At 34.9% G+C, this 72,089-nt stretch overlaps 1 non-coding gene across 1 annotated transcript; it reads left to right on the plus strand.

The window, feature by feature from the left end:
- The first annotated feature begins 12,571 nt into the window (after nt 1-12,571).
- On the plus strand, nt 12,572-12,678 carry LOC116752453. The gene has a single exon (XR_004349519.1). It is a non-coding gene; the product is annotated as a U6 spliceosomal RNA (small nuclear RNA).
- Nucleotides 12,679-72,089: the final 59,411 nt, after the last annotated feature.

Here is a 72,089-nt window from a genome sequence, read left to right on the forward strand (position 1 = left end):
GTGGGGGAGAAGCTTTGGAGCCACAGAGGAGAGTGCAGCAACAGGGATGCAGGGGGCAAAGCAGAGAGATTCCCACACAGAAGATCAGTGCCAACCAGCATGCACCAGCCCGAGAGGCTTGTCTGTCACCTGCCAGGTGGTTGGGGGGGCTGGGAGCTGAGGCTTGGGCTTCGCAGGTCAGATCCCAGGGAGAGGACTGGGGTTGGCTGTGTGAACATAGCCTGAAGGAGGCTAGTGTGCCACAGCTAACTGGGAGGCAGTCCTGCAAAAAGTCTAGAACTGCCTAAGAGTCAAGAGACCATAGTTTCAGGGTGCACGAAGAGAGGAGACTCAGAAAACTGCCTAAATGAGGTTCAGAGATGGGCGTGAGCTGCGGTACCAGCGTGGACACCAGAGATGGGCATGAAATGCTAAGGCTGCTGCTGTAGCCACCAAGAAGCCTGTGTGCAAGCACAGGTCACTATCCACAACCTCCCCTCCCAGGGGCCTGTGCAGCCCGCCATTGCCAGAATCCCGTGATCCAGGGACAAACTTCCCTGCGAGAACACACAGCATGGCTCAGGCTGCAGCAACACCATGGTGGCCTCTTCTCCCGCAGGCTCACCCTGCATTCAATACCCCTCACGTCCCCTGGATCTCATTCAGATTTGACAGAGAAATTAAAACCTTTACAGACAAGCAAAAGCTATGAGAATTCAGCACCACCAAACCAGCTTTACTATAAATGCTAAAGGAACTTCTCTAGGCAGGAATCACAAGAGAAGGAGAAGACCTACAAAAACAAAACCCCATAAAATTAAGAAAATGGTAATAGGAAACATACATTTCAATAATTACCTTAAATGTAAATGGATTAAATGCTCCAACCAAAAGACACAGACTAGCTGAATGGATACAAAAACAAGACCCATACATATGCTGTCTACAAGAGACCAACTTCAGACCTATGGACACATACAGACTGAAAGTGAGGAGATGGAAAAAGATATTCCATGAAAATGGAAATCAAAAATCTGGAGTAGCAATCCTCAAATCAGACAAAATAGACTTTAAAAAGTAGACTATTACAAGAGGCAAAGAAGGACACTACATAATGATCAAGGGATCCAACCAAGAAGATATAACAATAGTAAATATTGATGCACCCAACATAAGAGCACCTCAATGCATAAGGCAAACGCTAACAGCCATAAAAGGGGAAATCGACAGGAACACAGTAACAGTAGGGGACTTTAACACCCCACTTTCACAAATGGACAGATAATCCAAAATGAAAATAAATAAGGAAACATAAGCTTTAAATGACACATTAGACAAGATGGACTTAATTGATATTTATAGGACATTCCATGCAAAAACAACAGAATACACTTTCTTCTCAAGTGCTCATGGAACATTCTCCAGGATAGATCATATCTTGGGTCACAAATCAAGCCTTGGTAAATTTATGAAAGTTGAAATCATATCAAGCATCTTTTCCGACCACAGTGCTATGAGACAAGGTATCAATTACAGGAAAAAAAATCTATAAAAAACTACAGGACACATGGAGGCTAAACAATATGCTACTAAATAACCATGAGAGCACTGAAGAAATGAAGAGGAAATCAAAAAATACCTAGAAACAAATGACAATGAAAACACAATGACCCCAAAACCTATGGCATGCAGCAAAAGCAGTTCTAAGAGGAAAGTTTATAGCAATAAAATCCTACCTCAGGAAACAAGAAACACTTCAAATAAACAACCTAACATTACACCTAAAGCAATTAGAGAAAGAAGAACAAAAAAAATCCCCAAAGTTAGCAGAAGGAAAGAAATCATAAAGATCAGATCAGAAATAAATGAAAAAGAAATGAAGGAAATGATACGAAAGATCAATAAAACTAAAAGCTGGTTACTTAAGAAAAACAAAACTGACAAACACATTAGCCAGACTAATCAAAAAAAAGAAAGGAGACTCAAATCAACAGAATTAGAAATGAAAAAGGAGAAGTAACAACTAACACTGCAGAAATGCAAAGGGTCATGAGAGATTAACCAGAAGTAACTATATGCCAATAACATGGACAACCTGGAAGAAATGGACAAATTGTTAGAAAAGCACAACCTTCCGAGACTGAAGCAGGAAGAAATAGAAAATATAACAGACCAACCAAAAGCACTGAAATTGAAACTGTGATTTAAAATTTCTAACAAACAAAACCCCAGGACCACATGCTTCACAGGCTAATTCTATCAAACATTTAGACAACAGCTAACACCTACCCTTCTCAAACTCTTCCAAAGTACAGCAGAGGAGGAACACTCCCAAACTCATTCTACAAGGCCACCATCACCCTGATACCAAAACCAGACAAAGATGTCACCAAAAAATAAACTACAGGCCAGTATCTCTGATAAACACAAATGAAAAAATCCCTGAATAAAATATTAGCAGACAGAATCTAACAACACATTAAAGGATCATACACCATGATCAAGTAGGATTTATCACAGGAATGCAAGGATTCTTCAATGTATGCAAATCAATCAATGTAATACACCATATTAACAAGTTGAAAGATATAAACCATATGATCATCTCAGTAGATGCAGAAAAAGCTTTCAACAAAATTCAACACCCATTTATGATAAAACTCTCCAGAAAGTAGGCATAGAGGGAACTTACCTCAACATAATAAAGGCCATATATGACAAGCTCACAGCCAACGTCGTTCTCAATGGTGAAAAATTGAAACCACTTCCACTAAGATCAGGAAAAAGACACGGTTGCCCATTGTCACCACTATTATTCAACATTATTTTGGAACTTTTAGCCATAGCAATCAGAGAAGAAAAAGAAATAAAGGGAATCCAAATCAGAAAAGAAGAAGCAAAACTGTCACTGTTTGCAGATGACATGATACTATACATAGAGAATCCTAAAGGTGCTACCAGAAAACTTACTAGAGCTAATTAATGAATCTGGTAAAGTAGCAGGATACAAAATTAATGCACAGAAATCACTTGCATTCCTATACACTAATGATGAAAAATCTGAAAGAGAAATTAAGGAAACACTCCCATTTACCACTGCAACAAAAAGAATAAAATACCTAGGAATAAACCTACCTAACAAGACAAATGTATGCAGAAAACTATAAGACACTGATGAAAGAAATTAAAGATGATAGAAACAGATGGAGAGATATACCATGTTCTTGGATTGGAAGAATCAACATTTTGAAAATGACTATACTACCCAAAGCAATCTACAGATTCAATGCGATCCCTATCAAACTACCAATGACATTTTTCACAAAACTGGAACAAAAAATTTCACAATTTGTATGGAAACACAAAAGACCGTGAGTAGCCAAGCAATCTAGAAAAAGAAAAATGGAGCTGGAGGATTCAGGCTCCCTGTCTTCAGACTATAGTACAAAAATACAGCCAATCAAAACAGCATAGGTACTGGTATAAAAACAGAAAAATAGATCAATGGAACAGCACAGAAAGCCCACAGATAAACCCACACACATATGGTCACCTTATCTTTGATAAATGATGCAAAAATATACAATGAGAAAAGCCAGCCTCTTCAATAAGTGGTGCTGGGAAAACTGGACAGCTACATGTAAAAGAATGAAATTAGAATAGTCCCTAACACCATACACAAAATTAAAATTAAAATTGTATTAAAGACCTAAATGTAAGGCCAGAAACTAGAAGACTTCTAGAGGAAAACATAGGCATAACACTCTATGGCATAAATCACAGCAAGATCCTTTTTGACCCACCCTCCTAGAGAAATGGAAATAAAAATAAACAAATGGGACCTAATGAAACTTAAAATCTTTTGCACAACAAAGGAAAACCATAAGCAAGATGAAAAGACAAAACTCAGAATGGGAGAAATCTTTGCAAACTAAGCAACTGACAAAGGATTAGTCTCCACAATTTACAAGCAGCTCATGCAGCTCAATATCAAAAAAACAACCCAATCCAAACATGGGAAGAAGACCTAAATAGACATTTCTCCAAAGAAGATATACAGATTGCCAACAAACACAGGAAAAATGCTCAACATCACTAATTATCAGAGAAATGCTAATCAAAACTACAGTGAGGTATCACCTCACACCAGTCTGAATGCGCCATCATCATAAAATCTACAAACAATAAATGCTAGAGAGGGTGTGCAGAAAAGAGAACCCTCTTGCACTGTTGGTGGGAATGTAAACTGATACAGCCACTGTGGAGAACAGTATGGAGGTTCCTTAAAAAACTAAAAATAGAACTACCATACGACCCAGCAATCACACTACTGGGCCATATACCCTGAGAAAACCATAATTCAGAAAGAGTCATGTACCACAATGTTCATTGCCGGTCTATTTACAATAGCCAGGACATGGAAGCAACCTAAGTGTCCATCAACAGTTAAATGGATAAAGAAGATGTGGCACATATATACAATGGAATATTACTTAGCCATAAAAAGAAACAAAAATGAGTTATTTGTAGTGAGGTGGTTGGACGTAGTGTCTGTCATACAGAGTGAAGTCAGAAAGAGATAAACAAATACCACATGCTAACACATATATGTGGAATCAAAAAAAAAAAAAAAAACTGGTTCTGAAGAACCTAGGGGCAGGACAGGACTAAAGACACAGACATAGAAAATGGACTTGAGGACCATGGGGAGGGGGAAGGGTAAGTTGGGACGAAGTGAGAGAGCGGAATGACATATTACTCTACCAAATGTAAGATAGATAGTAGTGTGAAGCAACCACATAGTACAGGGAGATCATCTCAGTGACCACCTAGAGGGGTGGGATAGGTAGGCTGGGAGGGAGATGCAAGAGAGAGGGGCTTTGGGGATGTATGTATACGTATAGCTGATTCACTTTGTTATACAGAAGAAACTAACACAACATTGCAAAGCAATTAAACAATAAAGAGGTTAAAAAAAAAAAAGAAAAACAAATTTTTTACTTTTCCAATTATTTTTGCATCCCCAGTACCTCGACAAGTAGAGTGAATAGCACATGAATGCCATGTACCTAATTATGATGAAAATATATCTTTTACTATGGGTCATATTAAAAATGTTTTAAGAGACAAGCTTTCTGTCACTGTGCATGATGAAAACACTAGGGCATCTGGCCCCCTGAAAAGCTTTGTAAGGTATATTCATACACTATGGAGGCTCCAGATGAAGTTTACCAGGATGGAGCTGTCTGGGTTTTAAAACCATACCATCTTATAAACTATGGAAGTAGTGATGTTTAAACCCCCAAATATTCTGGGACAATGAGAGATATCTACAAAAATGAAGAGCTTTCAAGTGAAAGAACAAATATTTCAACAGTACTTGTACAAGAAGGCAAACTTTAAAGAATGTATATGTATTCTTCATATGAAAATACCAAAAATAGGAATGTTTACGAAAAATATTTCCAGTAGGGAAATAGCGTTCAGCACTTTCATTAGTGGATGGTGTCTTCATACCGACATTTTTAATTTTTATTTTATTTTATTTTTTGCGGTACTCGGGCCTCTCACTGTTGTGGCTTCTCCCGTTGCAGAGCACAGGCTCCGGACGCGCAGGCTCAGCGGCCATGGCTCACGGGCCCTGCCGCTCCGCGGCATGTGGGATCTTCCCGGACTGGGGCACGAACCCGTGTCCCCTGAATTGGCAGGAGGACTCTCAACCACTGCGCCACCAGGGAAGCCCGATACCGACATTTTTAAAGCAGATAAATTCCTCCATTTTCAAGGAAAGGACTCTAAGTTCTTTCCTGAGTCTATTTAACCTTTAGTTCAAATTTACTTTGTATAAAGATTATTTCCACATTAAAAAATAACTAAACAATTAATAGGTTAGTGACTTGGTTGTGCTAGGAATTGTGTAGCTGGTACAGCAAGGGAATCCAGAAAACAACTGCATTATGGTATACCATATTAATGACATTAACCACTTTTGTTGTTTCTGAGAGATATGAAAATGGTCCAAATATCGCTTGTAATGACCATCTTTATAATGGAATATTACCTATTTTCTTTTAGAAAGAATCAATTACTCATCATGTGATAGCTTAAATTGAATTAGGTGTTATTTTTAAATCCAATGCAAATTCTAACTGTATGGTCTGTGAAATAGCTGATGGTGAAATATTTTACAACTAAATACAAAGAATTTTGGGGGGAGGAGTCAGATTTATATTTTGTCATCACCATTTTTATATGGTCTACATTTTATTATTATCACTTTTTTCAAAAACAAACTTTTTTTAAAATTTTGAGAATTTACATTTTCTTTTCTTATAAAGGCAATATACAGTTCTGATAGATAATTTAAAAATGGAAAACTAAAAAGGATAAAAATAAATTATTTAAAATTTCAGTTCTTAAAGCACACCCATTGTTTACTTTTTAGTGTATATTCCTCAGTTATTTTTCATACATGGATTTTATAAATTTGGGATTATATTATGATCAGTTCTTTATATTCTTTCCATTAATCTGGAAGATGATACTTACACAATATTTTTTAAATACTATTTTTGTACATTTATGAAATATGTACTATTATTTTTTGGTAGGGAAAGTCCCACATTATTTCTATTTGTTCCTAAATAGTCTTAGCTAATCTATCTCTTCCTTTTATCAGATGTAATCCTGCATATTTTTGACAAGTTACAAAAACAATCTAATTCGTAGTTTCTTGGAATCTCATGTCTGTAAACTGTGGAAGGAAAAAAGGCATCTTTATATTTTGCCACCTTTACATTTTGCCATATATATATTCTCATATATAGTATACATGAGAACATATATTCTCATATATAAAACATGTTTTATAAAACATATAAAAATTAATCTTTTCCTGAAAATGACCTATATGTCCAATAGAATCCCTCTTATTGCACTCCTTGATCAGTTAATATGTCCATAAAATATGACAAGATTATATGTTATTTAAATTTTATTTTCCCTGAAGAGGAAAAATAGAAGGAAGAAAAATAAAAGTGCTGTCCTAAGGGAAATACTTATATTTCCTAAATATTTTGAGGAATATGCTGCAACTTTTGGCTAAATCTAAATAAAACCCTTCAGGAATTTATCAATCTGTAAAATGAAAATGGTAAAAAGAGGATATAAAATTCATCATAGTCTGAAAATCAAATTGAGACAGATAGCTTTTATTTACAACTTTTACTGCTATATAGTCCTCTAAATTCTATTTTATTATTATTATGATTTTTTTCCTAGTTAAAGTCATCTTTAGTGTGATGTAACATTCTTTAGGTTGGGCATTATTGTACATGAAACACAAATGAATAATAGCAATATTATATTGTTCAACATAAGGTGGCATTGGTAGTCTTGTGGTTTTCAAATATCAAGTTATAATGTCAGGAATACACAGAAGAGGACACTATTAAAAAGAAAAAGCTCATTACAGATGTGAAAAACAAAAGCTGTTAAAACTATCCATAAATTAATTCTAGTACAGTCCAGGATTCTGAAACGAGTATCAATGTACCTTATTGAATTTAAATGGAACTGAAAATCAAATAGTGTTCATGATAAGCAGAATTGCTTCAAAATGAAATTAGGATAAGGAATCTTGCTGGTTTAAAAAATTATCCATGAATTTTTAGATTTATATGCCATAACTACTATCTATTGTGAGTTTAATAGAACTATGTATTAGTTGTCAACATCTCAAAATAGTTTTAGATAGACTCAACAAGGAAAATGAAGGACTGAGCAAGGGAGGACATTCAATTTCTCATTTTAACTTAGTTTACACCAGCAATTTCAAGAGAACAAATGATCAGGCATGCCTGGCATTTTTAGCAGGACAACATGTTACAGTAGAGGTGAGAAAGAGCTCAGAAGATGGTCTTGACTGACTAATGTGCTCAGAAACTTCTGTCTGCTTGAACAAACAGAAAAATACGGAAATCAATAATGCCAGCTGGACGATAACTCAATAGTGAGAAGAACCAGATACACTACATCTAAAAGAATACATGCAACACTAATGAAAAGGAAAAAATTAAATATGCATAAATCTCAAAGACTAAGCTATGAGTAAATGTTTACTTAGTATGTCTCCTGTGCCAAGCACTATTTTCAGAGCTGGAGGATATGGTAATAAATGAGGTAGACAAAATCCCTGTTCTCACAGAAATATTTTTGGGCAGGAATGGGGTTGTTGAAGTGTGGAGGGATTTGGGAGTAGAGACTATAGCTAATAAACTCCTAAATTATTACTTCAAAAGAACAACAACTGAAAAAGAACACGGTGATTTTACATAGTGGTAACAGGAGAAAGAAAACAAAATTGGATGGGAGCAAGAATAATTTGTTCTCAGGCTCAATGTTTTAGGAAATAAGAATATTATAAATGATTTTGCAAGCATAGTCAATCTTGGCTTTAAGTGCATGCAAATAATTAGGGGCTATATTGTGAGAGTAATTTAAGGTGGTAAAAGTGAATAGTGAACCGAGTCATAGAATATAAGCTGAACCTTTGCAGGTGGGTATTAAGCATATTATGAATCCTAGTTCCTACTCACTCTTTAGAATGTGTTCTCTAGAGGCAGGGGGATATATATGGAAAGAGAGACTCTAGAAGTTTTAATTCAGTAACAAAATTGGAATTTAATAATAAATGTTAAAATACTGGATTTAAAAAATTATTAATCAATGGCCTTTTTGGAATATTTTCAGTTTTAATACATCGACTTAAGTTTTCTTCTATATTATGATCTAGGCACTGTACCAAGATTCCTCAAAAATACAATGTTGTGAAGGCCTTTAGAGAATTTATAAATCAGTAGCAATGAATGCTAAAGATAAAACAAAGCAAATATCACAAGACAAATATATAGTATTGTACGTATTTAAGTGAGTTGTGATATAGGGAATCTGTGATGCTTCACATTGATGAAGAATGGAATATGACTTCTAAAATATTTCTGATGTGTGTGATACATAGTCAAATAGGAAGCACACTAAAAGTTAAACATGAGCATTTAAACGATTAATAAAAATTAGTCATGCATGCTTAATACTGACATATGAACATGCACATGGGATAAAGTATATTTTGAATGTTTAGGATATATGATCAACTATAGGGTTTATTCTTTTCCTTATATGAAGAATTGATTATTAATGAGTGATTTACTTATCAAATAGATTTCAAAGATTTTGTTGAAAATATCTGATTACTGACCTTACATTATAGTATCTATAATTAAAAATAAGAAATAGCAATGTAAACTCTAGGGACTATTATATAACATGTTCCTGAAAATTTCCAAGATCAAATATTACACTAATGAGTTCTTGCTCAAGAGTACTCATAAAATAAAATAAATTTGTTCTCTTGTGAGGCAGTTTGAAAAATAGCTTTCATGACTAAAGTCACTAACTGATTAATATGCTCATTCTTTTTATTTTTTCACCATCAAATCAGTGTCCACAATGTAAGACTTTTAAAACGCTTATATTAATAAAAATTATTTTATAAGTTATACTTGTTACTAAAAGTAAAGCATAAGCACAGACATTGTGGATGCCAATTAATAATATCTCTTAACTATTAATTATATGTCCTAATTATGCAATTTGCTTGTACAGTACTTATACTAATTAGATAATTAGAGTATGTGCCTAGAACTGTGCTGCAATATAGTGAAAGACCTTAAAATATTTTAGATAGTAAAAAAAAAAAAGCACATAGTCATCCAATCTTTTTCTAAATAAGGATAACGGTATCTTAAAAGAGAGATTAAATAATACGGTAATAACAAAGGTAATATTTGCAGTCAAATGCTCTACCCCTGAGCTATACCCCCAATAGTATGGTAATAACAAAGGTAATATTTTTCTAAAGAATCTCTCTGGATTCAGTTTCTGTGGAGATGCCCATAGAAAACAAAATATTAACTATACCTCCCATCATACACAATATAGGAATTCCAACATTCTCTGTAATATTATCAGGAATATTATCTCTGTAAAGATTATCAGTCCCTTTGCTGTATTCTCTTTGAAAACACATCATCAAAATTGTGATGGATAAGAAACTCAAAGTCAAGATGGCAGATAGTGGAGACATAATTTAAGAGCCTTACATTGCTGTAGACAAACAGTTAGTTACCAATATACCTCCTTTCTTCCACTAATTAAATCCCTGGAAAGTATACATAAGTTAATTTTCCTAGAACACTGAACAATGTTAAACATGATGACAGAGGAAGGTCCTGAAAGGTAGTCTCAAAATATCTAGGCAACTATTATCAACTGCTGCTGAAGTCATTAGGTGAACAGTTGATGGGGAACTTTATAACAGATAGACCAGGCTGAACAACTCCTGAATCTAATAATTATTTTTAAAGCACTAAAATTGAGACAACCACACCATGTATTACCTAATGTAACACAATATAAACTACACACACTACAATAATATATTATTGTGGGGGAGGGGGCCAGAGCAGGAACAAAAAACACCTGAATCTAATTATCAGTTTATAGGCAATATGAAGAATAAAGGTTCATGTTAAACTATGCTATGAAGCTACAATCAGCCAAATCCAGAGTTTGGGAAATTCTAAGGAGTACACAATTAAGCAGCATCAACTATTACTTGACATGAAACAAAAAAATATAGATGGGGAACGGTTATAGAGTAAAAGAAATTCAAGACACAGAGCAACCATATAAAACATGTGAACCTTATTTCGATCATGATTCTATCATCAATTGTAGAAAACACTTTTTTTTTTTTTTTTTTTTCCCGGTACGCGGGCCTCTCACTGTTGTGGCCTCTCCCGTTGCAGAGCACAGGCTCCGGACGCGCAGGCTCAGCGGCCATGGCTCACGGGCCCAGCCGCTCCGCGGCATATGGGGTCTTCCCGGACCGGGGCACAAACCCGTGTCCCCTGCATCGGCAGGCCGACTCTCAACCACTGCGCCACCAGGGAAGCCCCCAAAACACTTTTTTTTTTTTGCGGTACGCGGGCCACTCACTGCTGCGGCGTCTCCCGCCGCGGAGCACAGGCTCCGGACGCGCAGGCCCAGCGGCCACGGGTCACGGGCCCAGCCGCTCCGCGGCACGCCAGATCCTCCCGGACCGGGGCACAAACCCGCGTCCCCTGCATCGTCAGGCGGACTCCCAACCACTGCGCCACCAGGGAAGCCCCCCCAAAACACTTAAGATAATGAGGAAACATTTGAAATTGACCAGGTACTAGATCGTATTATACAATTATTGTTTTATAAGGTATTATTTTGTTTTGGTTATGTATAAACAAAATGTCCTTACCTATTTAGATACACACAGAACTATTTATCTGTAGAGCAATGTTAAGTCTGAGATTTGCTTAAAAATAAAACTGAAGCAAACAAACACATAAAGTTTGGATATGTGTGCTCTGGGGGAAGGGAGATGGATATAATGGCAAAGTATTGATAATTGTAATAGGTTTAGGAGGCAGAAAAATGACCACCCCTATCCCCCCAAAGAGGTCTAGATCTTTATCCCTGAAACCTGTGACTATCTTGTTAAATGGCAATGGATAATCAAAGTTGCAGGTGGAAGTTTGCTTATCAACTGACCTTGAGATGGGGGAACTATCCTGGAAGACCCTGCAGCAGGGAGGAGTGGGGAGGAGATGGAGTGAGTCAGCGTATCATAAGGGCCCTTAGAAGTGTAAAAGGAAAGCAGAAGGGGGAGTATGAGGGAGATACCAACATGAAAAAGACTTGGCCTCATGTTGCTGGCTTTGAAGATAGAAACATAACACCCTGAAGCTGCAGGAGCCTCTTGGTACTTAAAGTACCAGAAAACAGATTCTCCCCTAGAGTCTCCAGGAAGGTAACACAGCCCTTATTTTTAACCCAATGAGATCCATTTCTGACTTCTGACCTCTAGAACTATTAAAATAATGACCTATGCTGTTTTAAACCACCAGGTTTGTTATTATTATTATTTTTTACAGCAGCAATAGAAAAATAAAGTATTAGGTAATGGATACGTTAGTTTCATTATTCTCCCTACTTTTGAGTTTATTTTAAACTTTCCACAGCAAAACTTTAAAAAAAATATTTTAAGATTCTGAGAATTTTCCATCACCAATTTTGTATTTAAAGTCCAATAGCTCAATAGCAAAAAGCTTAATTTATGGACATATGAAATCTAACAACACGCCCAGTTTATGAAGATGCCCTTTATATATAATCAGAGATGTCACAATGTAGTATAACTAGTTGAGTAACATGGCACTGTTAAAGAGTAGGAAAAAAAAGTGGGCAGTGTCTTCACAATAGATTTGTGGTCACATATTTAAAGGCAAATATACCACATGATGAGACCATCAATTCGTAGACCAGAGAAGATGGTACACTCTTTATGCCATTTTGTGTTGAATATTCATCATTAATTTTGGAATTTTTGGAAGTGAAGCATAATTAAAACAAAAACTCCCTCTTGTAAACCCTACATTTTTAGACCAAAAAGTCAAAGGGTGATAATGTATTATTTTCTTAAACTGTAATTTATGTGCTAGCTTCGGCAGCACATATAGTAAAACTGGAACAATACAGAGAAGATTAGCATGGCCCCTGCACAAGGATGACATGCAAATTCGTGAAGCGTTCCATATTTTTGATAAATCTATTTGCAGGGCAGGAATAGAGACCCAGACACAGAGAATGGACACGGGAGTGGGGAGAGGGGTGTGGGATGAATTGGGAGATTGGGACTGCCCTATGTGCACTGCCATGTGTAAAGCAGATAGCTAGTGGAACCTGCTGTATAGCACTGGGAGCTCAGCTCCATGCTCTGTGATGACCTAAATGGGTGGGATGGAGGGGGGATGGGAGAGGTGGGGGGTGGAAAGAAGGTCCAAGGGGGAGGGGATATAGGTATACTTGTAGCTAATTCACTTCATTGTACAGCAGAAACTAACACAACATTGTACAGCAGCTATACCCCAATTTTTTAAAAAAAGCTGTAATTTAATATTATAATCATTTGTTTAATAAAATTATATTCTCAGGAATATATATATATTTTTTTTTTTTTTTTTTTTTTTTTTTTTTTTTGCGGTACACGGGCCTCTCACTGTTTTGGCCTCTCACGTTGCGGAGCACAGGCTCCGGACGCGCAGGCTCAGCGGCCATGGCTCACGGGCCCAGCAGCTCCGCGGCCCGTGGGATCTTCCCGGACCAGCGAAGTCCACTGCATTGGCAGGCGGACTCTCAAGAATATTTTTATGTCATTATGGTAGATTGTGACTTTTTTGAAGGGTGGTTTTTTTTTTTTTATCGTCTGAAAAACAATTCTCTATGTCCTCAGATACTTAATTTAATTAAAAAAAAAAGACTACTTCACAGTAGTGAAGAAAATGGAGATTCCTGAATGACATTTTCCCTTTAAAAGACATTTTACATTTTAAATAATAATAAAAGGTGATGTAGAAGAAAATGCTTTTCTCTAGGGTACATCAAATACGTATACGCTTACCTAAAATGGTTCCAATTTCTCCACTGCAGCCACCGTAATTCAAGATTATCTGTGGTAAATTTAAACTGCTTGTTCAGCCTTAAAACAAATTTTAATTTACCTGAGGCTTCACACTAGACCCCGTTCACTTTAAATCGGACCCACTTTGACCCCAACTCAGCGCAGTTTTTAAGTCGGATTCAGTCTGACTCCGGAAACGGCGGGGTTTCTCAGTTGACCCAGTCTGACCCCGGAAGCAGTCTGACTTTTTAGTCAGACCCAGTCAGACTCCGGTTGTTTCCGGACCTAGCCCCGCCCGAAAAAGAAGTGAGCAAATGGAGTCTGAAAGCTCATAATGCAAAAGCTGCAGAGCTAAAATCTGGTATCTGAGAGTTATTTATCCACCAGCTCCGAGGCAGCGAGAAAGAGAGGAACTTAAGCGGCTTAAAGGTACCTCAGCCTGGTTGCTCATTGCTCCTGGGGACCCTCAGGGGCCTCCTTTGGTCCCTTCTTTTAAAACCAGAAGTGTTAAGAGATAAACGGAGGTATATTTTAAAATTTAAGAATTTTTTTGAGCGAAAATCTATTTGACTTGGCAGTGCCAAACCTGAAGTGGTTACTAGCACTCCAGCTGACAGGAGCTCCGAGACCGACTTTTATAGAGAGAAGGTAGAAGCAAAGTAAGAAAATTGTTGATTGGCTATAGCTTGTAGCCTCGTTGGCCTTTGGACTTGGTTTTCCTTAGCGTTTTGATGTCTTAACCTTGAGGCATTTACAGGCTTAATTTCGTTTTGGTTACAGTAGGCAGCCAAGGTATTAGAGCCACATCAGTGAATGGTCTCCCTGTTTAATTAATATAACAGAGCAAATTTAACATTAGTTCCCCATCACTGACTTTAAAGCAGGATTCAGATTTTGCTTTATGCAACTCTAGTCTAAATAAATTTATAGCAAACAGCAGAGGTAAAAGCATTTTGAACTTCTGGACATAGGTGATAGTGGCTATATTTTATTTTTGTTTTCTGAATTTGGTCATCTTTCAAGAAAGAAAAAATGAAAACAAAACACCAAAACACAGTACTTTTATTATAATTGTCTTATGTCATAATTGTGACTGTGAGTGAAATTGAAAAAAAATTATTTAAAATTTTACTCTTAACTAGCTCATTTTACAGGAATAGAAAATCTCACCAAATTAATAGAGGGCAAAGGATGAGATATATTTTTTAAACTGGTACTATTAATGTGCCAATATTAGTAATTCAGTTTTTAATAAGAAATTCCATATATAAGCTCTGTATGGTAGCAGTCAAAATGATTCTAATGAAGTAAGCAATGATTCTTCTCAAAAAGTATAACTTACTCCTGACTCATACATATGAATCAGTTGTTATCTTTAATTTTATAATTGCTTTTACATAATAAAACACTATCTTAATATCCATAATGAACACTCGCTGTGACTGTTGAGGGTGACTTTGATTCATATTCATATTTGAAAGTCTTTTGGAGTTATATCTACATATATGTTTCAAACAAACTGCTGTTTCACTGTTGGCCCCATGATGGAAAGGAATGAGACTCTCTTGTTCATCTTTTAAACTATAGAAAAACTAGGAATTCACAAAGTAAAATCTTGTTAACTTCTTGCTAACTTTTATAAATTGAGTGATCAGTTTAGGTATAACAGTTTTTCACCAAAATAGACAGCTTTATAATAAAAGAAAAGGACTGATTCTCTTACATTCATTAAAAGGAAAGAAAAAACATGACTACAGCTGTCTAAGGAATATAATACATAAATGTAGAAACAGTTGTTAAATCACACAGTTACTATCTATTTATATTTTTTCTTTGCTCTCTCTTTTACTTTCTATCATTTCTCTCGATATTGCTATATTTATGTCATAAATTTTTATTAATAGAAAAGACCACTGTTACGAATATTCTATTAATTCATTGAACACTACTTTTTTAGTAAATTATGCATTATATACATCTTACCATAGCATTAATTTTTAATTTTCTTCTTCTTGTTTTTATAAACTATACTTTTAGTCTCTGTATGCCCTAATTGCTTCACCAAACCCTGACTGATAAAGACTAGGATATCTCAAAGTTTTCAGAAACATGATGAATATAATGTCAAATACAAAATAATGATAACTATAATAAATATCTGTCATTATAAAATAATATGACAAATATATAAAATATATGACAGTATGTAAGTATATAAAATATTAACAGTGTATTGCTTATTGCTTTAAGAAAAATTTAAAAATGCATCTATTCAGTCAAACATTATAAACATTTTAGAGCTTTTAAAAATGTGTAGTTAACATTCTTTTATCCCATATCTTTTTACCACATTGTACAGTAGAAGAGGAATCATTTTGGAGAAGGATACAAACCTTTTTGAAATAATGAGTAAATATTCACTTAAGCCATCATAATGAGACTCCTCAGAAGACAGGGTATATAAATGTTGGTGTCCTTAGTATATTATTCATAATCAAAACTGTTAGGGTGGATAATATCATCTAAGTAGAGAGATTAACCTGAAGAGAAATGATGATTTTGGATAAAGTTCTAAAGAATTCTCCCATGTGTAGTTAGGTAAAGGAGGAGGAGTCTTTAAGGAGACAGAGAAGGGAAACCGGTAGGGATAGGAAAAAAATTAGAAAACTGTGGTGTCATAAAAGTCAAGAAAAAACTCAAGAAGGTGGAAATTGAGCAGTAAGACCCCAAATTTACTCAACATTGAAGAAGTTATTATCAACTACCTGGAAAATGGTACAAAACTGAAAACCATGAGGGTTGCAATCAAGTGGACAAAATAGGTACTAAAATAAGGAAATAATATTCTGATAAGTTGATATATTAAAATGTACGGTGCCATTAAAATTGTCACAAGGATGAAATTTTATAAAATTTTTATGTTTAAAATTTTTAAATATTTGGAGAAGATCTAAATCTTCTCTTGAAATCATTCCTTGGGTTTGGTGACATGATGTTGATTGATTATATTCATGAAAATGGTTTCAATAAAATGGTAGGATTTAACTTTCATAGGACAGGGATTGCAGAATGAAAGAATAAATGGGAGATAAGTGTGTAGAACTTACATAAAAAAATTTGTGAAGAGGAGAGGATTAAAAAATAGTATCATCAGTGGTCTGAAATTCCTAATAAGCTTGTAAAACATAGTAAGGATAATAGATTGAGTATATTAAAAGATCATGATACTTGAGATGTCAGAATGAGTGGAGGAGGTGGTCCTCAGAGGCATAGAGATGATGGACTTGAGAATTGGTTATGAATTCTTGTGGAAAAAGAAATTATGGGAGGTTGATTTAGGATCTTGGACAGAGACTATAGGCAAGTGCCAAAGTCTGAAGTGAATGTGTATGTGTGTCGAGGGGGGCGGGGGAAGATATTGGATGGTAGTAGTGGTAATGCAAGAGATTAAAGATAAAACTTGAGCACATAAAAAACAAAAATACTTAGGGGCTTCCCTGGTGGCGCAGTGGTTGAGAGTCCGCCTGCAGATGCAGGGTACATGGGTTCGTGCCCCTGTCCGGGAAGATCCCACATGCCGCGGAGCGGCTGGGCCTGTTAGCCATGGACGCTGAGCCTGCGCGTCTGGCCTGTGCTCCACAATGGGAGAGGCCACAACAGTGAGAGGCCCGAGTACGGCAAATAAATAAATAAATACTTTAGGTAAATATACTTTATTTATTCTCTTGTGATAGTAATATTTTCTAAGTCATTTGCTCTGTATGAGATTTGGCCTTCCTAAAGACAACAGGGCACAGTATTCCATTTTCTCCACAAATAAAAATTATTGCACAGAGATAACAGCCACCAGGAAGACACGTTATAGATCACATGGTGGTTAAAGATTATCTCTGATTCATTGTATGAGTAGTAGATACTTTTTACTAAATTGGGTATTAGACAAAGCCAGAGTTAAGAGTAAATGCTTAGTTGGAAATATATTGCTTCTAAAGAAATATGCTCATTTAATTTTTATCTCTATTTGAGAGGTGTTAGAAAAAGCAACAATTATTTAAAAAACCACCATGGTGTTACCTTTTTATCTCAAAATCATCCTAATTATGGTTCAGATATTGAGCAATATTCAGTGGCTGTCATCACTACACTTTGAGCACTAAGACTGCAGAAGGCAGATAAAAAGCTCATAGTCCTATTAGACACACTGTACAGTTTTATTGCAACATAAATACATTTTGTCATTTCTGATTTTTAAAAAATATCTTATTTTCTTCCCAAACTGACAACCATTAATACATTTTTAAATGAAGAAACATGTTCTACTATTTTATACTATCATTAATTTTTCAAAGAAATGCCAAAGAGTATAATATTGTACACATACATGGTTTACCAACCAGCTTAAAATATAAAGCGCACAACATATTGAAGCTCCTTTAAAACTCCCTAACTCATGTCCTTTCCTCTTCATTCCTCCTTCCACAAAGGATGGTATTATTACATTTTCATATGTGTTCTCAAACTTTTAATACATATGTGTGTATCCACAGACATTTTACATTTTTGCATTGTAGATTTTAAAGTTAAATACTTTATAACAAATAGTTTTGTATAATTTGTTTTTTCAGTTCATTAGTTTATGACATTCATCTGTGTTGATAGTATAACTCAAGTTAATAATTTTCATTAATTATTAGTATTTTGTTATACAGTTTACCCTTGAACAATGCTGGGGTTGGCGCACTGACTCCCCACACAGTTGAAAATCTGCATATAACTTTTGACTCCCCCAAAACTTTACTAATAGCCTACTGTTGACTGAAAGCCTCACTGATAACATAAGCAGTCAATTAACACATATTTTATATGTTATATGTATTATATACTGTATTCTTACACTAAAGTAGGCTAGATAAGAGAAAATGTTATTAAGACAATCATAAGAGAAAATGCATTTATAGTACTGTGTTGTATTTATCGATACCCTAAGTTTACATCATCTGTTTACAAAATGAATTGTCTATCAATACCTATATCAAATTGTCTTATATGATATAAAATATTATATATCTTATATGTATTATTAACACTAGACATCAAAAATGAAAAGATAATGTGAAAAAGAAATTCATATTTATTTACAGGTATAACGATTCATGCATTGATAACAAAGAAGAAGCAATATGCTTTCTTTATGGTCGCCTAGCCTATATGCTAATAAATAAATCATTGAACATGTTTATGCCATACAGTATTAGTCATATTCATAATACAGTCTTGGAAACATTGTTTCATTTCCTTAAAACAAAGTGCTTACTTGCGATGATAGGCTGGTATGTAGTTTCTCCAATTATGAGAGCGGAGCATATGCTACAGTAATATAATTCTTTGAAAACAAAACAAAACAGTAAGAAAACTAAGATATTATTAGTTTTATATTAAATATCACTTACTTTATGCCTGTGTAGGATAGGCTATCCTCTTCAGTACAAGTCTTGTATACAATGTTCTACACGATGAAAACTTAGGTAATGCTGTTGGTGATGATGCAGAGATGTCTGATACATTTTTTGCTGTACAGTTATTAGATCTTCATACAAAGACAAACACATACACAACAGATAGGTTTATTAACTGTGTGGCATTATGATTATTTACTATTTATTATGTGGAAGTGAATCATCATAAACATCTTTATTCCCATTGACTTCATGTTGAGTAGGCTAAGGAGATGGAGGAAGAAGATGGGTTGGTCTTGATGTCTCAGGGCTGGCAGAGGCAGAATTGGTGGAAAAGGTGGAAGGAGAGTCAGGAGAGGCAGACACACTCAGTGTAACTTTATGGAAATACATTGTAATTTCTGTCTGACTTTTTTGGTTTTTTTCATTTTTCTAAAAATATTTCTATAGATACCTATTCCTCTTCCACTGTTCGCTTTACTTTTAGTGCCCATATCATAGAAGGGTCCATGTTATAAAAGAAGTCAAAAACAGTCTGGAAAAGTCAGAACCCTTCTGCAAGATTGTCTAATGTCAATTTGTTTCCTGGCACTGCTTCTTCTACATGTTCTTCCTTCTTGTCTGGCACTGGTTCAGAGCACTCACCACCATCATGTTGTCTTCTGTTAATTTCTCTGTTGTGGTGTCTGTTAGCTTTTGAATTTCTCCAAGATTCTTCACCTCCCACCTTTTTTGCCATGTCCACAATCTCTCTCATGATTTTCTTGATTGGCTTTTTCAGAATTCTGTGAAGCCTGCCCAACATCTAGACAGTTTTCTTTGATAGGAATTTATTGTTTTGGGCTTGATGGCTTTCACGGCTTTTGCTGTAACAACGATGGCATCTTCAATGTTGTACTCTTTCCAGACTTTCATGATGTTCTCTCTATTGGGATTTTTTTCCACAGCATCGACAGTCCTCTCCACAGAATGCTGTGTAATGAGCCTTAAATGTCCTTATGACCCCCTGATCTAGAGGCTGAATTAGCAACGTTGTGTTTGGGGGCAAGTAGACTACTTCAGTGTCCCTGGTGTTGACCTCATGGAGTTCTAGGTGGCCAGGGGCATTGTCCAATATCAAAAGAACTTTAAAAGGCAGTTCCTTACCGGCAAGGTACTTCCTGACTTCAGGGACAAAGTATCAATGGAACCAATCCAGGAAAAGTGTTCTCATTGTCCAGGTCTTCTTGTTGTACAACCAAAAGACTGGCAGCTGGTGTTTTTCTTTTCCCTTCAAGGCTCAGGGTTAGCAGCTTTATATATAAAGGCAGTTCTGATCATAAACCCAATTGCATTTTCACAAAACAGTAGAGTTCGCCTATTCCTTCCTGCCTTAAATCCTGGTGTTTGATTCTCCTCCTTACTAATAAATGTCCTTTATGGCTTTTATTTCATTTTATTTTTCCAGATAGGGCACTTTTGTCTGCATTAAAAACTTGTCGAGGCAGATATTTTTTCTCCTCAATGATTTTCTTAATGTTGTCTGGAAACCTGTCTACTACCTCTTGGTTGGCAGAAACTGCTTCTCCTGTTATCTTGACATTTTTTAAAGCCAAACTTCTTTCTAAAATCATCAAACCATCCTTTGCTGGTTATCCATCTTTTGATCCCTCACCTTGCTTGTGTTTTAAGTTGCCATATAATGACTTCACTTTTTCTCGAATAATATTAGAATCTATAGGTATCCTGCACCCACAGAAAATCTGCACTCAATACAAGAGTAAAAGGTATTTCACAAAAAAGTAGGTTTTCGTGCCTGCTGGTGTACCTGCAGTGACTAGTTCACACATTTCCTTTCCTTTTACAATGGTCCTTATGCTGATTGTTTTTATCTTGAAATGGCAGGCAACTACAGCTGAAAACCTCAATCTTTAGTTCATTTCAAGCAAGTTAACTTCTTCTTGTAACATCATGACTTTTCTCTGCATCTTAGGAGCACTTCCAGCATCACTAATGGCACTTTGTGTGGGTTCCGTGGTGTTATTCAGGATTTACTATATTGCACTAAACATGATGAAAAATACACAAGAATCTTGAGAGATCACTTTTTACTGCAATACGCAGTTTACTGGAGAGGCGAACTGCTCACCTGGAGATGCATCACGCAGTGTTTTAAGCTGACACAGCACTTGAGTTCAGCCCAATAGCAACAGGTGATGGCTTCAAAATTATTACTGTAGTACAGTATGTACTACAGTTAATTTTATACAGTTATGGTGTAATACTGCATTTTTATATTTCTCTTGACTGTGAAAGGTACTATGTATGGTCTGTAAGGATATGCATAAGTTTTGATAAATTTTAACGTTTATAAGGATATGCATAAGTTTTGATAAATTTTAACTTTTATAATAGATTTGTATATATTTTTTGGTAGTAAATGATAAGATAGACTAGTATCTACATATATTTTATTCATTCATGACATACCTAACTTTTTCTTAATTTTAAAAATACTTCTAGGCTACACAGTTTGTGAGTTTTTTCAAATTGTTACAGGCCTCTAAAAACTTTCCAATATATTTATTGAAAAAATATGCATATACTTGGAACCACGAAGTTCAAACGTGTTATTCAAGGATCAACTGTACTGTTCAACCATGATTCCATTATGAATTTTTCTGGCAATGGACATTTGGGTTTCCAATTTTTTCAGTTCTGTAAACAATGTTGCCATAATATTATTATAGGTGCCTACTTCAGCACATCTGCAGATGTACCTGTTAAAAATATATAAAAGGAAAGAATTTCTGCATTGTGGAGAAGATGCAATCATCTTTATTAAAACACCAACATGCCTATTTTTCTTTGGGCTGCTTGCTAATAATAACAATAATAATTTATTATAAATAATATAAATAGAATTTATGAATATAACATGCATTATAGGACCCGTTTGCTCTGCCTTCACCTCCCACAAGCCCCGACCCAGAGTCCTGCTCGGGTCTCTCAGTTCTCTGCGCTCGGCGACCTTGAGCTTATCCGCGCCACCGGCCTTGCAGCACTGTGTTGGTCGGCGGAGTAGGCGGCCATGGGGAGCCTCCGCGGCCTGCGCCTGGTGGCTGCAGATCATTGGCAGACTTCATAACTAGCAACATACGTGCAACAAACCTGGCAGCTGATCTTCACACAGGTTAAGAAACAATAACTTCCCTCTCTAGGAAGATGGCGGAAGAGTAAGACGCGGAGATCGCCTTCCTCCCCACGGATACACCAGAAATACATCCACACGTGGAACAACTTCTACAGAACTCCTACTGAAGGCTGGCAGAAGACCTCAGACCTCCCAAAAGGCAAGAAACTCCCCACGTAACTGGGTAGGGCAAAAGAAAAAACAGAGACAAAAGAATAAGGACGGCACCTGCACCAGTGGGAGGGAGCTGTGAAGGAGGAAAAGTTTCCACACACTAGGAAGCCCCTCCACGGGCGGAGACTGCGGGAGGCAGAGGGGGGAGTTTCGGGACCGCGGAGTAGTGCACAGCGACGGGTGCGGAGGGCAAAGCGGGGAGATTCCTGCACAGACGATCGGTGCTGACCGGCACTCACCAGCCCGAGTGGCTTGTCTGCTCACCCGCTGGGGTGGGCGGGGCTGCGAGCTGAGGCTCCGGTTTTGTTTTTGGACGGAGCTCAGGGAGAGGACTGGGGTTGGCGGCTTGAACATAGCCTGAAGGGGTTAGTGCACCACGACTAGCCGGGAGGGAGTTCGGGGAAAAGCCTGCACCGGCCGAAGAGGCAAGAGACTTTTTCTTCCCTCTTTGTTTCCTGGTGCGCGAGGAGAGGGGTTTAAGAGCGCTGCTTAAAGGAACTCCAGAGACGGGCGCGAGCCGCGGCTAAAAGCGCGAACCCCAGAGACGGGCGCGAGCCGCGGCTGAGGGCGCGAGCCCCCGAGACGGGCACGAGCCGCGGCTGAAAGCGCAAACCCCAGAGACGGGCGCGAGCCGCGGCTAAAACCGCGGACCCCAGAGACGGGCGGGAGACGCTAAGGCTGCTGCTGCCGCCACCAAGGGGCCTGTGTGCGAGCACAGGTCACTCTCCACACCCCTCTTCCGCGGAGCCTGTGCAGCCCGCCACTGCCAGGTTCCCGGGATCCAGGGACAACTTCCCCGGGAGTACGCACGGCGGGTCTCAGGCTGGTGCAACATCACGCCGGCCTCTGCCGCAACGTCACGCTGCCTCTGCAGCCGCAGGCCCGCCCCGCACGTAGTGCCCCTCCTACCCCCATCCCCCAACCCCCGGCCTGAGTGAGCCGGAGGCCCCGAATCAGCGGCTCCTTTAACCCCGTCCTGTCTGAGCGAAAAAACAGACGCCCTCCAGCGACCTACACGCAGAGGCAGGGCCAAATCCAAAGCTGAGCTCCTGTGAGCTGTGAGAACAAAGAAGAGAAAGGGAAATCTCTCCCAGCAGCCACAGAAGCAGCGGATTAAAGCTCCACAATCAACTTGATATACCCTGCATCTGTGGAATACCTGAATAGACAAGGAATGATCCCAAATTGAAGAGGTGGAATTTAGGAGCGAGATCTATGATTTTTTTCCCTTTTCCTCTTTTTGTGAATGTGTACGTGTATGCTTCTGTGTGAGATCCTGTCTGTATACTCTTGCTTCCACCATTTGTCCTAGGGCTCTATCCGTCCATGACTTTTTTTTTAAAAATTCTTTTTCTTAATTAAGTTTAATTGTAATAACTTTATTATACTTTACCTTCGTTCTTTCTTTCTTTCCTTCCTTCCTTCCCTCCTTTAGACAACGAATCACCCCAAATTGAGGAGGTGGTCTCAGGGAGCAGGATTTATGATTTTTCCCCCTTTACCTCTTTTTGTGAAGGTGTATGTGTATGCTTCTGTGTAAGATTTTCTCTGTATAGCTTTGCTTCCAACATTTGTCCTAAGGTTCTATCCGTCCCTTTTTTTTTTTTTTTTCTAAATATTTTTTAATTCAATAACTATATTATACTTTATTTTATTTTTACTGTATCATCTTTCTTTCTGTCTTTTTTCCTTCTTTCCCTCCTTCCTTCCTTCCTCCCTCCCTCCCTCCCTCCCTCCTTTCTTTCCTTCTTTGCTTCTTTCTTCCTTCCTTCCTTTCCTCCTTTCCTTCTTTCTTTACTCATACTTCTACTACTTCTCCCTACTTTTTCTCCCTTTTATTCTGAGCTGTGTGGATGAAAGGCTCTTGGTGCTCCAGCCAGGAGTCAGGGCTCTGCCTCTGAGGTAGGAGAGCCAACTTCAGGACACTGGTCAACAAGAGACCTCCCAGCTCCACATAATATTAAACGGTGGAAATATCCCAGAGACCTCCATCTTAACACCAGCACCCAGCTTCACTCAACGACCAGCAAGCCACAGTGCTGGACAACCTATGCCAAACAACTAGCAAAACAGGAACACAACCCCACCCATTAGCAGAGAGGCTGCCTAAAATCATAATAAGGCCACAGACACCCCAAAACACACCACCAGACGTGAACCTGCCCACTAGAGAGACAAGATCCAGCCTCATCCAGCACAACACAGGCAGTAGTCCCCTCCACCAGGAAGCCTACACAACCCACTGAAACAACCTTAGCCACTGGAGACAGACATCAAAAACAACGGGAACTACGAAAGTGCAGCCTGCAAAAAGGAGACCCCAAACACAGTAAGATAAGCAAAATGAGAAGACAGAAAAACACACAGCAGATGAAGGAGCAAGATAAAAACCCACCAGACCTAACAAATGAAGAGGAAATAGGCAATCTACCTGAAAAAGAATTCAGAATAATGATAGTAAGGATGATCCGAAATCTTGGAAGCAGAATGGACAAAATGCAAGAAACAGTTAACAAGGACCTACAAGAACTAAAGATGAAACAAGCAACGATGAACAATGCAATAAATGAAATTAAAATCACTCTAGATAGGATCAATAGCAGAATAACTGAGGCAGAAGAACGGATAAGTGACCTGGAAGATAAAGTAGTGGAAATAACTACTGCAGAGCAGAATAAAGAAAAAAGAATGAAAAGAACTGAGGACAGTCTCAGAGACCTCTGGGACAACATGAAACGCACCAACATTCGAATTATAGGGGTTCCAGAAGAAGAAGAAAGAAAGAAAGGGACTGAGAAAATATTTGAAGAGATTATAGTTGAAAACTTCCCTAATATGGGAAAGGAAATAGTTAATCAAGTCCAGGAAGCACAGAGGGTCCCATACAGGATAAATACAAGGAGAAACACGCCAAGACACATATTAATCAAACTGTCAAAAATTAAATACAAAGAAAGCATATTAAAAGCAGCAAGGGAAAAACAACAAATAACACACAAGGGAATCCCCATAAGGTTAACAGCTGATCTCTCAGCAGAAACCCTACAAGCCAGAAGGGAGTGGCAGGACATACTGAAAGTGACGAAGGAGAATAGCCTGCAACCAAGACTACTCTACCCAGCAAGGATCTCATTCACATTTGATGGAGAAATTAAAACCTTTACAGACAAGCAAAAGCTGAGAGTTCAGCACCACCAAACCAGCTTTACAACAAATGCTAAAGGAACTTCTCTAGACACGAAACACAAGAGAAGGAAATGACCTATAGTAGCGAACCCAAAACAATATATAAAATGGAAATAGGAACATACATATCGATAATTACCTTAAATGTAAATGGACTAAATGCTCCCACCAAAAGACACAGATTGGCTGAATGGATACAAAAACAAGACCCTTATATATGCTGTCTACAAGAGACCCACTTCAGAACTAGAGGCACATACAGACTGAAAGTAAGGGGATGGAAAAAGATATTCCATGCAAATGGAAACCAAAAGAAAGCTGGAGTAGCAATTCTCATATCAGACAAAATAGACTTTAAAATAAGGACTATTAAAAGGGACAAAGAAGGACACTACATAATGATCAAGGGATCGATCCAAGAAGAAGATATAACAATTGTAAATATTTATGCACCCAACATAGGAGCACCTCAATACATAAGGCAAATACTAACAACCATAAAAGGGGAGATCAACAGTAACACATTCATAGTAGGGGACTTTAACACCCCACTTTCACCCATGGACAGATCATCCAAAATGAAAATAAATAAGGAAACACAAGCTTTAAATGATACATTAAACAAGATGGACTTAATTGATATTTATAGGACACTCCATCCAAAAACAACAGAATACACATTTTTCTCAAGTGCTCATGGAACATTCTTCAGGATAGATCATATCTTGGGTCACAAATCAAGCCTTGGTAAATTTAAGAAAACTGAAATTGTATCAAGTATCTTTTCCGACCACAACGCCATGAGACTAGATATCAATTACAGGAAAAGATCTTTAAAAAATACAAACACATGGAGGCTAAACAATACACTACTTAATAATGAAGTGATCACTGAAGAAATCAAAGAGGAAATAAAAAAATACCTAGAAACAAATGACAATGGAGACACAACGACCCAAAACCTATGGGATGCAGCAAAAGCAGTTCTAAGGGGGAAGTTTATAGCAATACAAGCCCACCTTAAGAAGCAGGAAACATCTCGAATAAACAACCTAACCTTGCACCTCAAGCAATTAGAGAAAGAAGAACAAAAAAACCCCAAAGCTAGCAGAAGGAAAGAAATCATAAAAATCAGATCAGAAATAAATGAAAAAGAAATGAAGGAAACAATAGCAAAGCTCAATAAAACTAAAAGCTGGTTCTTTGAGAAGATAAACAAAATAGATAAACCACTAGCCAGACTCATCAAGAAAAAAAGGGAGAAGACTCAAATCAATAGAATTAGAAATGAAAAAGGAGAAGTAACAACTGACACTGCAGAAATAAAAAAAATCATGAGAGATTACTACAAGCAACTCTATGCCAATAAAATGGACAATCTGGAAGAAATGGACAAATTCTTAGAAATGCACAACCTGCCAAGACTGAATCAGGAAGAAATAGAAAATATGAACAGACCAATCACAAGCACTGAAATTGAAACTGTGATTAAAAACCTTCCAACAAACAAAAGCCCAGGACCAGATGGCTTCACAGGTGAATTCTATCAAACGTTTAGAGAAGAGCTAACACCTATCCTTCTCAAACTCTTCCAAAATATAGCAGAGGGAGGAACACTCCCAAATTCCTTCTACGAAGCCACCATCACCTTGATACCAAAACCAGACAAGGATGTCACAAAGAAAGAAAACTACAGGCCAATATCACTGATGAACATAGATGCAAAAATCCTCAACAAAATACTAGCAAACAGAATCCAACAGCACATTAAAAGGATCATACACCATGATCAAGTGGGGTTTATTCCAGGAATGCAAGGATTCTTCAATATACGCAAATCTATCAATGTGATAAACCATATTAACAAATTGAAGGAGAAAAACCATATGATCATCTCAATAGATGCAGAGAAAGCTTTCGACAAAATTCAACACCCATTTATGATAAAAACCCTCCAGAAAGTAGGCATAGAGGGAACTTTCCTAAACATAATAAAAGCCATATATGACAAGCCCACAGCAAACATCATCCTCAATGGTGAAAAACTGAAAGCATTTCCACTAAGATCAGGAACAAGACAAGGTTGCCCACTCTCACCACTCTTATTCAACATAGTTTTGGAAGTTTTAGCCACAGCAATCAGAGAAGAAAAGGAAATAAAAGGAATCCAAATCGGAAAAGAAGAAGTAAAGCTGTCACTGTTTGCAGATGACATGATACTATACATAGAGAATCCTAAAGATGCTACCAGAAAACTACTAGAGCTAATCAATGAATTTGGTAAAGTAGCAGGATACAATATTAATGCACAGAAATCTCTGGCATTCCTATATACTAATGATGAAAAATCTGAAAGTGAAATCAAGAAAACACTCCCATTTACCATTGCAACAAAAAGAATAAAATATCTAGGAATAAACCTACCTAAGGATACGAAAGACCTGTATGCAGAAAATTATAAGACACTGATGAAAGAAATTAAAGATGATACAAATAGATGGAGAGATATACCATGTTCTTGGATGGGAAGAATCAACATTGTGAAAATGACTCTACTACCCAAAGCAATCTACAGATTCAATGCAATCCCTATCAAACTACCACTGGCATTTTTCACAGAACTAGAACAAAAAATTTCGCAATTTGTATGGAAACACAAAAGACCCCGAATAGCCAAAGCAATCTTGAGAACGAAAAAAGGAGCTGGAGGAATCAGGCTCCCTGACTTCAGACTATATTACAAAGGAACAGTAATCAAGACAGTATGGTACTGGCACAAAAACAGAAAGATAGATCAGTGGAACAGGATAGAAAGCCCAGAGATAAACCCACGCACATATGGACACCTTATCTTTGATAAAGGAGGCAGGAATGTACAGTGGAGAAAGGACAGCCTCTTCAATAAATGGTGCTGGGAAAACTGGACAGGTACATGTAAAAGTATGAGATTAGATCACTCCCTAACACCATACACAAAAATAAGCTCAAAATGGATTAAAGACCTAAATGTAAGGCCAGAAACTATCAAACTCTTAGAAGAAAACATAGGAAGAACACTCTATGACATAAATCACAGCAAGATCCTTTCTGACCCACCTCCTAGAGTAATGGAAATAAAAACAAAAATAAACAAATGGGACCTAATGAAACTTCAAAGCTTTTGCACAGCAAAGGAAACCATAACCAAGACCAAAAGACAACCCTCAGAATGGGAGAAAACATTTGCAAATGAAGCAACTGACAAAGGATTAATCTCCAAAATTTACAAGCAGCTCATGCAGCTCAATAACAAAAAAACAAACAACCCCATCCAAAAATGGGCAGAAGACCTAAATAGACATTTCTCCAAAGAAGATATACAGAATGCCAACAAACACATGAAAGAATGCTCAACATCATTAATCATTAGAGAAATGCAAATCAAAACTACAATGAGATATCATCTCACACCAGTCAGAATGGCCATCATCAAAAAATCAAGAAACAATAAATGCTGGAGAGGGTGTGGAGAAAAGGGGACACTCTTGCACTGCTGGTGGGAATGTGAATTGGTTCAGCCACTGTGGAGAACAGTATGGAGGTTCCTTAAAAAACTACAAATAGAATTACCATATGACCCAGCAATCCCACTACTTGGCATATACCCTGAGAAAACCAAAATTCAAAGAGAGTCATGTACCAAAATGTTCATTGCAGCTCTATTTACAATAGCCAGGACATGGAAACAACCTAAGCGCCCATCATCGGATGAATGGATAAAGAAGATGTGGCACATATACACAATGGAATATTACTCAGCCTTAAAAAGAAATGAAATTGAGCTATTTGTAATGAGATGGATAGACCTAGAGTCTGTCATACAGAGTGAAGTAAGTCAGAAAGAAAAAGACTAATACCATATGCTAACACTTATATATGGAATTTAAGGGAAAAAATGTCATGAAGAACCTAGGGGTAAGATAGGAATAAAGACGCAGACCTACTGGAGAACGGACTTGAGGGTATGGGGAGGGGGAGGGGTGAGTTTTGACAGGGCGAGAGAGAGTCATGGACATATACACACTAACAAACGTAGTAAGGTAGATAGCTGGGGGGAAGCAGCCGCAAGGCACAGGGATATTAGCTCGGTGCTTTGTGACAGCCTGGAAGGGTGGGATGGGGAGAGTGGGAGGGAGGGAGACGCAAGAGGGAAGACATATGGGAACATATGTATATGTATAGCTGATTCACTTTGTTATAAAGCAGAAACTAACACACCATTGTAAAGCAATTATACCCCAATAAAGATGTTTAAAAAAAAAAAAAAAACATGCATTATAATATATATAAATATAAAATAAATATAAAATTATAAAATTATATAAAATATATAATTTTATTATATAAAAATAGGTGTCCATTGATAGATGAATAGAGAAAGATGTGTGTGTGTGTATATATATGAATATATATATGAATATTACTAAGCCATAAAAGGAATGAAATCTTGCCACTTGGAACAACATGAATGGACCTAGACGGTATAATGCTAAGTGAAATAACTCAGACAGAGAAAAATGAATACTGTGTGATTGATTTCACTGATATGTGGGATCTAAGAAAACAAAACAAATGAACAAACATAGCAAGAGAAAAAAACAGACTCATAGATATTGAGAACAAACAGGCAGTAGCCAGAGCTGAGGGGGCTAGGGGGATTGGTGAAATAGGTGAGAAAAAATAAGAAGTACAAACTTCCAGTTACAAAACAAATGAGTCATAGGGATAAAATGTACAGCATGGGGAATAAGTTGAAAGTATTATATAATAATATCATTATTAGTAGCAGCTTGTGGTTTTTTAATAAAGATATTCTGAATACCAAGCCTTTTCATGTATATTGCAAGATTCTTCTCCTAGTTTGTTGCTTGTTTCTCCTTATTTTTTTGTTTTTTATTTATAGAAACAGATTTTTTTCATTTTAACATGGTCATATTTATGTTCTTTTTGAGTCTTCTTTAAATATCCTTTGGAAACTAAAATTTTAAAAATTATACACAAATGTTATATTTTGCTTGATATATTTCACCCTTGAATTTATCTGGAACTAATTTTGAATGGTCTAAAGAATTTGGTTTTTTATAGAGTAAACTAAGCACTTTTTTTTTTTTCAAAAAGCTTGAACTACACCCCCTATCCTGATTGTCAAAACCATCTGTACTATATAGCAAATATTCTTTCCACTTTGAGCCAAATTCTAGGCTTTCTACTTTCATCATTTGGCATCTTTGTTTATCCTAGTGTAATACAACACTTTCCTAATAACTCAAATTCATTAATGTTTTGACATTGACTAAGGTAATAATTATGAACAAGACTATGGAGCTAAAATGTCCAGGTTCAAATTCAGTCTCTACCACTATATAAAAATGGACAAATTATCTATTTTTGCCATGCCTCTGTTTGCTCAGCTACAAAATGGAAATTATATTACTTATATAATTGTCATGGTGATTAAACAATATTTTAAACATAAGCATTTAAAAATAATGTTGGCAGGTAGAAAGTACTATGATGCGGCCCCTCCCACTGCGGAGCACAGGCTCCGGACGCGCAGGCCCAGCGGCCATGGCTCATGGGCCCATCTGCTCCGCGGCATGTGGGATCTTCCTGGACCGGGGCACGAACCCGTGTCCCCTGCATCGGCAGGCGGACTCCCAACCACTGCGCCACCAGGGAAGCCCCATCAATGTTATTTTTCATATAGCAAATCCCTTTACTTCTGCCTCCAAAAATTTTGGTTCATATATACTTCTATATATATGGAATAGACAAGGGCCCTGTTGGGGTCGCAGAACCCCTGGGACAGCATGGGGAGCCTCTGGCCCCTGGCTCCCGGCCCCCCAGACTCCCACCCCATGGCAAGCAGCCATGCCTGGGAGCCCTCAGCTTAGCACTGTTTGGCCACTTCCCTCTCTGCTGGCCCTAGAGCGTGGTGAGCGCAGCGGCCCAGAGCTGCGGGATAGGGCTGGATGTCTCTCTCCGAGGTGTGCTATTGGGAGGGCAGCCTCCCCAAGCTGCAGCACCCCAGGATCCTGTTGCAACCTTGGCAATCGCGTTCGCTGGTCTGGCGTATTCCACATATATTTTAGCATGAGCTTTTTAAGTTTCATGAGTATAACCAGTTGGTATTGTAAATGTAATTACACTAATTTTATAGGTGAATTTGGAGAGAAACGGTGGGTGTATGATACAAAATGTTCCCATATCTTATATGGTACACCTCTCCTTCTTCCCATTCTTTCTCCTCCTTTTTCTCCTCTTTCTTTTTCTTCTCTTCTGTAATGTTTTTTCATAAAATTTTATATTGTTTTTCAAAAATATACTACACAGCTTTGTTAGCTGTAGTCATAAAAATGTAATATTTTTATTTCTTTAAGTCCTATTTTCTTCAATTATGTTGCTTCTATTTTTGTTTCTGGTATATTGGAAAATAATTCATTTTGTATATTGATTTTATAATTTATTGCATATTGACCTAATAAATTCAAACACTTTGTCTAGAAAGTCTATTTAATTTTCTATGGGAATAATGAAAATAGTTGTAAGTGATAAGTTTCTATTTCAATAGTTTATAATTTTTATTTATTTTCCTTATCCTTTTACTTAAGCCTTCAAATAAAATATTCAAAAGCAGTAATGAAAACACTCAACCATGCTTTTTTTTCTTTTAATTTAAAAATAAACTATTGTTTAATGATGGATTTTTGGAAGATATACTTTATTCAATTTGTAAATCTCAGGTTTATTCTTAGTTTGCTAAACTTTCTTCTTTTTCATAAAAATACAATAGGTACTGAATTTTCTAATTGCATTATGATATCTCTTTGAGACATAAATGATTTAAAGTATTACTTTTCTAGATGTTTGCTTTTGAAATTTTTCCTAGCTAACTTATTATATTTTTTAAATTAATGGAATTTTGATCACAAATGTAGTCTATATATTGTCTTTGAAAATTGCTAAGTCTTTCTTCAGTGCTTAGAATGTGGCCTTTTTTTTTTTAATGAGTAGGTTTATGGTTAATTTGTTGGCATCTGTTGAATTCTGCTCATTTTTCTTTATATATTTTAAGACTATAACATTAATTTTTTACATTTGTTAAAAAATCAAGAGAGATTTATTAGAGTTTATCATATGATAATAGAATACATAATACATGCCACAAATTATATATGTTATTATAATATGATGACTCTCTGCTTGAAAGTATATTTTGTCTAACAGTAATCTGGCTATACCATTTGTTTTCATTGCAATTTGATTAGTATAATTTTCTTTTGTGTTTCTAGTTGTGGTCATTTTTTAACATTATGATTATGTTTATAAGTAGTGCAAAGTTTATTTCTGTTTCTTTTTATTTACTCCTATGACTTTTGTCTTTTAACTGGAAAATTTAAGCCATTTACATGTATCACAATTATGAATGCTTTTGACTTGTTGCTAAAATTTTATTGTTCTATTATTTTTGTTAATTTCTTTTGTTGCCTTCTTTGGATTTAATAAATGTTTCCTTTTTTCCCCTCTAATGGTCTTAAAACCTATTTTTAAGTTTTTATGCTTAACATATATATATATGTTTAGTGTATATATATGTTTAGCATATATATATGTTAAGCATAAAACATATATATGTGTTGACATAGTGTATGTGTGTATGCACATACATACACACAGACACATGCACATGCACATACACACATGTACACATTCACCACTACCATTAGTCTTAAGAAGTATATAAGGCTATTAGAACCTTAAAACTTCTCAGAACTAAGAACTGTTTTTGCTTTACATGTTACTGTTGTCTAATATTTTAATTATGACTTATATTTCACTCCCAACATGTATTGGTTATTATTAGTGTTTTATAGTTACTATGTTTAAACTACATACATATTTATCAATTCCTTTGTTCACTATTTCTTCTTTTTTTAATTTTTTTATTGAAGTATAGTTGGTTTACAATGTTTCAGGTGTACAGCAAAGTGACTTAGTTATATACATATGTATCTCTATTCTCTTTCAGATTCTTTTCCAGTCACTATGTCTTCTTATGTTTCATCCCTTCTTTCTTTTCTTTATATTATTTTACTTTATTTCCTAAAGCAAATTCTTTAGACATTTATTTAGTAAGTATTCATAAGTGGTAAACTCTATCAATATTTATCTAAATTCTCTTTATTTTACCTTTTTTATTAAATAAAAATTAAATATCTATAAAATTATGGATGGGAAGTTATATTGGCTCTGTATTATTAAGGGCTTTTCCCCTCTGTTCTTATTATTCTGCTCTTGTCTATATTCTTGTGATTGATAGTCTGCTGTCAGTCTGATCATCATAATTTCTACTTAAAATGCCTTTCTTTTGTGGCTGATTTAAAATCTTCTTTTTAAAGAGGAATTTTTAAAGATGGTGACACAGGAGGTTCCTGTACTCCATTCCTCCCACAAACATTAAACATACAGCCATATATGGAGCACTTCTCTCTGAAAGAAAGCCAGAAACTAACTGAGTGACTTCTACACATTGGATGAACAAGAAAAGACCCATATCAAAAGAGGTAGGAAAGTCTGGGTTTTCCAGAGAAGTAAAGGCTGAAAGAGTTCATCACCACTAGACTGGCCTTATAGGAAATATTAAGGGGTCTTCTTCAAGATGAAGCAAAAGAACACTAATTAGTAAATGGAAAACATATGAAAGAATAAATCTCACTGGTAAAATAATAAATCTCACATAGTTAAATTCAGAGTATTCTAATGCCATAATGGTGATGGGTAAGTCACTTATAAATCTAATAAGAAGTTTAAAAGACAAAAGTAGTAAAAAGAGCTATACAATAATCTGTTAATGCATACACAAAAAGATGTAAATTGTGACACTGAAAGCATAAAACATGGGTGAACAGTGGTAAAAATACAGAACTTCAGTATGCACTTGAAATTAAGTAGTTATCAGATTAAAATAGTCTATTATATTTATAAATAGTTTTATGTAAACTTTATGGTAACCACAAAGCAAAAATCTGTGGTAAATACACAAAAGAAAAAGGGAAAGAAATCCAAGAATGCCACAGATTTGTGATGTGTGATGAAATCATCAAATCACAAAGGAAAAAAATCAAGAAAAGGAGAAAGTAACAAAAGAATTACAAAACAGCCAGAAAACAATTAATAAAATGGCAATAGTACGTCCATACCTACCTATAAACACTTTAAGTAAATGGACTAAATTCTCCAATCAAAAGACATTGAGCCTCCTTCAAGAGAAAATGAAAATCTCAAACACTAACTTTATACTGCAAGGAACTAGTAAAAGAAGGACAAATGAAGCCCAAAATTAGTAGGAGGAAAGAAATTACAAAGATCACAGTGGAAATAAGTTAAAAAGAGACTAAAAAAACAATAGAAAAGATCAATGAAACTAAGAGCTTGTTCTTTGAAAAGATAAACAAAATTGACAAACGTTGGTTAGATTCATGAAGACTAAATGAGAGAGGACTCCAATAAATAAAATCAGAAATGAAAGAGATGTTAAGAACTAAATAGACATTTTTCCAAAGAAGACATTCCAAAGAAAACATACCTGGACAACAGTTACATGAAAAGGTGTTCAATATCACTAATCATCAGGGAAACATAAATCAAAATTACATCATGCCTGTTAAAATGACTATAAAAAACGCAAGAGATAACCAAGTGTCAGCAAGGATGATAAGAGAAGGGAATGCTTGTGCACTGTAGGTGGGAATATAAGTTGGTGCAGCCACTATGGAAAGCATTATGCAGGTTCTTTAAAATTTTTAAATTAGAACTACCTTATGATCTATCAATTCAATTTCTGAAAACAGGATCTTGAGGATATATCTGTATTTCCATCATCTTACAGCATTATTTACAATGACCAAGATATGTAAACAACCTATGTGTTTGTTAAGGGATGGCTAGACAAAAAAGATTTGGTATATATATCCAATGGAATATTATTCAGCCATGAGAAAGAAGGAAACCCTGCCATTTGTGACAACATGGTTGGATCTTGAGTGCATTATGCCACATGAAATAAGTTAGACAATGACAGACAAATACTGTGTTATATCACTTATATGTGGAATATAAAAGCCAAACTCATATAAACAGAGGCTAGCATGGTTACCAGGGATTCGGGGGGTGTGGGAAATTGGAAGATGTTGCTCAAAGAGCAGAAATTTCCAGTTAAAAGATGAATAAGTTCTGGGGTTCTAAAGTACAGCATGGTCATTATAGTTAGTAACACTATTATATACTTGAAATTTGAAAATAAAATACACTTGACCTTTGAGCAGCCTGGGTCTTAGGGGGACCGACCCTCCATGCAGTCAAAATCCATGTAAAACTTAAGTTGGCTCTTCATATACATGGTTACTCTGTATGCATAGTTCCACATGCAGAGATTCAACCAATGTCAGATCATATAGCACTGTAGTATTTACTATGGAAAAAATCTTTGTATGAGTGGACCCATGCAGTTCAAACCTGTGTTGTTCAAGGGGCAACTGTAAAATCTTTTTGTTTTTGGCACCTTAAATGTTTATTTCCATTTATATAAATATTCATTATATATTCTTTGTGCCTTTTAATATCTTGACACATCTTTCATTAACTCTGGAAAATTATCACCTGTTATCTCTCTGAATACTGTCACTTCTCCATTTTCTTGTCTGTTTCTCTAAAACTGCTATTAGCATTCTTAAATCTTTTCTGTCTCCTTTCCATGTTTTCTAATGTTTATTTGCTGTTGATCTTCCATCTGTGTCAATCTACGTAATTTCTTCTGTTTTATTTTGAGCTTACTAAAGTTTTCTTTAGCTGTATTTAAACTGTTTTTCTGATCCAATGACTATATAATTTCAGTAATTGTATTTGTAATTTCAAGATGTTCTATTTGATATTTAAATAATATACTTCATAATTTGGGGGGACTTGTTCTATTTTCTTCCTTTTCATATTTTAACTTTTATCTTTATCCACTAATTTTTAAATATATATTTTATACTTATATTCCAAAATCCTAATCTAAAAATTCTGGGAGTCTAAGTCTTCTCAGTCTTTCACTATACCATATTCATTTTTGTGTTGACTAATTTTATATTGTGTGTTAATATCTGTTAAGCTTTATACATAGGAATTTTGTGCAGTCCTAGTTGAGGGTCATTGTACAAATAAGTTGTCTTTGCTTTCGGTTGGTATCCCAAGGATCTTCAAATCTATAAACTCATGAAAATGTAGATGTTTAGTTACAATTTCATGGGTAGATATTTTACACCTGGAGTTCAGGTTAAACATGATTTTTCTTTTTATATTCCTCTGCTGGCAGTAGATATCTCTCTGCCGGCATTATTCTGACATTTTAGTTCTGACTTCCCACTTTCATGGACCCCCCCAAGGCTTCAAGTCCTCTACTGATGCAGCCATTAATATCCAAATTCTTGAACACAAAGGTTGGGGGAAATTCTGAAGTTAACTACACATTTACTTGTTTTTTTTTTTTTTTTTTTTAATTTATTTATTTATGACTGCATTGGGTCTTTGTTGCTGAGCATGGGCTTTCTCTAGTTGGGGCAAGCGGGGGCTACTCTTCGTTGTGGTAAGCGGGGGCTACTCTTCGTTGCGGTGTGTGGGCTTCTTATTGTGGTGGCTTCTCTTGTTGCGGAGCACAGGCTCCAGGGGCGTGGGCTTCAGTAGTTGTGGCATGTGGGCTCAGTAATCGTGGCTCACAGGCTTAGCGCAGGCTCAGTAGTTGTGGCTCACGGGCTTAGCTGCTCCGTGGCAAGTGGGATCTTCCTGGACCAGGGCTCAAACCCGTGTCCCCTGTACTGGCAGGCAGATTCTTAACCACTGCGCCACCAGGGAAGTCCCTACACATTTACTTCTAATTAACCACTTTAGTCTTGGCTTTCTTTTCATTTTAGTATGTAGAGACTTTCTTTACTTTCTTGTGAGCTAACTCATATAATTTAGGGAATATTTATAATATTTTAAACCAGCATTCCTAAAGTGTCTTTTATGAGGAGGTTATTTGAATTATTTATTCTGTCATATCATTTAACAGTCTCTCTCAATATGTGTGTGTGTGTGTGTGTGTGTGTGTGTGTGTGTGTGTGTAATTGAACATTTTTACTGATCAATAGGACCAGTGTTGACTTAACTGTTGGAAAAAAAATCACCACAGCTCATACATGCTAATATGCTTTATTTGCTGAGAGCACACATAGAAGATATATGTGCTACATACAAGATACACTTTTTTCCCAATTTATGCTTTGCAAAGGACATACAAGTATAATGCCTTCTTCCTTTAAAAATGATTATGCAGGGCTTCCCTGGTGGCGCAGTGGTTACGAGTCTGCCTGTCGGTGCAGGGGACACGGGTTCGTGCCCCGGTCCGGGAAGATACCACATGCCGCGGAGCGGCTGGGCCCGTGAGCCATGGCCGCTGAGCCTGCGCATCCGGAGCCTGTGCTCTGCAACGGGAGAGGCCACAACAGTGAGAGGCCCGCGTACTGCAAAAAAAAAAAAAAAAAGATTATGCAGTAGAAAATTTAGAATTTGTAGTGGCTGAAGTAAGTGAAAAAAGACAAATGGGCTTCAAATGTCATTTTGAATTTTACTTAAGTTATTTTAAAGATTGTGTCAATTTAGGAAAGAGCTCCTCATGGATTCTTAAAGAAGCCTTCGGGAAGTAGGCACTGACTATACACAGAACACCACCTGTAAAACTGAGACAAAAAGATTACCCCATTTCAACTCTAGAAAGAGGAATATTAATAAAAGCCTTTTATGGATAGTACAAAAATGAGCATTTGATCTCTTCTACAATGTCAAAAATCTTTTTTTTAATGGAGAGCATAAACTAAATGAGAGAAAAAATAATATGGCAAAGATTAATATCTTACAATGACTATACAAAATTTCTCTGAGTGCTCCTTTATTTCTTTTCCATTTTCTTTTATTTTATTTCCATTTGCTCCTAAATCACTAATCACCAAATTTTCAAAAGGCACAGTCAATACTGAAGTCATTTACTAACCTGATCATCTGAGTGTCATATGCCACATTACATAACTCTATATGCCAATATATTCAAAATCTTAATGAAACCGAATTAAGCTGTCTGTGCTTTGGCTCTTCAGGTATCTTGTCTCTTTATTATAGAAGTCAATCTCATTTGTTAAGCCCTTTATAAATTTGAACTAAGCCAAGAAATATTTAGCTAAATGTTTTATTGAGATCCTGAGAAAATAAACCAATTCCTTTCTCTATATTCTTAATTTTTTTCCTATTCCCCTCTACCTATTTTTTTGTTCAATTCTGTGTTGTGTAAAATTCAGGTTGGGTTGATTTTTACTATTGTGAGAAATATGTGTACACATGAGTGATAAAATACATGTGTCATTTAAATAATAAGTATTAATGAATATATAACCATCACCTTGCTCAAAAAAAAGATAATATTTCTGGCACCCTTGAAGCTTCTTAATGTTCCTCTCCCAAAATATTTTTTCCTGAAAAAAATTTCACTCTCCTGATCTGTTATAACAATCCTTTGCTTATCTTTTATATTTTACTATGTGTTTACCCATTTATAACTTTGTTTTAGTTTGCCTGGTCTTGAACTCTACATAAATTAACTCATACTATATATAATTGTGTGCCTTCTTTCCTGTGGTAAATATTATGAACTTGTTTTATATTGTTGTACATTGCCTGTTTTAAACAGGGTTCTCCAGAAAGCAAAAACAAGTGTGTGTGTATATATGGGGGGGGGGAGACAGAGAGATGGAGAGAGACAGAGAGAGAGAGAGAGAGATTTATTAGAGGAATTGGCACAGACAAATATGGAGGCTGAGAAGTCCCACAGTGTACAGTCTGCAAGCTGGAGAACCAGGAGAGCAGGTGGTGTAATTCAGTCCAAGTCCAAAGCCAGGGCAGCCAATGGTCTAAGTCCCCGTCTAAATCCAAAGGTCTGAGAACTAGGAATGCTGACTTCAAAGGGCAGAACATAGATGTCCCATTCAACCAGAGAGAAAATTCACACTTCCTCTGCCTTTTGTTCTATTCAGGTCCTCAAAGGGTTGGATAATGTGTACCAGCATTGCTGATCTTTACTCAGTCTACGAATTCAAATGCTAATCTAATTTGCTTCCATGTTCTGGCTATTGTAAATAGTGCTGCAATGAACATTGGGGTGCATGTATATTTTTGAATTTTTTGTTTTTTTAAGGAACCTCTATACTGTTCCCCATAGTGGCTGTACCAATTAACATTCCCACCAACAGTGTAGGAAGATTCCCTTTTCTCCACACCCTCTCCAGCATTTATTGTTTCTAGATTTTTTTGATGATGGCCATTCTGACTGGTGTAAGGTGATACCTCATTGTAGTTTTGATTTGCATTTCTCTAATGATTAGTGATGTTGAGCATCTTTTTATGTGCTTTTTGGCCATCTGTATGTCTTCTTTGGAGAAATGTCTATTTAGGTCTGCCCATTTTTGGATTGGGTTGTTTGTTTTTTTAATATTGAGCTGCATGAGCTATTTATATATTTTGGAGATTAATCCCTTGTTGGTTGCTTCATTTGCAAATATTTTCTCCCATTCTGAGGGTTATCTTTTCCTGCAAAAACTTTTAAGTTTAATTAGATCCCATTTGTTTATTTTGTTTTTATTTTCATTACTCTAGGAGGTGGATCAAAAAAGATCTTACTGCAATTTATGCCAGGGTGTGTTCTGCCTATGTTTTCCTCTAATAGTATTATAGTATCTAGCCTAACATTTAGGTCTTTAATCCATTTTGAGTTTATTTTTCTGTATGGTGTTAGTGGGTGTTCTAATTTCATTCTTTTACATGTAGCTGTCCATTTTTCCCTGCACCACATATTGAAGAGACTGTCTTTTCTTCATTGTATATTCTTGTCTCCTTTGTCATAGATTAGGTGATCATAGGTGCATGGGTTTATCTCTGGATTTTCTATCCTGTTCCATTGATCTATATTTCTGTTTTTGTGCCAGTACCATACTGTTTTGATTAGTGTATGCCCATCAACATAGGAATGGATAAAGAAGATGTGGTACATATATACAATGAAATATTATCCATAAAAAAGAACAAAATAATGCCATTTGCAGCAACATGAATGGACCTAGCGATTGTCGTACTGAGTGAAGTAAGTCAGACAGAGAAGGACAAATATCATTTGATATCGCTTATATGTGGAATAGAGTCACAGATATAGGAAACAAACTTATGGGTACCAGGTAGGAAAGGGAGGGAGAGATAAATTGGGAGATTGGAATTGACATATACACATGACTATATACACTACTATATATAAAATAGATAACTAATAAGGACCTATGTATAGCGTAGGGAACTCTACTCCATACTCTGTAATGAAGAGAATCTAAAAAATAGTGTATATATGTATATGTATAAGTGATTCACTTTACCATATACCTGAAACTAACATAACATTGTAAATCAACTATACTCTAATACAGATTTTTTAAAACTGCTAATCTCTTCCAGAAACACCTCACAGACACACTCAAATAATGTTTTACTAGCATTCTGGGCATCCATTAGCATAGTCAAGTTAACACACAAAATTAACCATCACACAGCCCATTCGTTTTTGTAGAGGTTCAAAACATGTTATCCTGAAAATATGCCACTTTGGCACATTAACTATTTTGAGCTTGAAAGCACTAGAGAAACAGCAGTTGCAGGAAGGGCTCTCTGACCTTTCCTTTTCTACCTAAAAGCAGGTCATAAAATTAACCATGAGAAAGGTGCCCTCACTGTACCAGGAGGAGAACATTCTTATCACTGGAGACTGAGGGGTGGTGTCAAAACCGATCTGTACAAACAAATCTATTAAAATAACCCTTATCTTCTATTAATTTTTGCTATTTATTTCCTATTCACTTTCTCATAATTTACTACCCTTAGCCTGTATATCTTTGTTTTGTCACTTCTCCACAAATGTATCATTTCTTTGTTAAAAATGAATAAGCTCTTGGTCCTAACTGCTTATTCAGGTTTTCGTTTTCCTTACGAAAACTCCTTTGTGCACATAAAAGTATTAAGTTAAATTGGTGTGTTTTTTCCTGTAAATCTGTCTTATTAAAATCTGTTTAATTTTCAGGTTCAGCCATAGAATCTAAGAGAGTGTTTTTCCTCCCCAATATTTTCATACTTTACGGCTTTATATTGCTTGAATAAAAATGTATCCATTCTATGAATGGTGAACATATCCAGTTTCAGACTAGTCTGGAAAAAACTTGTGGAAAACAATCTTGTACATGTCTTCTGGTACACATGAACAAAAGTTTTTCTAGAGTATATATGCATAGAATTGAATTGCTACCTTGTAGAATATGTGTAATTTAAAATTTCCTAAATAGTGTTCCCAAATAGTGTACTAGTTTGCACCCATAGTATCCACATTTTCATCCACACTTAGCATCTTCAGATATGTTTAAATGTTTGTTAATCTGGTAGGTTTTTAATGGAACCTAATTGTGGTTTTAATTTGCATTTCTCTGATTACTAAATGAGTTGAGATTTTTTTCACATGTGTTTGAGGGATTTTGACTTCCTCTTTTTTGTAATACCTAGATTAAAAAATTACATGTAGAAACCACATTCGGTAAAGCATATTCTATCAAGTTAAACATGTCTTTCAAACCTAATCAACCTATAGGGTTTGTTGGCTAATCTGTGCTTCTTGTTAGACTCATATATATACCTGAATGTAGTAGTTAAGACTCCTTTAGAATTCAGAGCATTGAGTTAAGGTTTAGGAAATATGGTGGAGTACAAAAGAAAGAAAATATAATACTTAGATGAGTAAAACTTGTTGATCTCAGAGAGTTTGTTAATAAATTTGAACTGATTTTCTAAAATCTTAATAAAAATATTGAAGATATATAGCATAAGAGACTTATCTAAGTAAATTGAAATTAGTTTATGAAGTTTTCATGGAAAATGTGCATTTTAAGTTAGGTTTGAATCTTCCAGTTAAAAAAAAAAAGGTTTTACTGAGCACTAGCGAAGTACTTGCAACTGTTTGAAGTAGTTGGAAAAAGATAAGTTATGGAAAAGTCTTAATATAATGGTCTAACTATCCACTGTGCTTAAAGGATAAGATTATCACAGATAATTATTGATAATGTAATGATGAAATAATTGTAGAAAATATAAATTAACTTTTTAATACACCCTGTGAGTATTGGAATTCATAAAATGGTCCACCTTTAGATAAGAAAAAAATGAGATGATAGTGTCCTTGTCTTTAAAATGGGTGAGTTGTAGACTGTCATAAGAATCTCAAAATGAGTAAATAGTATGGGTGGATAAAGGTGAGGCAAGGGAGATTTTGGTAGAAGAGAAACATTTATTGAATATTCCTTCAAAGGAAATGCTAAGCTTGACACTCACTGCCCGTACATGTCTTAGTTCTTCTAGTATTTTTTTTTTTTTTTTTTTTTGCTGTATGCAGGCCTCTCACCGCTGTGGCCTCTCCCGCCGCGGAGCACAGGCTCCAGACGCACAGGCCCACCGGCCACGGCTCACGGCTCACAGCCGCTCCACCGCAGGTGGGATCCTCCCGGACCGGGGCACGAACCCGCATCCCCCACATCGGCAGGCGGACCCCCAACCACTGCACCACCAGGGAAGCCCAGTTCTTCTAGTATTTTAAATGATGTCAGTTTTACTTGAAGAGATAGTGGTGTTAGATAAATGTTGGTCTTTAGGGTAGGGTCTGATAATATTATCTCTAATGTCTAAAACTATGTCTACTTTTCATGCTTAAAATAAATGCTTTTATTTCCTTATGTGCACACCATCCATTATGAAGAAAAAAAAACCTGGCAATTATTTATTTAGTTTGTTCAATGCATATAGTCAATTAAAGTAGCAAATTCTGTGGGGCTAGAATTATATGGCATTTCCTCATTTAAAAGAAAAATGACATTGTTACTGTATAAGCAAAAGTTATGGTCTGGTAACCAGAAACTCTCAATTCTCAGTCACTTGTGAGGACAAAGTAGATTGCATTTTAAATTTTTTATTTTCTGGTTGTTTCTCATGCAAAAACACATCCTGATCAGCAGAGCAACTCTATTCATAGAAACTTGAGAGTCACAAGTGGACCTAGGCTGATGGGGCAAACACAGTTTGGAATATAGTTTGTCACTTTGCCAGATGAAAAATAAAGCTCAGGAGATTTGTACAACAAATTAAATATTTTGCCAAGAAGTGTTACAAATCATTTACACACACAATTTGTGGCCAGAACTCCTAAATTTACTCCATGTAACAATAAGGATCAAGGAAGTAAACTATGTGCCTGAAAGGTTGAGCATTAGAAGCAGTGAGCAACACTAAGCTTTGCCCACCTAAAATTACTACATTTTCACTTCACATAACAGAGATCAAATCTTTAATAATGGGTAAACTTTCTGGTTTTTTTCTTTTATTTGTTAAAATTGTATAAGCAATTGAAATTTTTCTGGTTAATTTTCCTTATTATGTGATCAAAAAATTTTTTTATTGGCTTTATCAACTTGGGATTTTTAATTTAGTGTCAATACAAATAATGACCATCATCACTCACAAAAATTATGGTGCCTGTTTGAATGGCACAGTAACAGCACCACCATTAGATGTTACTGCTTCAAAGGTTAATATTTAAACTGAACAGACATCAATTTGATGATCATTTATTATTTTGCTATCAATATTTAGATGAGTTCTCCTTTTAAATACAGTTCACTGATTTTATTCCAGTTAAATATAACAACATCCAGCTCTTATCTACGCAAAATATGTAACTTGGGGGTATGAAAAATATAAATATTAATAAGGGTATTCAACATCCTGAAGAACAATGGAGTCACACATGTACCTGCTAGAACTCATCTGAATCATATGGAAATAAAAAATAGTAATAATTTAGAGGTGATGATTCAGCATTGTTCTCAATGATAATGTGCCTCTGAGAATAAATACTATAAAATCTTAAGTAATCAATCCATATTTTAATGCCTTTGAAAGAAGAGTGGAGATTCTCCAAAGAGTTTCCAGATCACTGAGAAAGAAATGAATAACGTTGTTTGTGCAAGTGGTTGGGAGTTGGAAAATTAAATTGAAGGATTATATTTATTAGAAAGAGACCATTGAGAAACACTGACTAGGAAGGATTTATAAGAATTGATATAACCCTCTACAATGTTGTATACATAAGACAATACATTCCATATTTTGTGGTAGTTTAACAGATGTAAAGCATAATTTTGACAAAATGTCCCTCTTTACCATTTGATTACAGCTTAACTCATGAGGTGTAAATCTACTGTACAAAATATTTCATAGTATAAAATGCATGTGGAAGTCCTGTTAACAATCAGTACATTATTTGTCAGGTATACATGTGAGTCTGTTTAGCCTGTTTTCACTATTATTTTGTATTAATAATTTTGTCTTATGAAAAAAAATTTAAATAAATTAAAAAAAATTTAGAATAGTTTTAGCTTTACAGAAAATTTGCAAAGTTCCTGAATATCCCTCACCTGTCTTACATTGCCATGTTACATTTGTCAATGTAAAAAGTAAATGAAATTATTCTAAAAGACCAAAACTCATTTAAAGATTAAAGAACTACAGAGGTAACTATTTTAAAATATGAATAGAGAGATGAATTATATTACTAGAATCAAGTGTGCTTGAACAAATAAATATAAGCCAGCCAAGAATCACAATTATTTGGTGCTCCTATAAAGCTTTTTATAATCTCTTCATCCAAGGTAATCAGAACATTTATATCTGACTTGAAAGGCAAAGACTGATGGGTATGCCAGGTTAAAGACACACAAGTCAGTTAAGGAGCGCTAGAAATTGATAAGATTTCTTTCATGAGGACTAACATTTTTCAATTCATTTATTCCTATTCTGATTAATTATGACACTATTTTGAGAGGATTCTGGCAGATTTATTGCTAATTAGTTCGGCTATTCATACTTGCTGCCTAGTACAGGATATAGTGACAGCCCTTATGTGGGGTTATATTTATTAGGAGAGTAAAATCAGTGGATTGGGTCCCTGTTTAAATAGATATTTTTAAGGAAAATTTCCTTCATCTAAACATGTATCCTCCTAATAACGAAAGACAATGTGAATTAAGAAAGGTAACTATTTTCATGTTGAGCTTTAACATTTTACATGAATAAAATATTTATCCATTCTTCTCATAGAAATTTTAAAAGCTGTACATTTGTGTCTATCAGTTATACTCTTAAAATTAGTTATACTCTATAAATTTTCATGTAGTATATTTTTAAGTAAAAACAACATTGAAACTTTAGTTTTTTCAGAAAAATGGTAGAAAGAAAAATTTATATTAATATTTGCAGTTAAATCAGGAGAAAGATTTCCTTAATTGAAAGCGATTTTTGAAAAAAAAATGATCACGGTCTTTGTTCAGACCTGTGAGTGTCCTACCCCTGTAACAGCCTGGTCTCCCTGCCGTCAATACCACCCCATGCCAATCCATTTCCCCGTCCTATAAGTTTTATTGCTTTAAATCACTCATCTGATCATACCACATTCAGTAAAATAAATAAATAAATAATATTTTTAAATTAAAAAATTCGTAGCATTCTAACTGCTGAAGAATGGGTTTTTACAGGGCCAAACAGTCTGGGACTCAGGTCTCTCTAGTTGAAAATTAGGGTCCGGTATGCCAATGTATTTGCAGTGCCCTTATTTTCTCATGCCTATTGCCCTTGCATTGGTGTCATCTCAACTTACAATATCTATCTGCTTACTCTTCGTTTTTAAAGATTCTGTTAGTACCTCCTCTGTGAATTCTTCCCCGATTCCCCAGGAGCACCTTCTTGCCTCTTCACTTAGCGCTCAGTTTATTCCTGATTAATGTGCATGCTATTGTTTGGACACTGCTTGTTTAGTCATTCTTCTTTTACTTCAGAATGTGTAAGAAATTTTGCATTTTGCATTCCTCAAGTGAATAGCATAGTCCCTGCCAAAGAGTAAAACACTCAATAAATATTGATAGAGGAAAGAGTAGGAAAATGTATAGTGATTTTAATTTCAGTAAAGAAAATAAATGCCATCAAGAAATACCTAAATAATTTCATCTTGTTTATAGGGTAAGAAATATTTTTCCTCAGTTGTTAAATATGACAGATACTGATATGACATTATTCCTTAAAAAAATTTTTTTTTGCCTGCCAGAACATTGCAAGAGAAAAAGCCTTAGCTATGAGGCTGTGTTTATTTCCTCTTTTTCTCATTTTGGAGGAGTCAGTTAACAACTGGTGCCTACATGCCTAAGAACTGATGTTACCTGGACATCTAACATAATACTATGCCTCTACGTACTAGAAAATACAAAGAAGCAAGAGGATTAACATTTATAACTTTTAAGTTATGAATTTCTAAATAACACTTACTGAATCTAGTTATGTGAAATCCTTTTTTGAGCGTCTATTTTCTTTTCATTTCTCTATTGCTGAAAAATTCTGATTCTTCCCCTCCCCCCAACCACTTTTAGAGAACAAGTAGTCTACTCTTTCAGAGTTAGAAGGATGGTTAGTGTCTCAACTTTGATAGAGAGTGTGACTTCACAAATGTAAATATGCAGTAGAGAAAGAGATCCATCTTAAAAAGAATGTAGCTTTGACTGTTGGCATGTGGAGCTGACTGGAAGAAATTAGAAGAAAAATTAGACTCAGTCATTAAAGAGCCACAGCACCTTGGGTCAAAAGAGAAAGACTATGCAAAACTTAAAATGATATTTGAGTACCTAACATTCTACAAAGTAGAAAAAGGCGGAAGTGAGCATATTCTTCAATACTATCTTCAGATATGGCTCAAGAGAATAATGGAGAAGGAAGTAAATCCCAGAGGGCAGAACCAAGGGCCACGGAGTAAAATAAGCTTTGGGGTTACCTTCAGGGAGTAAAAAAGGTGACTTAAAGGATATTCTCTATCTTCCAAATTTAGCATTGCTGTGGAATAGCAACTGTTTTGTGTCTCCAGTTCGTCTGCTATCTTGAAGGGGTTTTTTGTGTGTGTGATTAATTGGTACATACATACAATGAAATATTACTCAGAATCTAAAAGTTTGTGCTCTAAGTCTATGCATCTGTTTCTGTTTTGTAAATAAGTTCATTTGTATCATTTCTTTTTAGATTCTGCATGTAAGCAATATCATATGATATTTCTCTTTCTGTCTGACTTACTTCACTCAGTATGACAATCTCTAGGTCTCTCCATATTGCTGCAAATGGCATTATTTCATTCTTTTTAATGGCTGAGTAATACATCATTGTATATATGTACCACAGCTTCTTTATCCATTCCTCTATTGATGGACATTTAGGTTGCTTCCATGTCTTGGCTATTGTAAACAGTGCTGGAATGAACATTGGGGTGCATGCATCCTTTCGGATCATGTTTTTCTCCAGATATATGCCCAGGAGTGGGATTGCAGGACTATATGGTAGCTCTATTTTTAGTTTTTTTTTTTTTTTGCGTTACGTGGGCCTCTCACTGTTGTGGCCTTTCCCGTTGCGGAGCACAGGCTCTGGACGCGCAGGCTCAGCGGCCATGGCTCACGGGCCCAGCCGCTCCGCGGCCTGTGGGATCTTCCTGGAGCGGAGCACGAATGTGTGTCCCCTGCATCGGCAGGCAGACTCTCAACCACTGCACCACCAGGGAAGCCCTATTTTTAGTTTTTTTAAGGAAACTTCATACTATTCTCCGTAGTGGCTGTACCAATTTACATTCCCCCCAATAGTGTAGGAGGTTTCCCTTCTCTCCACACCCTCTCCAGCATTTATTGTTTGTGGATTTTTTGATTAAAAAACACATAGCTTTTAGTTCAACAATTCTAACAACTTATCATAAAGATATATATAAGCAAAATGACCTATATATAAAAATGTTCAATACAATATATTTTGTAATAGTAAAAGAATGGAAACAATCTAAATGTCAGCAGGGAAAATAATGATGTATTTATGTAGACATTATAAAGGATTAGTCATTTTTTTCTGAAAATATACTCAAAATATATTGTTATGTTAAAAAAGAAAGTGAAGAATAGTATGTACTTGCTGCCATACAGATCAAATTTGAAAATGTATTTACCTGAATACATATGATGTATAGTTAGGGTGACCACATATTTTAGTTTGCCCCATATATTTCTGATTTTCACCTGTTGTCCTAGCTTAATGAAAACTTGTACATCCTTTTACTCTCACAAAAGTCTCAGTTTGGTCGATAAACTATATGTGTGCCTTAAGTTTAGGTGGTATATGCCTAGAATATTATTTAAGTATGCACAAGAAATACAATTATGGCTGCCACCAGGATTGTTGTGGGTCTAGAATGGAAAAAACAATTTACTCTATATATAGTTTTTTGTAAGTGTATCATAACCATGTACATGGATTGTCAATTCATAAGAGTATAAAAATTTGAAATTGTTAAAATTTATTTCCATAAGATTTTTATAGAATGTGAAATTATTGTGAAATACAGGAAAAATGATTAAAATAGCGACACGAAATTATACTGTCATGTGGAGAGAAAGAAGCAAATAGAATCATCATTAGAGAGTATTTAAATGTACAGTGACCAAGAATTGCATTCTGCTGCTACAATGCCAAATTGTGGAACTAAGGCAGAGTATAATTTTCTCACTGACCTCTTGATGTTTTGCAAAAATAAAATGTGTGAGATAATTAAAATGGCTTCCAGTAATTAAATAGACTCCTAATTTGTAAATAAATCTTGCATATTTTCAGTTCTCACCAGGATATAGTATCTATCTTAACACCATGGAAAAGCTCAGAAGACTTTTTTCCTCAAAATTCAATCTATTTTTTCTTCAGGCCAGAAGGCCTGAAGGCCAGGCCAGAAATCAAGCATTGTAGGACAAGCTTCACTAATTATTTGTTAGAATATAAGCTTCTGGTATGGCAGCAGCTTTTTCTGGCTGGTTCACTGTGATAATAGTGAACCATTAGCTATAATAGTGCCTGGCATAGTATAAGGATACAATAACTACTCGTTGAATAAATGAATAAATGGATTAATTAAGAAAAATTACAATTTGACAGGTATTCCCATACTATAGTTTGGTATATAAATTGGCATAAACTTCTTTCAGGGTGAGGTATTTTAATAGCACAGAGTTAAAAGTATATTTTTTTTTTTTTTTTTTTTTTTTTTTTTTTTTTTTTTTTGCTTTTATTTATTTATTTATGGCTGTGTTGGGTCTTCGTTTCTACACGAAGGCTTTCTCTAGTTGCGGCGAGCGGGGGCCACTCTTCATCGCGGTGCGCGGGCCTCTCACTGTCGCGGCCTCTCTTTTTGTGGAGCACAGGGTCCAGACGCGCAGGCTCAGTAGTTGTGGCTCACGGGCCCGGTTGCTCCGCGGCATGTGGGATCTTCCCAGACCAGGGCTCGAACCTGTGTCCCCTGCATTGGCAGGCAGATTCTCAACCACTGCGCCACCAGGGAAGCCCAAAAGTATATTTTTTGAATGGGCAGTTTTATTTCTAGAAATTTATCTTGGAAGATACTCATACAAAGCACTAGAATTCATACAACATATGTTATATTCTCAATGTGACATTACTGTAAATAGTAAAAATGTCATAAGTATTCATTTATTCATATTTAGGGGAATAAAGTCAATTATTTTCTATTCATAAATGGAATATAATGCAGGTATTGAAAATAAAGTAGATATATATGTACTGAGTTTGAATTGATCTATAAGAAAGAAAAGGCAGGGGAAGGAAGGAAGGGAGGAAGGAAGAAAGAAAGGGAGGGAGGGAGGAAACTACCCACAAAGAATCCCCAGATTGGCAAGGTCAAATATGAAAACTTTTAGTCAGCAATGAAATCAATTAAATGAATATCTTTTATAAATATATTTTTTAAGTTAACTGTAAATTTTACCAAAAATTTCTATAATGTATAAATATAGTATATATGTATATATTTATTTGATCATGGTTTTATTTCCCTGTTACTAAACTCTACAAAAGCTGGTATTCTGATTTTTGTGTTCATTTCTTTACCACTTATTCCAATTCATTGTAGACACTCAACAATTATATGGGTTTTCTTTTTTCTTTTTTTTATTTTTTTTGGTGATGTATATAAAGCTAAGCTATCAAGAGATATCTCAGAAATAAGGTCAAAGATCAGGTATGGAGTAATATCATATATTCTCTGTCATGTGAACTAGATATATTTAAAATAAGAGGGTTGGACAAGTTTCTCCTAATAAGTCTAGAGGCCCAGGAATCAATATTTTGCTGACAGTACTTTGAGCTCCTGCTGCTTTCTTATGTACATATAGAAAGGCACAGGCAGGCTTCACTTCTTTTGTATTTTAATATTTCCTCTGGCAATCTAAGCAGGGTAGCCATCTCCATGCCCTTTGTGTTACAGAATGCTGTTGACTAAAATCATTATGCAGATGTGTGAGTCTGCAAAAATCAGTGTCTAACAGGCATCTCCTGTTCCCCGCCTCCTGCCTCATGAATGTAAAAGAACTTTGATTTGGTTGGACAATGCAACTCGTATTTGCACACTGTGTGTAATTCTCTTTGTTTTGTCTCATTGTGTATCCTTTGGTCAAGCAAAACTATCTGATTTAAACTGCTGATAGTCCACAGTTACTCTGTGGTAATGTAAGGCATGGTTTCATAATGAATTTTCAAATTCAAATGACCATAACCCTAAACTTGGTAGAGATTGTGATTTTTATGACTGATTTTTTTTTTTTTTTTTTCGGTACGCGGGCCTGTCACTGTTGTGGCCTCTCCCGTTGCGGAGCACAGGCTCCGGATGCGCAGGCTCAGCGGCCATGGATCACAGGCCTAGCCGCTGTGCGGCATGTGGGATCTTCCCGGACCGGGGCACGAGCCCGTGTCCCCTGCACTGGCCGGCAGACTCTCAACCACTGCGCCACCAGGGAAGCCCTATGACTGATTTTTAAAACAGTGTTTCTTCGGAAAAAAAGTAATCGCCACTATGGTTTTTGGTGATATTGATAAGTTAGTAAAGATCTTGGAGCAGTTTTAGAAATAAAATGTTATAGAGCTTTTATATGGGATTATTTGTGGAGACTCAATTTCACTTTACTGACATTTACATACAAACAACATTTCCTGGTGTTCTGCTGTTAGAATAACACAGAAGGGAGAGTGACTCAGAGCCTGAAACCAACCAGAAAAAGAGAGCCCTGAGTGCTCATCCCACCTTCTGTGCCAGCACTGCCAGAAGGGCTTCGATGAGTTAACAAATGATAAATTTATGATTGGGTAAAAAGTGACCCACACTACGTTTTTTCTATTATTTTTAAAGCCTAAGAAAACCTATTTAATTGAACTATTCATTTAAAAAAATTTGAACTCTCTGAGTAAGAAGGAAACACAGACTATAATTTAAATATTCCTTGACCTCCTGCGTTCAAGGAGGTTAAAGCAGACTAATATTAAGGTAAAAATCTATTTCCAAATAATTATAGTCCTTGGGCTTGTGAGAGGGTAGTATATTGAAAGGCATTAACTATAATAGATATGTGATAACTGCCATTTGACTGACACTCAGGTACTACTTGAAGGACTTCTCCAAGGACGGAAGATTCTTTCTACCTCATAAAAACCTGGGTGCCCCGAAAGGAGGAAAGAGTAAGTGTTCTTGAGAAGATATTTATTTGAATATGTTTTGAACAGGGAATTATAAGAGAAATAATTATACTATTACAATCAAGTTCATATGATAAAAACAATAATATTTATAGGGCTTTTATAATTTGTCAGACATTTTAAACATATAAAAATTCCTTTAATTCTCCAAAGAACCATGTGATGTAATTTTACAAATAAAGAGACTAGGGCCTAGAAAGGTTAAAAAATTCCCAAAGCTTCTACCTCTAGTAAATGGTAAGGCTCAGATTAAAATACAGGCAATTGGACTGAACATAGTAAGTTATAAAAACTAAAGATAAATTTCTACCGAAAGTATTTTTCTTTTAAAATTTGGAATGTCTAACTGATATGTGAGAATATTGAGTTCCTATTTTACCTCTTTTTAAATAAGTTCTCTCAATTATAAGAGGTGTTTATCTTGGTGATTAGGTTTTATTAATGGCATACAGGTAAAAACAATTCCAAATTATCATATATTTTGCCTCTTAAGAGTTGTGCAATCATTATTAGAGAAGTACAAGAAGCCATTTGATAAACAGAGGCCTTTGTTCATAATATGTTGTACATACAATTTCTCTTAATTTGTCCTTGTGATTCATAAATAAATGAAACATTAGATGTAGGAAAGGCAGATTTTTATGTTTTATATTTAATAAAAACTATTTTAATTACTTAAGAAATGTATCCTGACTGATATACTTAGCATAGTACTTACTATATAGAATTTGTTTAATGAATTAATTTTTAAATTAATCAGTAAATCTAAGATTGACTAGATATAAAAATCACTATATTGTGTTTAAAAGTAAAGCTGTGCTTTGGGACATTATAAGCTGTGGACAACTAGTCCTGATATATTTCATATGAGGTAAAATAAATATTTTCAAGAATTAATTTTTACTCTACATTATGTTTTAAATTTAATCTATGACATTCTCATTTTGCATACTGATTCTGTTTTACATTAACCAGTTATCTGTAACATGGAAATACCTTTGGACTAAGAGAAGCAAAAAGAGTTTGATTCAATCATATGCATTATCATTTCAACAAATATGTGATAAAAAAGTAGGTCTCAAAGTACAATGCTTACCTTTACTAATTCAAAGAATGTATTATTTAGAGTATATATCCTAATGGAAGCTATTTGGGGAGAAATAAGTAGTATATATAGAAAGATAAATGAGACTTTTCAAAGGTTTATGGAAGGTAAAAATGATTTGTGAGATATTAATTCTGGGGAGACACAGACAAGGGAGACAGGTTTCTTGTCCTGAAGGAGTCCATTTTGTTAGAGGGTGACAATCAGTTAAAAGAAAAACAAAGTAGGTTAAAATGACAAGATATTATGACAGTTATGAGAAAGGTAAGTGCCTTCTGTGGTAGGATAAAGAATGGCTCTGTGGACACGAGAAGATCCGTAAAATCAAAGCATCAAAAAGATAATGAGGTAGGATTTAATTGCTGGTACTTTCTTGTGTTTCTTTTGCATATACATAACATACTAAAGAATTTTTACAAGCTGCACGGTTATGAAAGAAAAAAAAAAACCAATGTGAATGTCTAATTGAAGGGGTTTTTAATAAGCTTTGATAATGGTGCTTAATTTCCACCTATATTTACTTGTTTCCTCCTGTAAGAGCCCATGAATTCCCAGTTAGGGCAATGTTTTAGAAACTCAATATATTATGTAATGGACTACAAAGCTATAAATAACATCATAAATAAAACCAATCTAATTATATCACAACAGAGGCTAAGAATCCATTTGTAACCTACCAAAAGATCCAGCTGAAGAGACATATGTTTTCCTTAAAATAATGAAATATAGAATGTGTGAATTTTATTTCACAAGCAAGCCTGAGGTTTTGTGTATGTCAAACTAGGGAGAGGCTATATGTTTTCCGTGAAAGAGAAAAAGGATTACTTTTAATAAAATTAGAAGCAGAAAAGTTTCAAACTTATTTCAGTCATGAGTATGCCATAGCTAAGTTAAAATCCACAGTTTTATATCTGAATTCAAAAAGAGTGTTTCAAATTGGAGGAATTTCAGCTATTTGTTTAAACATGGATGTTAAATCACTCAGATTTTCTTGGATAACAAAATATAATGGAATATACAGATGTTAGTCTGAGAATTTGTAACTATGTCTGTCCTGTTAATAACGGGAATACTTGATGACCTGGATTCCACTCACATGGAAAAATAAAAGAAGCAATGAAAACTAGATTCATTGCTTGCCTACACTTTATGTAAATATGATTCACATTACTCAGAGCTTCAAACTCTATTACAAAGGGAAACTAGGATTTGAAGCTTTCTTGTAAGCAGTAACACAGAGAGCAGGGTTATATCTGGAAGTATTAACCTGTGTGTTTCCTGTGTATTTCTCTTCTTATCTTCCAGCATTTCATTCGAACCCTAAGCCCTTTTCATCCTCTCTTTCATCATACATAGAACTGACAAGTAAATACTTAGAGAAAGCATTGGTGTAAGTGATAAACTGAAAGATTCTACCATGTACTTAGAGAGCAAGTTTTTCTCCACCCAAAGATAATTTTAGGTCTGTGGTAAATGGGAGGGAAGGGGAACTGGTGGCATAGGGGAGATGCAGATTTAAAGGAAGGAGTAGAGAAGCAAGAGCCATTGGCATGAAAAAGAACAGAAGTTCCAGAATATTGTTGATTCCGGATCCTCATCTATTCACAGCCTCTGGACCACTTGCCAGCTAGTAGTTTGAACCATTAAGTTCATCTGAATATGAATAGGTGGTCTTGGGCATTCTGTACTGCAGTAGGACATGAGAAAAACATTTTCCCAGTCCCATTCTATGGAGGAATTGAATAAAACTAGCTTTATTTATTTATAGGATTTATTTATTTATAGGATTTCCCTATAAGTTAGCTCAGTGTTGGGCCCTCTGGAATTTAATACATACCATTGAAATGACTTGTTAGTTCCAAATATGTGTGGGCTTTCATTTTACAAAGTGTTATGTGTATTTTTTATTTATTTTTATTTTTTTATTTTTTGGTTTTTTTTTTTTTGTATTTTTTTTTAATAATTTAGTTTTCTAGATAGCCTGACATAGTACAGTCCTCTAGATGTTCTCCTCAATCCAAAAAAGGGGACAGTTAGTCTCTTTAAAAATAAAATTATTTTTTTCCTGTAAATAAAAATCAGCAAGGGATTCTTAGGTAATATTTTCATGACATTCGCTATTGGTTTGTGACTTTCAGAATGTGAAGTATCAACTTTCAAAAAATCACATGAGAATACTACTTGAAAAGATGAGTTACTTGTTTTTCAGGTACTGTTACTGATACTCAAAGCGGCAGTGTATTTATGTATGTTCAGCTCTTCTTCAGAGTAATGATGCTTATACTATCCTTCAGGGAAGTTAAGTAGGAGAATTTGTAAGTTTTATAATTGACTCTAAATTTCACTTTTAGAAGAATTTTACATTCAGTCATGTTTTATTTAACATCTCAGAATGGCAAGTGGATGAGTATTCCTGTATCACCAAGGTATCAATGAAACATTAATTTATAGCAACATGCAGAGAGGTGGGAAAAAACCTTTGACAGACTTTAGGTAGTAGGAAGTGAAGAATAAATTTTACAAGAATTTAAATATCACACAGAATTTAGTTTGCAGTTATTATCCCAAGATAACTTCAGTATAGGAAAATAACTTTTCCAAGTCTTTCTCTATATAAGAAATCTGGTGTTATATATTGGTAAGATCCTCTGGAAACAATATGCTGCATGGCCCCAAATCAAAATAAATAATCACAGTCTCTGATTGGGTAATCTCACTTATGGAAATTTGATTTAAGGCAACAATTATCAAAAATATAATGCTATACACTCAGAAAAGTTTGGTAAAATTTTAATTCATAAAATTTAAAAAGTGAAAATCTTATGTCTAAGGAGGTTTTAAAGGTTATAATACATCGGCTAAAAGGAATGTTATGTAGATATTAAAAATTATAAATATGAAGGAGAAATGAAAATTTTCATGCAAAAAGCACAGAATTAGACTTTTCAAAATTGGTATTTATAACATGTTACACAAAGTCAAAGTGATATAGAAAGAAAAAGATAGTTATTTGATTAGAGCCGGCAAAACTGTATAGAATGTGAATTGTATTGAATATATTGTACTGTGTTGAATACATATGATTAGGGGTTGAAACAAGTTCATATCAATTTTACCCCTTGACGAAGTAAGTCTAGCGGTAGTGTTAGAATCACATTATTATTCATATCTTATTTTTTCAAAATTACTTTAATGTTTTTGTATTGTTATTGAAAATGTTTTATTTTTAAATAAATAGGAATTTTAAGTTAAATATAATATCAAACCATTATATAAATTAAATATTACAATATTTAACCATTACCTTTATCCTCTATCCATCTAAGAAAGAAAAATCACAATTTTATATATCTGGCTCAACTATTTTTCTTAATTAGGCTAGGCATACAGTAGGAAACTGATAAAGATCTTGTTGACAAATGAAAATCACTAGGAATTAAAATTAGCCTGCTTATGCTAATCAATACTTGGAAGACATTGAGGCATGCACATTCATTAGAAAATCATTACTGCACATAAAAGATGTATTTGAAGCCACACTAATGTAAAACTTTAAAAGATATGTTTAGTGCAAGTCTTAATAGGTGAAGAGTGATAAGGAAGGAGTCATTAGTGCAGTGTTTGTAAAGTGTGGTAAATGGACCATTGCAATTCTCTGTGTTCTGTCATGGTTTTCTGCAGATATAGCTGCTGCTGCTGTTTGTGGTGGCATGAGGAAGGGGAGAGAAGAAAAAATTTTCTTTATGTTTCCCAAATTGGAAATGTGAAATTTATATTCCATTCAGATTTTAATTCAATCTTGTTCTATTCTTAATCTCTACATTGTTAAGGTTTTCCCATGAACTACAGAATCACATTGTTGAGTTTGTCTCTATTATCAGCCTTTGAACAAGGCTCAGTGATTTTGGTCCAAGTGTTTCACATCATTTACTTTTTATTGTTTATGTTTAATAATTTATCATATATCACCTTTTACTGCTATTACTCTAATTAAGATATGAATCAATGGCTAAAAAATAGTTTATTTAAAGTGTGGGGATAAACAAAGTACTGTGAAAAGCACATTCAGAATGATGTATGTAGGAAGTGAGTGCACACATAGAATGTGCAGACCATGTGCTGAGAAAACTCTAATTTCACAGAAGTGGCCATCAAAGGAAATTTTTAAAAATCGGAAGTTTAAGGCTGAATATTTTAAACCGGATGTTACTGGACAATTTCATTGTGTCTTAAAAATGTATCTCAAAGAGTAACGTAAAACCACTAGAGATTTTTCATTTTCTGTGAAACACAAATGACTTCTCTGGAATACAGTTGATATTTATACAACAAACATCAAATTTTTTTCTAATGTATAGATTGACATATTCTATATTTGTAAGGAGGTCTTATTTATTTTTACAATATTATTCCAAGTTATTGCTATTAATTTTGTGATCATGCTTTTTATTGTACAAGTGATTGATTAGTCATTAAATATGAGGAAGAAAACAAATGTACAGAGGCTTCATGTACATTTTTATTCCTTAGAAGGAAAGGAGGTTTAAAAATCACATTTTTGGCAGAAAAATATATAAAACCAATTTGAAGTTTGTTCCAAATAATACACTCATAAAAATACAGAAGTAGCTATTAGAAAATATTTTTTTTCATAAATGCAATATTGATAGTGTTATTAAATCAATGATATATAATGGGAAAAACATTTACTGTATATGAACCTATCATCTATTTATTTCAGATGATTATTATCAGTACACAGTACGTTTACACATGTGTGTGCACACAAAGCATATCTATGTATCATATATATACATATATGCATGTTTCTGTATGTATATCTATATTTGAAGGAGAAGTGCTCTGCTTATTAATGAAATTATATGCATTATAAAGTAAAGGCTTCTCATTTTATAATCTATGCAGTAAATTGGAAGAGGATAAAAAATGAGAGAGTTGTATGAGTAGTAAGAAAGTGTTTAAGTGTATAGGTAGGAATTTTCAGTATTTTCAGTGATTTTGCCTAAGATAACTAAACCCTACCACCCATATCATCTGATAGTTATTACCCTATCAGTCAATTATTTGCCAATTCATGCTAAACTTCTCCAAAAATGGTGATATTTACTCTATTTTCTCACCTGATACTTATTTCTCCTCTACTCCAATTTGACTTCAAGCACAGTATTGCCTCTGAAATAATTCTTGATAAGGGCCATGGGGGGCATGTTTAGCAAACAGGAAGAAGCTGCATTGGAATCTCTGATTAATTTAGTGATGAGTCAGAAAATTTGTGACTAGGAGCCCTTCAACTTATGCAACTGACTTTCATTTCCCCAAAAAATGCTTCCTAAGGAAGTCTTTTAGTTTCATTTTGATGCCTTTCTGACTGCCAGGCCTGCTTTTTCTTTCTTTTTTTTAACAGCTTTATTGGAGTATAATTGCTTTACAATGGTGTGTTAGTTTCTGCTTTATAACAAAGTGAATCAGTTATACATATACATATTTCCCATATCTCTTCCCTCTTGCGTCTCCCTCCCTCCCACCCTCCCTATCCCACCCCTCTAGGTGGTCACAAACCACCTAGCTGATCTCCCTGTGCTATGCGGCTGCTTCCCACTAGCTATCTATTTTATGTTTGGTAGTGTATATATGTCCATGCCACTCTCTCACTTTGTCACAGCTTACCCTTCCCTGCTTTTGATTCAGTATTTAAAGATAAAAGTATATTACCTTAATCATCAGACACAAATGAAGAATGAAAGCAAGGATTCCATTTCTTGTATTTTCCTTTCTAGAAGATCCAGGCAACTGCTAATCATTATGTTTCAAGGAAAGAAAGAAAGAAAGAAAGAGAGAGACAGAGAGAGGAAGAAAAGAAAAGAGAGAGAGAGAAAGAAAAGAAAGGAGGGAGGGAAGAAAGAAAAAAAAGAAAAGGAAGGAAGAAAGAAAGAGAGAAAGAAAGAAAGAACAAAAGGGGGGAGGGAAGGAAGAAAGAGAGAAAGACGGAGGGAGGGAGGGAGGAAGAAGGAAAGAAAAGGAAAAAAAAGGAAAAATAGGCCTAGTTTTATCTGGTTTATTATAACTATCTCTTGATTTGCATCTCATAGTTAACATAGATGTCAGGTAAAGTCTGTTTGGCTTCATATATCTATTATATTATGAACTATCCCTCCTTTATTGGTTAATTTAGAAATTCACTGAAATATCTACAAATGAGGCTGTATATCTCAGTGATAACAGTTCTAAACTGCATTTGGCACGTAATCTGCTTACTATCACTTCTTGGCATAGTAGTAATTTTTTAAAGTGACTTTAATTTCAGAAATGCTCTGTGGGTTCTAAAATTTTAAAAGCACTGGCTACCACCAGCAGAATGGCTTTTGGATAAGTGGATAATTATAACCTTTCTAAGAACTAAATTAATTAGCTGCCCTGCTTTCCTAAGGAGAAAGCTTTGTACTTTGCACATAAGGATCCCTCATGTTGCCACCTTACAATCACACCCACTTCAATCCAACACCACCTTCTTCTTACCTCTAACCCTTGGCAACAACTAATACGTTCTCTCTAAAATTTTGTCTTTTTACAGTACTGTATTAAAGAATAATACAGTATGTATTATTAGAGATTGGCTGTTTTCACTCAGCATAATTCCCCAGGGATTCATCTACTTTGTTGTTGTTTATTTGTTATTATTATTTTTGTTCAGTATTCAATGATCTGTATGAACCATGGTTTAACCATTCACATTTATTCACTATTCATTATTTGTATACAATAATTTCATCAGCAAATAATATGTCATTTTTCCTTTTTTATTATTATACTAATTATTTATTTTTGAATGCTTTAATGCATTGGCCTGAACCTTCAGTATAATATTAGATAGAAGTTTTGAAAGCAAGTATTGTGTAGGTTTTTGGTAGATGCTATATATCAAGGAAGTTCCTTTTTCTTCCTGATATGCAAAGAGGATTTTTTTTAAATCATGATTGCATGCTGAAATGTTTTTAATGCTTTCCTTCATCTATTGGGATGAACATATGATTTTTATCCCTTTTTTGGTTAATATCTTCAATTATGTCTTGCATTCCTGGAATAAGTGTCACTTAGTCATGATGTAATATACTTTCGATATTTCCCAGACTTGATTTTCTGTCTTGTTTTTAGAATTTTTACACTTACATTAATAAAGAGAATTTTGTCATCTTGTAAAATTCTTATTATGATTATTATTAAGGATGTGAAGTCTTATATAGTTGGAAAATATTCCCTCTTTCTTTATTCTCTGGAAAACTTTATGTGAGATTGGTGATATTTCTTTCTTGTATGTTTTGAAGAATTCATCTCCAAAATGATTTAAGCCTGCAGTTTTCTTTGTGTGAAGTTTTTAGTAATGGATTCAGTTTTAAAATAGATGTAGTAGTATTTAGATCTTTTATTTTCCTTTGTGCCTTAAATATTATTGTTGTTATATTTGTTAATTATGCATATATTTAAAAATATAATGCATTGCTATTTCTGGTTTGTACTCTCAGTATGTGTTTATGTGTTTATTTTTACTCTTTTAATTGTTCATCATTTCAACTTGTATATTCAAAAGGGGTCATTATTGGCCTTTGAAGTTCAATATAAATTTTAGAACTTGTTTTGCCCTCTCTTCCTCTCAAAAAGACAAATTTGGCTGGAAATTTTATTGGAGCAGTGTTTACTCTAAAGATCAATTTGGGGGATAATTTATATAATATTCCATGAAATATTTATGTCTCCTTTAGTTTGCAATAGTTTTAGTTTTCATTATACATCTTCTGTATACCATTTATATATTCCTTTCTATGTATTTGATATTATTGATGTTATTGTTCATGGAAATATTTTAAAATTTCATCTTCATTATGTTTCTGCTATTGTACAGGTATGCAAATACTGCACTTTAACCCTGTATAATCTGTTTACTCAGTAAATTCTCTTATGAATTTTAGTAGTTTTTTGTATATTCTTTTGTTTTCTACATATACACGTATGTGGTCTACAGTAGAAGCAGATAACTCACCCTTCCAGCATTGTGTTTCCTTAAGTCCGTCACCCAACTCTACAAGATTATGAACTACATTTTTTTTCTTTCAGGTTATTGCAGTTCATAGGTTTAGCAAGTATTTTACCACTACGTAATGGTGGGTCACTCTGACTCTAGCGTTTTATAAGTTTATTCACTGTACAACACCCTGCCCTAAAGACACTGCTACATATTCAGGGTTCTGTTATTTGAATAACTTTCACCTATGTATCAATTTCTGTATTAGTCATCTGTTGTCACCCTAATACTACATAGCACACACCATAAACATCTCAGCAGCATACCTTAATCAAGATTCCTTTAGGGCTTTTGGGTATGTGTATTGGCTGTGGAATTGGCTAGACTAATTTGAAATACTCCAAATATTCCAATCTCAGGCCCAAGGATATCGGCTACTTCGAATATGTTCTGATCTTGATTAGCGTCAAAAACTCCCCAAAAAGATAACGGAAACTTTCAAAATCTCTTAAGACATTGTCTTGAAACTGTCTCACTGTCACTTCTACCCTAATCCCACAGATCAAAGTAAGTTATATGGTTAAGAACAACAGCAACAGGGATGTGAAGTATATATTCCTCCTGTTCCATACAGCTTCATGATTTGGAAAATGTCTTGAGGAGACTAGCTTTATGTTTGAGATTGGAAAGGTTTCCAAATTCTTTACTAAAGTCTTACAAAACTACCTAAATTTTGGCTGTTGTCTTTTTGCATAGTGGCACTCCTAATGGGTACAACACTGATTCTTAGCTTCCTGCCTATTCCTAGAATCAGTAGATACCCCCAGAGAAAAATCAGCTATAAACAGTCTGCTCCATGGTTCTCCTGGAATCTTATGTCTTCTAACTCTCATTGCTTCAGTAGCTCCCTGATGTCTTTTAACACTTTGTATTTCTTAATCTATATTTTCTATTTGTTTTTGTTTTTTGGCAATAGCTACTCCCTCCCTTCTAGAATTGTTTTTTAAATAAATAAATATTCGTGTTATAATTTAAACTCTTAGAAATCGGATATGCTTGCTTTTTAACCCTATAGATATCATCACTGTTTTGAGGTTTATTGGATCACTTCCATTCTTGTTATTGAGAGACAATTTTCCACAGCATCTCTGCATATCTTGTATAAGCTTTTGTTCCCTACTATCTTTTCAAGAAGGTTTCTATAATGAACAACCTTAGAAAATATAGATAGTCCCCTTCCAGGGCATAGAACAGATTTATCTGCTGTCCAGTAATAAAAATGTCTCCTTCTGGGGAAAATGTTGGGTGGGTTTACTAGCTTCCCAAGATCTGAGTTTCTTAGCTGTGAGGGAGATTCATTGTGTGACTACTGTTCATCTCCATTGGGACTTTTGGGCTGGAGAAATCAAGGTGAACATGAATTTCAAGCTATCGGCTTGAGTATTATGTCTTCTAGCATCCATGAAACTGTGACATGATAAATTGTTAGCTTGTAGGAAGAGTAAAATCACAGACCTCCTCACTGTTCTTGATATCAGTTTTACACTTCATTACATATGGATATGTCTAAATTTTGTATATCTTAAAATTTAAATAAAGGATATCATTTCCAAGACAATATTGCCAGTTTGATGCATGTCTAGTTATATTTTCTTGTTGGTTAAACACACATTACTCTGATTAGAAATGGAGTGAAACAACTTTATATATTTAATGCTTTTATGATTAGTCATCTTTAAATTGTCTGTTTATATATATTTTACCCATTTTCTTTCATTTTACTTTCCTTTTTTAAAGTTTATTTGTAGGAGTTAGTTTTTTGTCCATAGTATTAAAAACTACAAACTATCTTTGTCAGTAATATTTTCTACCAATATCATCTCCCAGCCAATATCTTGCAGTTAACTATTTTATGATTTCCTTTTAAAGAAATGTATATATTGAATTTATCAATTGATTGATTTATCAAATTATAAATTATTATTTATCAGTTTTTAAAATTTATCAGCATATATCTATTTTTATGGTTTGTGCCTTTTATATCATATTTAAGCAACTTGTGCTTAATATGTTGTTTTATATTTTAATTTAAAATATTGAATATTTTATTTTTCAACTAATAATTTTTAAAAAGAAAATTTGTTTTATATCATTTCTTTTCATATTAGTAGTAATTGTGTAATTTTAATCTTTTATGTTTATATTTGGAAAGAATATGAAAATTAAGGAATAAACAATTGAATAGTAAATATTTTTTAAACCACTGCTATTATGAAATAGGTCTCTATAATTATGTAGATTTCTTTCAGTGTTCTCTATTCAATCAGTCTGCCTCCACCAATATACAGCTTCCTAGTTTCTATGACTCTAAAATATGGCTTAATATCTTGTATATTTCTATGGTTAAATATTCCTCTTTTTCTGCTATACTATCTTCTTCATAAATTTATTACCCATGCGTGGCTCTATGATTTATTTTGATTTTTATGATCATCTTGCCAAGATATCAAACACTCTCAGAATCTTAATTAGAAACACATTATATATGTATACACAAAATACATATCTGTGTGTGTATATATATATATATATATATATATATACACACACATATATGTGTAATAAGAGTAAGTTATTGTTAAAATAGTTCTTTCTTCCAGCTATGAACATGGCATATTGCTCTTTTATTATTTTTTAAGTGTTTAATTTCTTTTAATGAAAAAATCACTGTTATTAACTTGTATTCCTGGGGAATCATGAAGGATATTGTTAATATTTGTTTTATTTCTCAAGTATAGCATTGGTTTTCAAATACATATATAAGTGTTTTAATACTTACATATGTCATTCATGCATTTTGTAATATGAAAGAACATACACAAATAGTTAAAGAGGTTGAGAGTGGCAGATAATTTGGTAACCATGATTTTTGTATGTACAAAATCAGTCATTTGAATCATTTGCTCTTTTATAATGGGCATGTGATGTTGCTTTCAGAAAAAAATAATAAAGATTACAGAGAGAAAAAGTTCTTGCAATAAATTCTTAGAATTTTTTCATTAAGTTCTTGCCCATGGAACCCTCTTGCACTGTTGGTGGGAATGTAAATTAATACAGCCATTGTGGAGAACAGTATGGCGGTTCCTTATAAAACTAAAAAGAGAACTACCATATGACCCAGCAATACCACTACTGGGCATATACCCTGAGAAAACCATAATTCGAAAAGAGACCACAATGTACCACAATGTTCATTGCAGGTCTATTTACAATAGCCCAGACATGGAAGCAGCCTAAGTGTCCATTGACAGATGAATGGATAAAGAAGATGTGGTACATACATACAATGGAATATTACTCAGCTATAAAAAGGAACAAAATTGGGTCATTTGTAGTGAGGTGGATGGACCTAGAATGTGTCACACAGAGTGAAGTAAGTCAGAAAGAGTAAAACAAATACCGTATGCTAACACATATATATGGAATCTAAAAACAAAAACGGTTCCGATGAAACTATGGGCACAACAGGAATAAAGACGCAGATGTAGAGAATGGACTTGAGGATATGGGGAGGGGGAAGGGTAAGCTGGGACGAAGTGAGAGAGTGACATGGACATATATACACTGCCAAATGTAAAATAGATAGCTCGTGGGAAGGAGCTGCATAGCACAGGGAGATCAGCTCGCTGCTTTATGACCACCTAGAGGGGTGGGAGAGGGAGGGTGGGAGAGAGGCCAAAGGGGGAGGGATATGGGGATATATGTATATGTATAACTGATTCACTTTGTTATACAGCAGAAACTAACACAACATTGTAAAGCAATTAGACTACAATAAAGATGTTAAAAAAAAAATTCTTACCCATGTTTTAAGTTTAGCCCAAGAACCTTATATTTTATTTGTTACTACCAAAAAATTTTTTAAATCAATTTCCTATTTGCCAATTACTAGTATACAAGTGGACTTTTAATTATGTGAACTCATTGTACATCCAAAACAATGGCTAAACTCTCTAATTTGTTCTAATACATTAAGAAAAAGTTCTGGAATTTTATATAGACAACCACATCACTGCAAATAAAGAAACATGTGTTCCTTCTATTTTATCTATCTATCTATCTAATTTAGTCATTGGCTAGAAGTTCAAATGTAATTTTTGTTTCACTAAATTTGAACATCTTGTTTTCACAATGTCAAGTGAAATGCAATATCTATCTTTTTTTAAAACTGTTTATTTTTTTGGCTGCATTGGGTCTTAGTTGCTGTGTGCGGGCTTTCTCTAGTGTGGTGAACAGGGGCTACTGTTCGTTGTGGTGTGTGGGCTTCTCATTGTGGTGGCTTCTCTTGTGGAGCACGGGCTCTAGGCGCATGGGCTTCAGTAGTTTTGGCACGTGGGCTCAGTAGTTCCGGCTTGTGGGCTGTAGAGCACAGGTTCAGTAGTTGTGGCACATGGGCTTAGTTGCTCTGCGGGATGTGGTATCTTCCCAGACCAGGGCTCGAGCCCATGTCCCCTGCATTGGCAGGCAGCTTTTTAACCACTGCACCACCAGAGAAGTACAATATATTTTTTAAAGAAATATATTTTCTGCAAGCTTTGTCTTGTAGATTGACTTGGTTTCTCTAATGTAAGATATGGGCAATGTTTAATCTGTTTTACTTTTGGATATATATTTAACTGAAAAAGAAATCTAGATTCTCTTGGCTTTTTTTCCCCTCCCTCAGCTTTCTCAGCATATTATCCCCCGTTTTCTGGAAATTATTATTGTTGATGAAAAGTCTAGGATCATTCTCATTGCTTTTCCCTTTGTAGAAAATTTTTTGCTATTTTTTAGGTTTTGCTTTTTGTCTTTACATGTTCTGTCATTTTATCACTTAGTTGAAGGTCCATTGTGCCTCTTATCTAAAGACTCATATCTTTCTGCAACCCTGCAACTGTTTCAGCCATTATCACACTATATATTGTTTTTTCCACTTTTTTCTTTTCTTATGACCTCATTAGATGTACAATGGCCTGTCTTATTTTATATTCCATATCTTTTAACCTCTTTCATGTTTTCCATCACTTTAATTCTATGTTTACATTCTGTTTCCCTTAATTCTACCTTCCATATTTCAAACTCCAATAGCCTAATCTGTTATTTAATCTGTCATATGTTACATTGAATGATTATATTGAATTTTAGTCTATTTGATTTTTCCCAAATATCCACATTTATTCTATGCTTATTTCCTGAGTCCCTAACTATCTTATGTGTTATTTTAAATATACATATTTCATATTTTTCAGATTATCTGAGGCTCTCTGGGTGCATTGGATTTATTTATTTTTATTGAAGTATAGTTGATTTATAATGTGTTAGTTTCAGGTGTAGAGCAAAGTGATTCAGTTATATATGTATAAATATTCTTTTATATATATATTCTTTTTCAGATTATTTTCCCTTATAGGTTATTACAAAATATTGAGTATAGCTCCTTGTTCTATACAGTATAGGTCCTTGTTCGTTATCTATTTTATATATGGTAGTGTGTATATGTTAATCCCGAACTCCTAATTTATCCCTCCCCCCCTTTCCCCTTTGGTAACCATAAGTTTGTTTTCTATGTCTGTGGGTCTATTTCTGTTTTGTATATAAGTTCATTTGTATCATTTTTTTTTCATTTTTTCTTTACATTCCACATATAAGCAGTATCATATGACATTTGTCTTTCTTTGTCTAACTTACTTCACTTAGTATGATAATCTCTAGTTCCATCCATATTGCTGTAAATGGCATTATTTCATTCTTTTATGACTGAATATTTCATTGTATATATGTACCACATCTTCTTTATCCATTCCTCTGTCAGTGGACCTTTAGGTTGCTTCCATGTCTTGGCTATTGTAAATAGTGCTTCAATGAACATTGAGTTGTATGTATCTTTTCAAATTATGGTTTTCTCCAGATACATGCCCAGGGGTGGGATTGCAGGATCATATGGTAGCTCTATTTTTAGCGTTTTAAGGAACCTCCATACTGTTCTCCATAGTGGCTGTACCAATTTACATTTCCACCAACAGTGTAGGAGGGTTCCTCTTTCTCCACACCCTCTCCAGCATTTATTATGTGTAGACTTCTGATGATGGCCATTCTGATTGGTGTGAGTTGATACCTCATTGTAGTTTTGATTGCATTTCTCTAACAAAGAGCGATGTTGAGTATTTTTCCATGTGCCTTTTAGCCATCTGTATGTCTTTGGAGAAATGCCTGTTGGGTACATTGGATTTATAAACTCTCATGTAGAAATTTTCTCATGTAGAAAGTTTCCCCTTGTTTGTTTCATAATTTTTTATTGCAATACCATTTTCAGTGGTGGTATTTTTGTCTGTGGGATTTTGATGTGCTTCAGTTATGAAAGTGGTCTTGCAGAGAAGGGTTTCTGACATTTCTTTGTCGGCCTACATGTGTCTATGAAACTGTTCAATTTTTGTGTTTATTTCTTTGTTTTTTGCTTTCTCACTTTCCAGATATTTAGAGTTCATAAACCACAACCTAGGGTGGCTCAGGCATGGGATTTAAATTTTTCAAAGATGGCTGTTTTTTCCTCCTTTCCCATAGATTTATCAGGCATCCATTTCATTTTGAGCTTTGTGCTGCATAGACACTTCCAATCTCCTTTCACCCACCCAGTGGTTGTGTTTTCTATTCTAGTGTGCTTGTCAGAATCCTAGCCTCAGCAGTTAGGACATATATCTGAGAACAGAATACCATGGACTGTCCCGATATCAATTTGAACTTAATTCTCTGCTTTAATTTCTCAAAACTTACTTGTTTATTTTCAAGTCTAGTTTTATATATATATATATATACATATATATATATATGTATATATATATATTTTTTTAATTGTGTATGGGTGCTAGTGTGATGTTGGGGTGGAAGGGGGAAAAGTACATAGCAGTTTAGTTTTTTATATTGCTAGAAGCCTCCAAAAGTGATTTTTTTATGCAAATCTCTAAATGTCTCATCTACTTGAACAATGTTTTTAAATATTTTAGTGATTATACTTGACTATTATAAATAATAGTCCACTAGAGTAAAGCATTTTGAGAGCAGAAACCAAGGCTCATTTAAATTTTTACCCTAATTATATTTTAAACAAATGTATGGCTAAACAGTATTTGTTGAATTAAAATTTATATAGAATACATGTAGATTTGTTCTGAAATAAAGTGTCCTGAAGAAGGAATATAGATAAAGAAATTTCCTAACATTCTCATAAAAAAATTCTCTACGTCTGTCATAAGTTCCTACTTAATTAAAAGGACCTGAGATACTTTAAAATAAAAACATACCATAAGTGATTATTTGCAAATGTTGAATTTAAGTTTTAATTTGTCTCTTAATTTTCTCTTAAATTTTAAATTCACATAACTTAGTCACTGGAGGCATATATTTCTGAATACTCAGAAGAGAAAACACAAGTTTGTAGCTATAGTTTTTCTTCTTTTTTTAAATAGATATATTTTTTTAAAGATTTTCCATATATAAGGGTGTATATACTTTTTTGGCATTGCAAAATGCCAATAATAGTTTCCCTTACTTAAATAAGAATTGTTTCTCATTTTTATAAAGAAGATAAATTTACATTTATACAGATGTTTTGAGTATTCACTTTTTCTTTAAATATTAAAAATTTACCAGAAACCATAGAAAAGCACTGCTTTGAGGTACCTTTGTTAGGGGCATTTATATAAAATTCATGTAAACACATTTAGCTTAAGATGATTGCTTTCATTTTGAAAAAAAGTAATTTTTCTCTTTTATTATGAAAAACATAATACACACTATATTAAGAGTAATAACAGAGAAGCAAACTCCTGAACAGCAATCGATCAATTTAAGAATTAAGGCTTGCTTTCAAAGCTTCAAGGTGACCACCACTGAATCACATGGGAAGTAACTAATAACATAAATTTTGTATTTATCATCCCTTTGGTATTTTCATAGTACTATCACATTACTAAATAGTCTTCCAAATTGGATGTAAAAGCTGACATTCCCTGCAGCAGTACATGATTATCCTCTTTGCTTGAAATCCTAACCAATCTTTGATATTGTGCAAGGAGTTCTAAGTCCTTAATCAACCTAATTCTTATAGTGTGTGCTATAACTTAAAAGAAGAATTTAACTTGATTCACAATTAAATTCATGGGACTTCCCTGGTGGCGCAGTGGTTAGGAATCCGCCTGCCAATGCAGGGGACACAGGTTTGAGCCCTGTTCCAGGAAGATCCTACATGCCATGAAGCCACTAAGCCTGTGTACCACGACTACTGAGCCTGTGCTCTAGAGCCCATGAGCCACAACTACTGAGCCCGCATGCCACAACTACTGAAGCCTACGTGCCTAGAGCGCAACAAGAGAAGCCACCGCAAAAAGAAGCCTGCGCACCGCAACGAAGAGTAGCCCCTGCTTGCCACAACTAGAGAAAGCCTGCATGCAGTAACAAAGACCCAACACAGCCATAAACAAATAAATAAGTTCATATACTAAATAAAAGAACAAACCAGTAAATATAAAGAAAATTAATAACTAAAATTTCAGGGGATGGTTTATCTCAAGGGCCTTCAGAATGTGTCTGGTCTATTTGGTTTACCATGAATATCCTTCTTTATGATGCCTCCCACCCTTAGATTGCAATACAGATAGAAGTGGATCACTTGCTTGGTAACCAAACTGCAAAATCCTACCTACCCATAATTTAATACTTATATCAGTCTGAAACTGATTACAAGATGTTAAGGACATAAAGTCTATTAAACACCAATTTCTTGCAGCAGTTGGTCACTAATACCTCCTTCTTATTGATCTTATCAACATACACTGTATTATGTGGTTATTTTCCCATGTATTTAGGGGATATTAGGATGCTGTATACCACTTGTAATAAAATCCAAATTGTGTATTATGGCTTACACTACACCTTTATAACCACATTCTCTGAGTTTCAGCCTTGTTTTTTTTCAATTTCTCAAACAAACCATGTTTTTTTGCCTCTTAAATAGCACAGTATGTTCTTACTTTGTAAAAACACCCACCCTCTGAATTATAAATGAGTAAAAAAGTGCATAGTGGTGAATTTTCATTGATATTACCTGTTACATTTGTCATGCTTTGGACTTTACCCCCAGGGAGCTACATATTCCAGGTTCCTCTTATCAATGTCAAAACAGGATCCATGACATCTTTTTGGCACATATTACATCTTCATAACCCAAAGCAGTCTCTTGCAAACTAAATGCATTTTATTTCTCTTTGTTTCCTTCTGTTTATTAAAGAATCGATGCTTTCCTTTACACAGCTTTTTTCATAGTCTGGGTTTCATGTTGGAGTCCTATGCACATAATATTTTTATACCTTCTTGCCCCTTAATAATGGTATTAAAAATCTTATAGTTTATGCAGTTTACCAAATTTTATACCAATGCATTCATATTTTATCTTTTTAAACTTGAAAATAATAGTGGATCTTATCTTGTTATATGCTTATGTTTAATTTCTTTTCAGGATTTCCATATTTCTGCTATATTATTTTCTGGCTTGTGTAAGATTAAATGATGAAATTCTCTTATAATACTAGTTACTTCTTATTAAGTGTTAGCACTGGGTTTGGTGTTCCACAGTTATGATCCCATTCATTCTTCACAACAACACTGTAAGCCAGAAATAATTATTCCCAATTAACACAGAAGGAAATTGACCTCAGAGAGGTTAAGAAATCTATTTAAGTTTGCTAATAAATAAACCTAGTGGATCTGTTGATTCTAAACCAAGATGCTAGCCACTAAATTCTGCATTTCAATCTTTTTAGACCATACCCACATCCACAAAATGTTATTGACACATTTTACTTATAGTTTTGCTTCTACCTGATATTTTCTAGAGTTTCTTTCTCTTTCTACCCCTCTCTCATTATGATATATCCAACATAGAAACCAAACCACTATTCCTTTTTAAATTATATATTAATATGAGAAAAAGATACAGAGTCAGATGGGCAAATAGATGGACAGATGGAGAAGAACTCTGAGTTTGATCTGTTTGTTTTATGATACTGTAATTTTCATAATTTTTTAATTGCTCAGACTTTGAAATTTTTAAAAAATAAAGTGAATAGATATAAGTGAAAGTTCATTAGGAGGTCTTTGTGTTATCCTGGGGGGCACCTACAATGTACCTACCTCTTACTGTTGGCCCAGTGGATTATCAGTTACATATTAAGTATAGATTTTGGCATTTCATACAAGGAAGTGATTGCTAGTAGTCTTTCCACTTTAGGGCTAGTGTTTGGGTCCAGCTTTAATGTCCAGCATCATAGAGTTATGATGAAGGTGTGTTCATGCTAGTCAGGCAGGGAGAATCTCAGTCTCAGTCTCTTTCTCTCTCTCTCTCCCCAACCTCCCTTATTCCTTCCCTCTCTCTGCCCTAGTTTTTGTTTTCTATCCTTGCAACTATATGCACTGCTAATTGGAGGGGTTATATACCTGGCTATCTAATTTAAAAGTGTATCAGTTATTTAGGAAGGTTTTTTTTTCCC

Source organism: Phocoena sinus, chromosome 3 (assembly GCF_008692025.1).
Source record: "Phocoena sinus isolate mPhoSin1 chromosome 3, mPhoSin1.pri, whole genome shotgun sequence".
NCBI classification, from domain to species: Eukaryota; Metazoa; Chordata; class Mammalia; order Artiodactyla; family Phocoenidae; genus Phocoena; species Phocoena sinus.